Here is a 72,089-nt window from a genome sequence, read left to right as displayed (position 1 = left end):
TAATGTGTTGTCCAATATGAAGTAATGCTATAACTAGTACTGAAACAGTATTTTACATTTTGTGTTTCTGTGTGGGTGCAAACTGATGAAATCTTTACTTAATATATACTGAATTGATCTTCTGTATATAAAGAGAATTGAAAATGAATCTTGATGTGAATGGAAGGGGAGAGGGAGCGGGAGATGGGAGGGGTGCGAGTGGGAGGAAAGTTATTGGGGGGGGAAATCCATTGTAATCCATAAACTGTACTTTGGAAATTTATATTTACTAAATAAAAGTTAAAAACAAAAGAAATTATGCTTTTGCGAAAGTTTTTTTTAGAAAAGAAAGGAAGGTAGGAATGGATTTGAGGGAAGGAGAGAAGAAACAAGGGAAGTATGGTTATATTCATAGAACTGGACACATTAAATAGGTCAAATCTGTCTTATTTATATTAATAATTTTTTTGAAGAGAACTATTTAAATTCTGCTCAAACTATTCAAAACAATTGAAATGGAGGTAATCTTCTAAAACCACTTTATGAGGCAGCATCATCTTAATTACAAAATCAGAAAATAATACAACAAAGAATGAGAACTATAGACCAATATCCTCAATAAACATTGATGAAAAAATCCTAAAAAAAATACTAATCAAATCTACATGCAAATCAATAAATATGATACATCCAATTAACAAACTGAGGAATAAAAATCATATGATTATCTCAATAATTGCAGAGACAGCATTTGATAAAATACAACATCCTTTCATGATGAAAACCTTAAGCAAATTTGGTATACAAGAAACATTCTCAACACAATCAAGACAATTTGTGACAAACCCACAGCCAATATCATATTGAATGGGGAAAAGCTGGAAGCATTTCCACCAAGATCCAGAATCAGACAAGGATGCCTACTCTCACTATTGTTATTCAATATAGCTATGAAAGTTTTAGCCAGAGCCATTATGCAATGAAAAGAAATCAAAAGAATACAAATTGGAAAGGAGGAAGTCAAACTATCCCTATTTACAGATGACATGACTCTACAGGGGATCCAAAATACTCCACTATAAGATTATTGGAACTGTAAGACAGTTTGGTAAAGTTTCAGGATATAAAATCAACATACAAAAATCAATAGCCGTTGTATACACAAACAATGTCATGGCTGAGAAAGAACTTGTAAGTTCAGTGTCATTCATAATAGCTACAAAAATTTTAAATAACTTGGAATAAATTTAACAAAGGATGTGAAATATTTCTTCAGTGAAAATTACAAAACATATTTTTAAAAAGGAATAGAAGGGGATGGCGCCATGGCGCAATAGGTTAATTCTCTGCCTGCAGTGCCGGCATCCCGTATGGGCACCGGTTCTAGTCCCAGCTGCTCCTCTTCCAATCCAACTCTCCTTTGTGACCTGAGAAAGCAGTGGAGGATGGCCCAGGTCCTTGGCCCCCTGCACCCACGTGGGAGACTGGGAAGAAGCTCCTGGCTTGGCTTTGGATTGGCACAGCTCCAGCCATTGTGGCCATTTGGGAAGTGGACCAGTGGAAGGAAGACTTTTCTTGCTGTCTCTTCCTCTCACTGTCTGTAACTGTACCTCTCAAATAAATAAATAAAAATCTTTTAAAAAAAGAAGACAACACCAAAAAATGGAAAAATCTGTGTTCAAAGATTGAAAAAAATGATATTATTAAAATGTCCCCAAGCAATTTACAGACCCAATGTGATCCCAATCAAAATACAGACATTCTTCTCAGATCTAGAAAAAACAACACTAAAATTCATGAGGAAATGCAAGTGACCCAAATATCTAAAGCAATCTTAAATAACAAAAATGAAACTGGAATCATCACAATATCAGATTTCAAGACTTACTACAGGGCAATTATAAATGAAACAGCCTGATATTGGCACCAAAGTAGACATTCAGACCAATGGAACAGAATAGAAACCCTGGAAATTAATCCATACACCTACAATCAATTAATCTTTGACAAATGAGCTATAATCAATCCCTGGAGAAACAACAATCTCTTCAACAAATGGTACTGGGAAATTGGATCTACACATCAGAAGTATGAAACGAATATAAACCTTTCATTTTATACAAAAATCAACTCACAATAGATCAAGGATATAAATCGTTGACCTGATACCATTAAATTACTAGGGTAAAACATCAGGGAACCTCTGCAAGACATTGGCATAAGCTAAGATTTCATGAAGAAGTCCCCAGAAGTACAGGCAGTAAAAGCAAAAACTGATACATGGGATTACATCAAACTAAGATGCTTCTGCACCACAAAGGAAACACTCAAAAAGTGAAGAGGCAATCAATGGAATGTGAGAAAATACCTGCAAACTATGAAATCAATGAAGGATTAACATCCAGGATCTATAAAGAACTCAAGAAACTCAACCACAACAAAACAAACAATCTAGTTAAGAAATGGGCAAAGGACATAAAAGGACCTGGCTATCATCCAAAAATCAAAAAATAATAAATGTTGGTGAGGATATGGGGAAGAAAGTGCCCTAATACAATTTTCGTGGGAATGTATACTAGCACAACCATTGTGGAAGACATCATGGAGAGTCCTCAGAATTCTGAAAATAGACCTACAATATGACCCAGTCATCTCACTCCTGGGAATTTACCCAAAGGAAATGAGATCAACATATGAAAGAATTATCTATAACCCGAGGTTTGTTACAGCTCAGTTCACAATAGCTATGATATGCAATCAACCCAGATGTCCACCAACTGATGACTGGATTAAAAAAAAATGTGCTATCTCTGGCCTCAGAATCAGCCCTTAAGGCATGTGGATCCGGCTGAAAAGCCCATGAGAGTATTTCAGCCATGGAAAGCCAAGACACTCTGGGGAAAAAAAAAAAATGACCTAAATGAAAGATCTCTGCAAGTGACATCCCAGTGGAAAGAACAGGTCATCAAAGAAGGAGGTACCTTTCTCTGAAGGAGGGAGAGAACTTCCACTCTGACTACGACCTTGTCTAAATATGATCAGAGTCAGTGAACTCAAAAGGCTTCCATAGCCTTGGCGACTCATAAGAGCTTAGGGTGATTACTGATGCCATAAACAAGAGTGTCAATTTGTTAAGTCAACAACAGGAGTCACTGTGCACTTACTCCTCGTGTAGGATCTCTGTCCTTAATGTGCTGTACATTGTGATTTAATGCTATAACTAGTACTCAAACAGTATTTTTCACTTTGTGTTTCTATATGGGTACAAACTGTTGAAATCTTTACTTAATATATGCTAAACTGATCTTCTGTATATAAAGAGAATTGAAAATGAATCTTGATGTGAATGGAAGGGGAGAGGGAGAGGGAAAGGGGAGGGTTGCCGAATATTACTCAGCCATAAAAAGGAATGAAATTATGTCTTTGCAACAAAACGTATACAACTGAAAACCATTAGACTTAGTGATATAAGCCAGGCTCAAAATGATAAATATCATGCACTTTCTTTGATATGAGATAATTAATAGAATACAAGAAAATGCATGGAAATGAAACAGACATCATTTGATTTGTTTTTAGCCCTTGTTTATACTCCTTTAGAACTGAAGTCCTTCTGTTATTCTGTTATTCCCTTGAATGATGCTTTAGAATCCCACTTTAACAAGTTTCTCAGGTATTTCTTGGAATTCCCCTCCTGACACTGAGGCAGGAGGTTTATGACTTCAAAAGAGTTTGTTGTTGGGGCTAGCCCTGTTGTGCAGCAGGTTAATGCCCTGGCCTGAGCGCCGGCACAACACAAGGGAGTTGGTTTGAGATCCAGCAGCTCCTCTTCCAATCCAGCTCTCTGGTATGGCCTGGGAAAGCAGTAGATAATGGCCCAAGTCCTTGGGCCCCTGCACCCACCTGGGAAACCTGGAGGAAGCTCCTGCCTCCAGGCTTCAGATCAGCGCAGCTCCAGCTGTTGCAGTCAATTTGGGAGTGAACCAGCAGATGGAAGACCTCTCTCTCTCTCTCTCTCTCTCTCTCTCTCTCTGCCTCTTCTCTCTCTGTGTAACTCTGACTTTCAAATAAATTAATTAATAAATCTTTAAAAATAAGTTTGCTTTGTTCAAAAAAATGTTCTTTTCAAAAATGAAAAAAGAAAGGAAGGAAAGAGACAGATTGAAGGAGGAAGAGAAAGGGAAGGAAGGAAGTATGGTTGTGTTCTTAAATTAGTTCCCTTTATATTAATAAAAGAATTTTATTTAACAGCGATCACTTTTCAGTTAAGTTTCAGTACTTAAGAATAATTGTGTATTGATTACAGTATTCAACCAAAAGTATTAAGTAGAACAAACAAAAAAAAAATACTAAGAGGGATAACATATTAGGTTGCTCATCAACAGTCAGGGTGAGGGCTGATCAAGTCACCGTTTCTCATAGTGTTCATTTCACTTTAACAGGTTTCCTTTTGGGTGCTCAGTTAGTTTTATAAGAGTGGGAATAAGAGAGGGAAGAGATGTGCAATTCGGGACATGCTCAAGCTGACTTACCTCAAACGGTAGAGTTAGAAACATACCAGGGGATTCCAATTCAATCCCATCAAGGTGGCATGTACCAATGCCATCTCACTAGTCCCAGTGATCAATTTCTGTTCACAATTGATCATAATGATAGGACTAAGAACCAAAGGGATCACATAAACAAGAATAGTGTCTGCAAATACTAGCTGATACAATAAAAAAAAGGGAGAGAACGATCCAACATGGGAAGTGAGATACACAGCAGACCCATAGAATGGCAGATGTCCTAAACAGCACTCTGGCCTCAGAATCAGCCCTTAAGGCATGCGGATCCGGCTGAAAAGCCCATGAGAGTATTTCAGGCATGGAAAGCCAAGACACTCTGGGGAAAAAAAAAAAAAAAAACCCCAACACCTAAATGAAAGATCTCCACAAGTGAGATCCCAATGGAAAGAACGGGTCATCAAAGAAGGAGGTACCTTTCTCTGAAGGGAGGAGAGAACTTCCACTTTGACCATGGCCTTGTCTAAATATGATCAGAGTCGGTGAACTCAGGGGGCTTCCATAGCCTTGGCAGCTCATGACAAGAGCCTAGGGTGATTACTGAGGCCATAAACAAGAGTGTCAATTTGTTAAGTCAACAACAGGAGTCACTGTGCACTTACTCCTCATGTAGGATCTTTGTCCTTAGTGTGCTGTACATTGAGATTTAATGCTATAACTAGTACTCAAACAGTATTTCTCACTTTATGTTTCTGTGTGGGAGCAAACTGTTGAAATCTTTACTTAATGTATGCTAAACTGATCTTCTGTATATAAAGAGAATCAAAAATGAATCTTGATGTGAATGGAATGGGAGAGGGAGTGGGAAAGGGGAGGGTTGTGGGTGGGAGGGACATTATGGGGGGGAAGCCATTGTAATCCATAAGCTGTACTTTGGAAATTTATATTCATCAAATAAAAGTTAAAAAAAAAGAATTTTAATGTAAAAACACAATAAAAGTAGGTGAAGCAAAATTTTTAAAAACTAGGTTCTCTGCCTATAATGCAATAAAATTAGAAAAAAATAGCAAATAGAATCATTTTATATGTTTGGAAATAAATATATAATGTGAATCAATTTAGTTATAATTAAAAATAAGAGAAATGATAAATACTTAAAAGATGATAATATAAATGTTATTGTCAATATTTTATGGGCACAGTATTTAAATGATGATATTTAGATATAGTCATTGAACGGAGTAAAGATTGGAAATAACCAGTTCAACATTCAAAAAATTGCCTAAAAAAGCAATTAACAAAGCCAAAGCATTAAGGAGGCATGTAATCAAGGATAGATACAATGTAAAGGGCATGGGAGGAGAATAACAAGACCAAAATGTGTTTTTTCTAAAACTGAATGAAAAAAATATATATTTCAAGAGAAAAAGAAGAAGCAGCAAAATATAGAGTGCAACAAATGAGTACAGACACAGTATGCTGAAACAATATTATTAACAACCACTGGCTAAAATATTTCAGTATCTTAAAAAGTATTGGGAAGTAGAAACCTGGCCACTGTAAAATCTAGTGCCAGCCACGTCCCCACAAGCCCTGCCCCCAGTCCAATGCCTTCAGATAGAGCCTTGGATTCTCAGCTAAGGGTACAAGGGATTGCCTCTACTGCCGCCTCCATCAGCCTCTGGCACACAGCAGAACAAGACTCCAGCTGCTGGAGAGTAGGGTGACAGTCAGTACAGGAGTTTTCTTTGACCTGCGTCAGCGACACCAGGAGCCCAAAGGCCTCTGTCCCCAGGACATGTCTCACTGATAGGCTATAGCAACTCATTCTCAATGCACCAACCGCAGATTTAGGACGAACCTGGGGTAGGGGCACCCCCTAGTGCTGAGTCTGCGACAATACACCAACAGTCTTAAGATAGACCTAGGCTTCATGCGCCCTCTAGTGCTGAACAACAGGAGTGACCACAGGCGCAGAGAAAATGAGACTTGGAATTTCTGGAAAGCATATACAACAAAACCAGTTTATGAAGACTGGAAAAAATTCATAATCATTCCTTGCACAAACAAAATCGCACTTCAAGAATTAAGAATTTTCAGGGGACTATGACCTCACCTAATGAACCAAATAGATGTCAGAAAGCAGACAGTAGCTGACATATGCTAATCTTTGGATGCAAAATTTAAAATATCTGCCTTAAGGAAACTCATAAAGATTCAAAAAAACATGGAGAAATGATTTGCTATTCTCATAGAGATATTTAACAAAGAGAAGTTTTAAAAAATCAAACAAAATTCTTTCAATGGAAAAGTACACTAGATGAAATTTTAAAAGTGATAGAAGGCATTAATAGAATAATAGATTAAACCAAAGAAAGAATCAGTAATATAGAAGGCAGGGTATTTGAAAATATACAGTTAAAAGAGAAAAATAAAGACTGCTGCTGTGGCGTAGCAACTTAAAGCTATGGCCTGCAGCATTGGCATCCCATATGGGTGCCAGTTCAAGTCCCAGCTTCTCCACTTCCAATCCATATCCCTGATAATGTGCCTGGGAAATCAGGGGAAGATGGCCCAAGTCTTTGGGTCTGGCATCCATGCTGGAGACCCAGAAGAGGCACCTGGCACCTGGCTTTGGCTTGGCCCAGCCCCAGTCCTTGCGGTGAGTGAACCAAAGCCTCTCCTCCTTGCCTCTCCTTCTCTCTCTGTAACTCTGCCTTTCAAATAAATAAATAAACCTTTAAAGGGAGAGAGAGAAAAAAATAATTTTTCTCCCATCAGTCACCTCTAAGACTTCCAATTTCTCCATTTTCTTGAAACATTAGATTTTATCACAGAAAATGCCAATTTGATATCACTGAAATGCTACTTGACTGTGGGGTTTTTTTTTGTGGGGTTTCTTTTTTCTTTTTATTTATTTATTTATTTGACTTCAAATGAGTTGGTCACCATTCAGCACGATTCTTCTTAAGATTTCCCTTCCCATGGATTACTTCTTTGTATCCCTTCATAAAAAGCAGCAGGAAAAAGGAGTTAAAGAGAAATTATTGCTAGTGCAAGATACACATAACTGTTTTGGTCCTTCCTCTGTCTCTGATCACCAGGCTAAAGTTGAACAACCACAACTTCCTTCTTCTGCCACCCATCCCCTCTGTTATTACTTTCACTCTCCAGGATCTCAGCCCTTAGGAGCCCTGTGTTTACTGGGTTACCACCATTTTCCATTGAAGGTGATCAGTGGACACTGTAATACCAAGAGATGTTCTAGAGAATGCCCCAAGTCTCGGTGATATTATTCCTTTTTTAACCCCTAAGAGCAACCCAAATTCCTTTAGTAATAATGATCAAACACCTTGGTAAGAAGAGTAAGCCCAATAAATAAATAAATTTAATTAAAAAAAGAAAAATAAGAGTAAGCCCTGCCTTATTTGTTTGAGGATTTGGTGCCATTAGGAACAAAAAACGTCTGGGTGGTAATCTCAGCTTCCAAAACCCTAGAGTCATAACTGCACTTACATTCTTAACAACTATAGTCCAGGAAAATAACTCATAAGATTTTCATATTTATAGATAGGATGTTATACATTTTATTCTCTCAAAATTTTAAAACTCCATTTCTGAGTTTGTGTCTCATTTCTCATTTCAGATTCTATTTGTCTTTTCTCCTTTTATTTCTTGACATAACTTACCAGATGTTTTAAAGTATTTTGGCATTTCAGAGAAAAATTTTAATTTTATTATTTACTAGCTCTGTTTTGCTTGGTTTTAACTTTATGGAAATATATATAACTTTTTTCTGCTTTCTAATTTACCTAATTTTTCTTTTTTCAGCTTCCTGTTTGTTTTGTCTATTTATTTCAAACTTTTATCTACTAATTGATGTGTTTATGTCTAAAATTTCCCAGTGACAGTTTGACTGCATCCCACCAGTTTGATATACAATGCACTTTGTTTCTGTTTGTAAATGGTTTATAACTGCAGTTTTGGTTCCCTCTTTAGGGATTTTAGAAATTTATTTTTCAAAGCTATCTTTATTTTTTTATTTCTAGTATGATTTGCAATGTGGAAAAATATTGTGACTAGTAAATAGCATTTTATCTTTAGAGAATTTTTTGTGTTGTTGTCTAATACATGGTCAGCTTTTAATATTTTACATATTTTGAAAAGTATATGCATTATATAAATGATTTGAATATACAATAGATTTTTCTTATTTTTGATGTCTTAATCTATTTATTTTTAAAGATTTATTTATGTATTTATTTATTTATGTATCTGAACAGCAAAGTGATAGAAAGAGGAAGAGACAGAGAAAGAGATCTTCCATGTTGACTCCCTAATAGTTGCAATGGCCGCGACCAGACCAGGCCAAAGCCAGGAGCCTAGAACTCCATCCATGTCTCCCATATGGTTGGCAGGGTCCCAAGTACTTGGGCCATCTTCCTCTGCCTTCCCAGGTCCATTAACAAGGAACTAGATCAGAAACAGAGCAGCTGGGACTCCAATCAGTGCTCCAATATGGAAAGCTGGCATTGCAGGCAACAACTCATTGCGCAACACAACTCTGTCCCCAATCTATTGATTTTTAGAGATATATTTTTGGTCTGTATTTTTCACTTTCTCTCATGAAATACAGGGCACAGATAAAATAGCCCCTACACCACTGAATCCCTAGCACCTAGAAAGTACCTTTAGTATGCAAACCATGTGACTAATATTCAGGGCTTTGGCATCTCAGGAGAAATTCACTTTTCAATGCTTGTAAGGCCATTAACTCTTCTATGTTCCACCTCGTGTAGGTTATGCCTACACAGGCAAATGTACCAAGTAAGGTCCAGACATGCCAATCAGTTTTAAGAGGCTTCTTAAAGTCAGAGACTTTGTCTTACTCATCAATGTATGCTCCAGAACCTAGAGTATTTCCTGGTACATGCACACTCCAAATGAGTGTGGAATGAATGGGTGAATGAGTATTTATCTCACCAGTACAGAGATGGGTCATTTTCAAATGGCACTGTGTAAAACTTGGCTTCATGTATCCTTTGTATATACAAGACCTATTACATAATTTTCAATACCCAGAGCAACAAAATTAACCTGGTCAAGGTAGAAATAAATGTTCTTTTTGTGATCATTTCATCATGTCTACACAGTTACAGAAAAGTCACCCAAGCTTCCTCCTTCTCTGGAATATTAGAGTCTGAAATACTCCCGACCCAATGAAAGCTGACTTGATATTTTGTTCTCTAGGTCAGGTAGTAAGGCCTGCAAGAAAGAGCAAGAATCATCTATTACTTTAGACAGTAGTAACAACTGCTCCAGATCACCAGTAAATTGACCCAGCTGTGGCTGTCAGGATATATTAAATGTGAAGATGGAAAATGCACACTAGTCTAGTCCTCTTGACTTCCTTTCCTATTCATCTTATCTCCTCATTACACACAGCATCCTCCAGAACCCAAAGCCTGCTTTCTTTCATGCACATCCATGAACTAGTCCTATGGGACACAGAGATGGCCCACCACAGCCCTCACGGATAGGTTTTCCAGGAGCATTCCAAAATTACACAGCTTCCAGGCCACATGAACCACTTTCCAGGCCCATGGATTTGTGGGGCTCATCCATAAGGGGTTTAGGACCCTGTATCGTCTAGCACCTCATGAGCACTGCTTACTCCAAGATTGTAAAGAGAACTGACTCATAACCTATTACCAAGCTGCCATGTTGTTGAGGATTGAGTTCCCTGAGAAACAGACTCCGGGTAGAATTTGTTGTACAGGATGTTTACTAAGGAGAACTCTTGGGATTGGCACATGAAGAAGGATGTGGAAGAAGAGTGGGTGAAGGCACAAGTCAAGCATCATCCCAGGCCAACTGCCATTTTGGCTATCTCACCACCCCCAAGAGTTCTGGAGCCACCATGGTCCATCAGAGTTTCCCTGGCTTAGACACAGACGCCTACACCTTTGTACCCCTGTACCCATTAGTCCCTAGTGTAATCCACTCTTGGAGGGATGTTATGTGGTATGAGATAGCTCTTTGCAGCTGAGATGATCCCTGAAGGGAGTGAGAAAAGAAGGCAACAGTGGGCAACACATTCAACGATTGTGGCAATATATCCCTTCTCGAAAGGGGAATCTGGCCAGCACACCCCAGTGTCCTCACATATGCCTAAGCTATGCTTGTGATTAATATCTCTCCATCTAAAAGATAAAGGAGCATTCCTCAAATTATTGGTCTCATGATCCCACTCCACTTTTAGAAACTACTGAGAACTCCATGAATGTTCACATGGATTATATATAGTTACCTTAAGAGAAACTAAAACAGAAAATTTTAAAATATTCACCTACTAACCTATTTTAAAATAACAATATAAATATATTACCTGGTAGAAAACAAGCCTATATTTCTGGAAATAAAAATTAGTGATAAGAGTGGCAGGTTTTAATTTTGTTCACATATGTATGCCTGGCTTAATGGAAGATAGCTGGATATATTATTTCTGCATTTAATCTATTTTAGTGGTATTTTTAGTTGAAGCAGATATAAAAGGAATCTACTTGGAAAAGAGAAATGTATTTTAATAGCCTTTTAGGTAATTGAGAACATTTTTTGATGCACACCAAAATTCAGCAAGAACTGATTTTGAAACAGAAACCATATTAATAAACTTTATAACTTTGAAAACTACTGTGTTGTATCAAAACGTATTAACCTATCTTACATCTCAAAGCCTTCTTTCATGCCTACATGTTTGTGTAATTCATGCATTCCATTAAACATGTAATGTACCAAAAATTACATTTACTAATGTCCTCACCAATCTTACCAGGAAAGTTTTTAAGTATTAAGAGGCTGTCAAGTATGTTATAGCATATACAATTTCTCCAAAATTCTAAGTTTTGCTTGAAAGTCTGAATTTTATCATTGAAAACAAAAGTTGTCTGTTGTTTTCCTTAAAGGGACACATTCATCATGTTTACTTTCAATAACTATCTCTAACCATGGTGCATCTGTTCAGTCATCCTCTCAAGGCAAAAATGTTTCAGAGAAACAGAGCTAGTTCAGCTTGCAAGACCAAAATCACTACACCAGTTCTTTCTCAAGATACCCTTGCACTTTGATATGCAGCAGCAGCGTTTTTATGGATGCTTCCCACATTATCAACAGAATATTAAGGAGGTATGCTTAGAACTGAGATTTAATAATACCAGTAATTTTTCTCCTTCATCCAAGACCTCCTGCAAGTAAATGACAGTGAAGAACACAATGACTACTGCCACACTTGGAGCCACTGCCTTTGTCTGTGCTGAGACCCCAATACACTGTCCGCCTTGGCTTTTGCACCATCAGTGCAAATATGAACACGGTGAAAATAGGCAAATAATGTCTTGGTTTTGTTGTGTCAATGATTTTTATCACATTGACTCCTGAGAGCATCCCTGTGACACCCCACTCTCACCCAGCAGTTCACACACCATGCTTTGACAACTGAGAGCAAATGCCCAAAATCCAATGCAAGAAGGCTGGAGAAAGTCACTATGATGAACCGGACACCTAATTAAGATGTTTTTAGGTATTCCCCTAGAATATTGTGACGTGCTGGAAACCTTCTAGAAAGCACAGGATGCTTTCAGTACATTGTACTCATTTGTGCTAAATTACCAGATCTACAAAAGTTCCTACAACTTAAGACCCAACATAATGAAAATTTGAGAAGAGAGGGGGAGGACATAGGATATTAAATAAGATATTTAGTCTTTAGAAAAATAGTGTTAGTCCTTTGCTCTCTGAATCTAGATGTGGTGGTTTGGGGTCTAACTTCAGGAAAAAAAAAATCTCCCCATTAATATGTATAAAAAGAAATTTATAGCTGCTATAATGAAATAGAAAGCAACCAGAAATAAATTTGTTTAATAAAGGAAATTGAATGTGCTGCACATATCCCTAGATGTTCCAGTTAAAATATTTCACCAACTTAATCTAGTTACCTGGTAGTAAGGCAATTACACACTACAGATTTAGAGTTGGTGTAAATCTAGGGTTCACTTGTGATCTTGGATGCTTGTAACAAAATAGTTCTTATGGGAAAGCAAGCCCCTTGGCAATCTTTGCATTGTTGCATTCAATTAAGTGACAATTTATTCTGTTTTTGTTTTTAATGGGACTCGTCATTTACTGTCATTACTGGTCCACCAGAGAGAAGGCTCTAGTGTGCTCTTTATTTTTCTCTTCAGAACAAATCTAACGATCGAAGTTTGCTTTTCTAGCAATGAAAAAGCTGTAGCTTATGGAAAGCCAGCTCCATCTAGCTGTCCATCCTATGCCATTTCTCTGTCCACAGCTGTCCTCAGAATACAGTTTCTCCTACACCAATCCCTTCCCAGCGGACAGATCCTTGACCTAATACATAAATACTTTTAAAGATATAGATACATATGCATTTGTTTCTGTCACATATTTTCTCCTATTGTCAAATTCCTTGAAAATAGACGGATTTGGTTATTCTGAGGAAACAGTCTAAGATCTGCAAGATATTAAAACGTCCACATTGATAAACACGTCACTTCTTTGATTAAGTTTGAAATCTGGTTCTAACATTCCATGAAGGTTAAAAGGTAACTCGATTAAATGTTCAAATGATATTACATTTGAGGTTGTTTATTGTGTACATATGAGTCTTTATCAAAAAATTGCTAAAACTGTTCTCTTGAGACTTCTGGAAGCATGTTCTCCAGCCTCGTTTGTTGAAATCAATCTAAAAATATTTAGCATTGTGTAAATCTTGTGGTAGCCACATGCATCTTTATTAGGTCATGCCAATATTAAAGAGATTTATTTTAAAAATTCAATCCTTGAAACAAATATTTCCTACATTGTTATTAAATTATTCTGAAATTTGGAAAATTAATAAATCCTATAGTTCATCAATTCTCTTGGGTGAGGTTAAGAATTTCCACTGTCACCATAATTTTATCACTAAAGAGATGTGCTAACATCTTTATTAATCACTTAAAACCATTATTTCACTTCAAAGAGCTCTACATACATTTCAAAATATGTTGCTTTAACACATTTTCAGTGCACTTTCATCAATATTTTATTTTGCGATCACCCAGCCTTACCTCTCGTCACAAGCAATAAAGCAGGGCAGTCAGGCAGTTTAACACAGCTTGAGTTCAGCAACCACCTTATACTACCGTCTTCATTCCAATATCAAAATGCACTCACAGAGACAAAAGAATTTATCTGCAATCAAAAAACATGACTATATAAATTTCTCAGAGTTTGAAAAGATTTGAATACACCTATCACTACAATTTCTTAGATTCCACCACAATCTATTTGGATTAAAACATTTCGATTTACAGTTAGTATTGCTATCCATGAAGAATAAAAAGAAAGATGTCACAAGCGAAACTCCACTTAAATTGACTTTCTGTTGAAGTTGAATACTGCCCATAAGTGAATGCACTTATTCATCCACTCCATACAGTTTTCCAAGTCTGCTATGTACAGAGTTCTGCAGTATGTATCTGTAGACTCTTAAAATATATCCTAAGTTTTTCTACCTGCAGGCATAGTATAGGCAATGCAAAGAATGATGATAAGCTTTATATTTCTGCCATTAGTTCTATTTAGTGTTAAGATATATGCCTTTGTTAAAAAGACATTGAAAGTGGGGCCAATATTGTGGCATAAAGGGTAAAGCTCATGTGGGCACCCATTCTTGTTCTGGCTGCTCCACTTCCAACCCAGCTGCCTGTGAATGGCCGGGGGAAAAAATAGCAGAAGATGGCCCAAGTATTTGGGCCCCTGCCACCCATGTGGGAGACCTGGAAGAAGCTCCTGGCTCCAGGCTCCAAGCTTTGGCCTGACCCAGGGCTGGCCACTGTGGTCATCTAGGGAGTGAAACAGCAAATGAAAGATATCTCTCCCTCTCTCTCTTTCTTTCTGTAACTCTGACTTTCAAAATAAATCTTTTTAAAAAAGACATTGATACTTATTAATGACAGCATGATTTTGATTATCAGAAAAAAAAAAAAGAAGAAGAAGAAAGAGATGCACTGAAGAGCAGGTCTCTCAACTTACATAAAAATCAGAAGCATGACTGAGCACCAGGCAAAATCTAGAGCAATGGGACTGGCCTGGAGAGTGGCCTGAAACAAAGGCACACATAGGAGTCTGGAGTCAGACACATGTGCTGGTTCCTAGCATCACTGTCACTGGCTGCATGGCAATGAACAATATATTTCATGTCACTGCTTTTCTATTTCTTCAAAGGCAAACTATAAATAACAAAATACTCCTAAAAGAGCTGATGTGAGAAATAATGGGATAGCATATGTGGAAGTATAAAGCACAGACATGACACTTGAAATGTTATAGCTGCTTTTCCTTTCTTTCTTTGTGATGGACACAAGTGTGAAGCATTGGACTACCAGCACATGCTTGGTGTCAGGGAGACATAGAGAAATACATCCGGGAGGTCTAGATTCTAATTGTAAATGAATAAATAAATTGTGCAAGCCTAAAGATTCTGAAAACCAACTTGAAACTTACCTAGGACAAGGACATGTCCTATCTTAGGTCAAAAAATCTAAAGCATCTGGGTACAGCACACAAGAAGAGGACTCTATGGGCCATTCTGACTATGGTGTGCAAATATCTGCAACATGAACCCCAACTATCCTCCAAATCAATATGAGCCTCTGAAATGTGTCCTTACCACACCAGATTTGCCCTTGGTAGGCAGGACATTTCCAAAAGCACCTTTTGGTATGCTTCTTCCTTCTCTCTCCTCACATCTTTAAGTTTATCCTCTTACGAAAACATCTATAAATGATTCCTGTTGTCATCAAATCAGCCCTTTTTATTTCTAGAAGACAAAACACTCCTTTTGCCTTGTTTCAGGATCCTCTGAGATTTAACTTCATAACTTCATATATTAAAAAGGAAATTCAGTGCATTGTCCAAATCAACTACACTCAAATTCCCATAAAACATAATAGATTAGAAACCATCTCTTCTCTCCTCACATTGTTCTGAGTTTACATGGTTACTGATATGGAATCCTACATAGACTGGCAACTACCAGCAGCCCAACCTCAGGGTTCCAGGGCCTTTGGTCCGTCTGTTTTACGTAATCCAAGTAACAAAAGTGGTGGTGACGATCTCAAGTGGAAGGAGCTAATAAATGGTTTCAATGTCCACTCTTGAGTTTGGCAAATATCTTAAGCATTATTATGGTTTACCCTTCTTCAAATGACAGTGTCATCTTTTCCTATAAATCAAGTCACTTTGCTATCACCTAAATTCTCATTAATTTTCTCTATAATTTCCTCACATTTACAATGATGTCTAAATGTGGATAATGCTAAGGAGGCTCTTTGTGGATGACACTTAATTGATATTGCAGAAGAACCTTTAATTCAGCAATACCGGAAGAGACGTGGCCACTAAAAGATGTGGAACACAGGGAAGAGGAAACCAAACAATAAGTGATCAATAATGTCCATTTATTTGTGAATTTTGGTGAATTCATTCTCATTCACTCTAACAGTTCATTTAACAAACCCCATTGCAGCATTTACTGACAGACACTGTTCTATGCATACTTTACAAATATATACCATCCATTCAGAAATTATTTTTTGAGTGTGATGTTGAAACTATCATATCATTTCATTTGGAAGATAAGAGACCACAACAACAGCAAAAATGTCTTCAGCTGTTTTGTTGAGTCATGAACAAAACAGAAAGCAAATTAGCATTGATGGCACTGGCTTTCCTTTATGTTAGAATCACCTCCCCTGGTACTTTTACATATTCATAGTATTGTAACAATTGATAATTTTTAAATTTCTCCAGAAATCAATCGATATTATGAAACCTGACTATCAGAATACCTAGTTGTCACCAATCTGAATTTGCCTGTGGGAGCAAAGTGTCACTTTCATTACATTTGTATCTCACATTGATTTTATTTCATGGGGAGAATCAAACTCCAAGCATTCACAAACTCCAAGTGGCTCACACCTCCTAGGGAGCTTTCCTTAGAGAATCATTGCTCTATTTTTAGCTCCTGCAGCTCTCATAAAGCTCACAGAGGCCATGCTATTCAGAGGAAAGGCAAAGGAGGTGACTTCTTAAACCAATGTAAAGTATAATTTAAATGTCTTACAAAAATTGACCACACTGAAGGGTAGGAACCAGATAAGCAGGCTACCACTTTCACATGTATTGTACTAAGCATCACACCTGACAGAATCTACCTATTCTAGATACTGAAGAGAGCTAGAAGATGCCAGAGCTAAAGGCAGCAAAGCATCCAAGACTCTAACACATCTAGTTCCTACACTCTATTATGCTTCAAGACATGGTGTCCTTTCATAAGCAAAAAGAAAAACTTGAGAGAACAAAGATGAGACTTTTCTAATAAAAGAAGGACAGATCTAGGCTAGACATCCACAGACTCCCTACTGAGAAAGCAGAGAACATTTCAGTGCGGAAGACCAGAGGCAAAACAAGGATAAAAACACTGAAAGGCGATGCCATCCATACTGATATTGAGTTTCATCTTTCAAAAAAGAATGAAGAAACTAAGGGAAGTAACTTATTTCTCATTTTTTTATGTTTTCCTCCTATGAAACAAATATACTAGCACCACTCCAGCCTTTCCTTACTCTACTTCCTCACTCCAGTCTAGGAAAGGAGAGTCATATGAGCTTAGTAAATCTAGCAAAGTTTGAGAAATTATCCTTGTGCAATGTCCTGCCCCATTCTAGCACTGCCAAGATCAAGTTTGGAACAAGTCTTTCCGTTTCTTCATTGAAAATCAGCTAGTTCACCGGAGTAACAAATGTAAAACTCCTTCACTCAACCTGAACTCTACCAGGGTAAAGGGGACATTTTTATTTGATATTCTCACTTTGCTTTACTTCTGAACTTGCTTTGAACCCAGCTGGGAAAGTAGCTGCTTACCAGAGACCTCCATGGAGTGGAGAATGGGGAAATGAGATGTTATTTAATAAAGTTGCAAGATGAAAAACCTGTGATGATTTTTCAGATAGCAATGTAAATAAACTTACCACTATTGAACTACATACTTAGAAACGGTTAAGATAATGTTATGCATTTTTACTACAACAAAAAATTAGAATAAGGAACTATTAAATTTTAAAAACTTTTTATAAATCAGGATCACAAATGATCTACACTCAAATGGCTCTAAGACACAAAGAAATGAAAAGAAACATCTCAATATAAACCAAGTTAGATGAGAATATTAAAATCAATTAATCATCTTACATTTTCATGGAAGTAGCAAACATTTCTCTGCAAGAAAAATAAAAATAAAACATCCAAACCAACAACATATATGCTTCTGGTTTATTTCATAGCTACATCTTGAGTTTGTTCAAAAAACACAAGATAAGGACCCTCTGACATTGGAAGTATTCAGTTATTTGTCTACTCAGTCCAAAACCAGATAGATTTTGTTCTCATATACATTTCTCTCATATTTTGTGCTTAGATTACTTTTTCTTTAGCCTTTCAAAAGTGCTTGAAACATATTTTTTTATACCTCTGCTGTAATGAGAAAGAAAAAGGAAAAGATTTGTTTGATAGGAAACATTTAGGAGTGAGCAGAAAAATTTGCATTTCCGCTGACAATTTCTATACTAACTTTGGTCTAGAGGGATTAGAAGTCTCAGATTTTAAACTTTGGGAAGAAGAATTTGTAATAGAAAGGCTGAAAAGAACTTAATTATAGCCAGTAGCACCACTTCAATACTTTAAGCATACACAATGTGCTGTGTTATCATAAGAGTTAAAAAATGATGGGGGTTATGAATCAGATGTTATAGGCATTGCTGAAGAAGCAGTTTCACTTCTGGGTATTTTGGAGCCAGTCTAACCACAGAAGAACATCTGCAGTGTCATTTGGAAAGCTGGAGCGATGCCACACTCACTGTGATCCTAGGGGCTACTACATCTGGAAATGGCTTTTGTTGACTTATGAGTTTCTCACTACATGTGTTGGGAACCTAGATCAGAGAAAATCACTGAGCTTCTTTTTGACATAGATATACCGTGGAATTCTTCTGCATTTATTTGCAAGAAATACCATCTTCCTATAATATATTCCAGAATTGACCCTGGAATTGATGATTCTATGATGTCATCTTCGTCATTTCCTAATTTTCTTCTCTTTCAGTGGCATAGCCTTTTCCAGTCCTCACTCTGAGCTGGGAATCATTAAACTAGCTACAGAAAAACATGTACAAGAGCAATCCTGGACTTCTCACTCTCATATTTATGGCCCAACACACAAGCATCTGAAGACAAATCTCCACCCTGTGTATACCTATAGTGTTGGGGCACCAGTTCCTACCAGTTTCAAGATGAAATAGTTCTAAATCCAATAACCCATATATCAGGATAATTACATCCTATTTTCTGAAAGGTGCTGTCATTCTCTTCCCCTATTTCCTGAATCCAAACCCTTATGTATCTTTTTTTAAAAGATTTATTTATTTAATTGAAAGTCAGAGTTACACAGAGAGAGGAGAGGCAGAGAGAGAGAAGTCTTCCATCCGATGGTTCACTCCCCAGATAACCGCAATGGTCGGAGCGGCGCGGATCCGAAGCCAGGACCAGAAGCTTCTTCCAGGTCTCCCACACAGGTGCAGGGGCCCAAGGACTTGGGCCATCCTCCACTGCTATCCCAGGCAATAGCAGAGAGCCAAATCAGAAGAGGAGCAGCCAGGACTAGAACCGGCACCTATATGGGATACCAGCGCTTCAGGCCAGGGCGTTAACCCACTGCGCCACAGTGCTTGCCCCAATCCCTTATCTATCTTAGCCACATTTTATAGAAGTTCTTTTTTACCTTAGTTGATCGCATTACTATTGCAGTTTAGTTTCCTTTTATATCCTAGACACAGACTTCCAGAAGTCAGCTTGACTCCAAACATTTGGTGTGGTTCTACTCATTGATTGTCATCAATTCTTTGGCTTTTGCTGTTCCTTAACTATTTTCCAAACACTATTCCAAACTCCCAATGGTTATTAAAACTTAATTTTCTGAGGTTTGAACTGTTCCCCCTCCCAGATCTCTTCCTTTCTTGATTCCCTGCTGACCCAGTCTTTTCCCTCTCCCATTCCTTCCATGAAACAGACATCTTTTCTTGAATTTTCTGTAATTAAGGAGAATAGAATTACAGATAAATATTCCTTACTCTTATTATCAACTCTGAACAACACAGTTGCAAAAGTAACATGATGAATTCCAAATTAAATAATTTTCTGCATCATTCAGATGAATTGTCAAAGTCAGCTGGTATGAATGATTAAAGTTGTAACCAGGAGCAGACTCCAGGCCATTTCTTGCTTTGCCTGAGAACTCTCTTTAATGTAACAACTCAGATCACTTTATCCCTAGAGGGATCTCTCCTGTACCTATTAGCCCATAAAGAATACCACCAATGGAAATATCTACCCAGAAGGCAACAGAAATATACAGGAAATTTTTTAAAAGAAAGCCTCTGTTATGGGTTTCCAATAATCAAAACAATCTAGTTTTAAAAAGTCAAGCCATATTTATAATAAATGTAAATATTTATATTTGGAGAAAAATGAGAACCCATCATGCACTCCCAGATTCTAGGAATTGTGGAAACACCATGTAAAACTAAACAGAGGCCTGCTCTCAGCCAACGCTCTCATGGATGTTTGGCTGATTCTAATTTTTATCTTTTTTATTGGCCATATCAGGAGCAACTGTGAAAACAAGTTGTTTTCATGACTACTCCACACTAAATTTCTTCTTTTATATGTGGTCTTTCCCCCAACAGCACTTCTGGGTTAAACATTTATTTTACTCTTAGTAAACTTTTCTAAAATGAATTTCTCATTTTGAGGCACTTTTAGCACCATGAAAGATATTTTCCTGGCCCTCCTTAAGGCTGTTAATGTGTGCCCAGACAGCCAAAAGTACCCTGCTGATACATAACTGTATCAGCACTCAATAGAAAACAATGTAACAGGATTTTGAGCGGGTTTGTAAAAACATCCTTCATATTTGTCTTTAAACCAAACCACCACCATTAACAAAAATATTTTACTAATAGAAAATACAGGGGTTCTTTCTTATCCACTTTGAGATTATCCAAATCAAATCGCCCGCACCAGCTTTCCCTTTGCCATTCAGGTTTCCCCACTCCTACATTCCCCGCCAAGCTCAGTCAGAACCAGCCTGGGGAGTCCAGTACAGGCAGCTATGCAGGAAAATTTTATTTTACTGTACTTACCCTTTGTAAGAGGATGTAAGTTGATGCAATGCCTACTGCATGAGGTGAAGTGAATGACACAGACCTTTAACATGGCTACTATGTAAGGGCCACTTTTTCTGAGCAGTGACAGCTGTCAGTCTGATAACCGCTACTAAATAACTGGGCAAAGGGAAGATCCACATCCTGGGCAGGACAGAGCAGGGCAGCACAAGATCACGACACTACTCAGAGCCACGTGCAGCTTAGAACATGGAAACTGCTTTGCTGGGGGAAATTTTAATATTTTTGGACCATAGTTGACCACAGGTAGCTAAAACAGTGGAGAGTAAAACCGCAAATAAGAGGAGAGGGGCTATTGTAATAATTTCAGGAAAATAAACTTAGCCTCCCTGATAGAGAGTATGTTTCAATTAGATGACATAATTTTTTTAAGAATTTTATTTATTTAAAAGGCAGAGTTAGAGAGAGAGAGAGAGAGAGAGAGAGAGAGAAGGAGAGACAAAAAGAGTGAGATCTTCTGTCCACTAGTTCACTCTGCAAATAGCCAGAATGACCAGGGCCAGGGCTGAGCCAGGCCAAAGCCAGGAGCCAGGAGCCAGGAGCCTCCTCCAGGTCCCTGATGTGGGTGCAGGGGCCCAAGCACCTGAGTCATCCTCTGCCACCTTCCCAAGTGCAACAGCAGGAAGCTAGATGGGAAGTGGAGCAGTCGGGATTCAAACTGGCATCCATATGGGATATTGTTGCAGACAGCAGCTTAACCCACTGAGCCACAGTGCCAGCCCCCACATAAAATTCTTATACTGAGTTTTCCTCATTGTTTCATATGTTTATTAAAATAAACAGTTTAATTTTTAAATTATTCATATGTAAGAATATATGAATATGTCCTCTTTTGTCTTTCTGTTGCAAAGTTGTATGGAGCCAGTCAGTGGAAGGCACAGTTGTCTGAGTGAGACAGGCTCAAAAAGCAGAACAGAATAAAATAAATTTTAATATAATTAATACAATAAGACTTTATGGGGCAGTCATTGCTGCACAGCAGGTTAAGCCTCTGCCTGTGATGCCAGAGACCCATATGGGCACTGGTTTGAGTCCCAGGTGCTCCACTTCCAATCCAGCTCCCTGCTAATGTGCCTGGGAAAACCACGGAGAATGGCCGAAGTGCTTGGCCCACTACACCCAGTGGGAGACCTAGAGGAAGTTCCAGGCTCCTAGCTTCAGCTTGGCCAAGCCCCAGCCATTGCAGCCATTTTGGGAGTGAACCAACTGATGGAAGATCTCTCTCTTTCTCTCTCTCTCTCTCTTTCTCTTTTTCTGTTTGTGTGTGTGTATCCTCCTGTCTCTGTAACTCTTTTTTTTTTAAAGAATTTTTATTTTAAAGTCAGAGTTATATAGATCTGCCTTTAAAAGACTTTGCTTAGTAACATTTTCCTCACCTCTTCTCATTCCCTTATCCTGTATATGCCATTATACACACACACACACACACACACACACACATAGCTTTGCTCAAAGAGCTTATGTTATCCCCATGGCTACTAAAACATCAAATTAACATAAAAGGAAATCACTCGTGCAAATTAAGTCAAAACTAGCTGAGCCAGGACAAACTAACAGAGTTTAGAAATCAGTGTATTATGAACTAACTTGAAAATCTTTACACTGCAAACCAAATTTCTAGCTGATTTTCAGAGATGAACTTCACAGCTGCACTTCTTGGGTGGATTACAGACAATAAAATGCCAATACACCGTTCTCTTCTGGTCCATATGGATCAAAGCAGAGCCATTTATAAAGGCTTTCGTTGCTTCATAATTCCTATGAAGTTGGAATTCACCTCTTTCAGACTTAATACATTTTTTTTTCCTACAGTGAAGACCTGCTGCTGCCCGTGAGATGACCCAGGCAGAAGTTCAAGGCTTTGGTATTTTCTGCCTCAGGCCTTTCACTAAGAAAATTGAGTGTGAGAACTTTATCTCCAACAGCGTCTGCCTATTGTGACATCTCTCCTGGGTCTCTTCACCCCTAAATTCTTCATTTCTTTTCAGAATTTAGCTGAAAAGCACTTTCCACTGCCTGTTTATCTCAATGTCTGTCTCTCACTGCTAATATTTATGGCTTATCACTGTAAGTCTTTATTGAATGTAATCTGTTTGGGGATATAGTTGGCATGAAAGATGCTCCACCAAATGAAGTTGTAAAGTATTATACATAAATACTTAATTCCTGGATTTATTTATTATCATCATTACTTATTTACCACTATAGGCACACAGGACACCTTTGAAAGAAATAAATCTAATCAGTTGCTCTCCAAAATTTTATCATAATATCTTATGAGATATAAATTAATGCCATTATGTAATAATTATTAATATTCTTCATATGCCTAGGAGACATTATAGTTTACAAAATCTTGTACACATTAAATCTTCCCAGCCATCCAATGCTGAATTTTAGCTTCCACGTTATAAGTCAGGAAAGTGAGACTAAGAAAGTTTGGGGGACATAGCAAAGGTCACTTGAAAAGTGCACTGCAGAGCTGAAGACCCAGGTCTCCTACTGCAGATCCCCAGTGCTCCTCTTTCCCACCGGCGCCTAAGGATCAGCAGGATGAGAGGAAATGTTTTCCTACTTGGTGAAGTTTCTGGAGAGTGTATGGTTTGATGAAATTTTATATTCAGCTAAGTCAACTCAACTCTGTATTTAATTCAGGATCATTGGAGCTTCAGTTTAAGTTTGGGGTCCCCGTGAACTTCCACTGGCAATAGTAGGCAAGCTCTAAAAGGTTACTACGATTATCTCTAAATTACTACATGAATTAGTTACTTTCTCTATGTGCCCAAGAAATGCTGGGGCTATCTGGACTACAGTTAAATCAGTCAATGGGAAGAATCTCTGGTGCAGAGGATTGGGACTCTCAGCAGAGGAGCAAAGCAGCAAAACGGACACAGATCCACAAGGAACAAAGAAATGGAGACTGTAGTTTATCTGAATGGAATCAGTGATTTTTAATACTGTGAAATTATTTGCATTCATTTATTTTTATTTTTTAATTTTTTAGAAGAGTTTTATTTATTTGAAAGGGGGAGTTACAGAGAGAGAGAGAAAGGGAGAGAGAGTGCACTTCTATCCACTGGTTCACTCCCCAAATAGCCACAATCGCAAGGGCTCAGCCAGAGGAAGCCAGGAGCCAGGATCTTCATTCTGGTCTCCGATGTGGGTACAGAAGCCCAAGCTGTTAAGCCCTCTTCTGCTGCTTTTGCAGGCACATTAGCAGGGAGCTAGACTGAAAGTGGAGCAGCCAGGATTCAAACCAGTGCCCATATGGCATCCCAGCATCACAGGTGGTGGCTTTACCTGCTACGCCATAACATCGGCCCTTACTTTTTAATTTTAACTGATATATAAAATTATACATAAAATTATCAATATATGTATAATTTTATGTATCAGTTAAAATTAAGTATCATGTGATACTTAAATTGAAGTATCATGTGATGCTTCAATTTGGGTATATCTTGTGTAATGTCCAATCAGGACAAACACCTATCTCCTCAAATATTTATCATTCTTTTTATAGTGAAAACATTCAAATTTTTTCTTCTAGCTTTTCCTTTTGTAGAAATATCTACAATACATTATCATTCTCTGTAGTTACCCTACTGTGCAATAGAAACACTAGAACTTCTTATTCCTGTCAAACTGTAATGTAGAACCTGATGATAACCTTTCTCTATCCCACCATTCCCTTTCCCAATAATGGCTATGCATGTTTGGAAGTCTAATTGACCTTGGAAATATGATCAACTACATTTATTTTATCCCATACATCCTCACTCAGCCAATGGTAGATACAGAGAAATACACACAAAAAATCGATGCAGTAAGAATTTCCATGGGTCAGCAGACATATAAAGCTTAGAAGATGCTTTGACACATCCTGTTTGAATGGTCAACTCATAGCCTCTTGCAACTTCACCTGTTTTGTGTAAACCTCTCCTTGTTCAAAAGACTCTAACTGGGCAAGTTTGTTTATCATCATTTATTTTTTAAGTATTCCAAATTTTACCATCCCTCTCAGGAAAATTTCTACCTCTCAATGTGGGCTTCCTGCACTAAATCCAGTCCTAACCACTTGCTCACTCCCTGAAGGGAACAGAAACAAAGGCCCTACATCCCCATGGGAAGTCTGCTGAACAACCAAGAGAGAGTTTCAGAATAATGCTTGTTCTTGTCGCTGGGAGCTATGCAAATAACCTTTGCTTATATAATATTTTTCCATCTAATTGATGTCACAATGAAACTCCAGCTCTGCAAATCTATCTCATCTTAAAAAGTCATTCCATATCATCCCTTCCTGAAGGATTTCAGCAAAAAACCCAAAGGCTGTGGACATGTAATTCCTCAAAAGGAATAAATTAACTATCAAATCTTACACTGGCAGTTGATGGAGCACATTAAGTCTCCAAATAAATACACTATGTGGGAATTTTGATTCAGTTCATAAAACAGTAAATTGTCATCTTTCACTGAGAAAAAATAATTACTCTTGAATTAAATATAACAGACCAGATGCATCCATTTGGACAAGAAAATAAAAGAAAGGGGAGTAAATACAATGTGTGATTTCTCAGTTTACCTAGAAATCACCAGAAAGAAAAAAAGAAATGTAATAATTCATGTTTATAAGTGAATAATGTAAATGTTTTCCATTCATATCACTGATTTCAGTTCCATAATCAAAGAGAAGTTAGAAAACACATGAATTCATATTGGATATCAGAATAATTACCTCATTTTTGATATCAAGTGGGTAAAAATTAAGGTATTATAGTGAGAGTTTATGATTTATTAACCCATAAATTATTAACGGGGTTAGTAGTAATTTAATTTATAAAATTTATTTATATCCCAAGAAGAATGGATTATAATAGTAATAATAATAAGGATTTCTGGTGGTTTACAACAAACATTATCAAGACACTCTTAATAAAGTGGAAAAAACAAGAATTCAAAATAGCAGGTAGCAGAAAAGGAACACTATAAAGAAGGTGACATTATTACAAATAATCAATAAATTTGGATCTGAGCATATATTAAACAAAGACAAAAAGGAAACATAGACTTTCATTTTAATTATCTCAAATAATAAATATCAATTTTCTTTAAGGTCACTACAATGTTTGTCTAGGTATTAAGTATTTAAATATTATTCTCAAACAAAAACTTATCCTCTTATATGACATATACTGAATAAAGCCTAAGTCTTCAATGACAGCTTTTTGGTTACTGTTGTTGCTCAGATTGCCTTTATTAGTAATAAATCTCAAAACCCATGACTATCACATAAAAGTTAAATTTATTACACATGAATAAGACAACACAGTCAATGCATTAGCTTTCTGGTGGCTTAGCTGTTCTAAAGGTAGGCAAAATATGGTCCTGAGATTGCCCTTTAAATAGTATGTGCCTTCAGCCAAGTTATGGATGGGATCTGAAAAGGATCTGGAGTGCTAAGACTGCATGTTGTTTACTGAAAGCAAAGATAAGTACCCTTCATTGGCAGCTGAGAGAGAGGAAATCAGTGTTGGACTACCAGGGTAACTGCAATTTGTCCAAAGGAACCTACAGAGAAGGGGCTCTAGAAATGTAACAGGGTCTTTTCAAGACTTTAATTTATTACTTAGTACACAGGGGCAGGATAAGACTATGTGAAGCCTAGCAAAAACCAGCTATGGGGGAGATATGGATTAAGTAGAGATTACCAAGATTTCATAGTACTGAGAGACTCGGGTCTTCCAAATAGGAACAAGTACAAAGACTGTAGTCAATACCTTAGGCATTCTGCGATCCCAGGAAAACCACATGCTGAGAATGGGGTTACTCCACCCCAGAATAAATACTATTACAGGTAGGCTGTAATGAAGATTGAAATCAAGCATCAAGAGGATCAAAAGATTCACCAGAAAAGTAACTGCTTTGAAAAATAAATGAAGAAAATTAAATCTGAGTCTCTGTAATAGAGTATCTACAATGGCCAGCATACAATCAAAAAAAGACTAGATGGAAGAATGGCTGACCTCATTGGTCCTATCTAAATATAAGCAGTAGGCCAGCGCTGCGGCTCACTAGGCTAATCCTCCGCCTTGCGGCGCCGGCACACTGGGTTCTAGTCCCGGTCAGGGCGCCGGATTCTGTCCCGGTTGCCCCTCTTCCAGGCCAGCTCTCTGCTGTGGCCAGGGAGTGCAGTGGAGGATGGCCCAAGTGCTTGGGCCCTGCACCCCATGGGAGACCAGGATCAGTGCGGTGCGCCGGCCGCAGCATGCCGGCCCCGGCAGCCATTGGAAGGTGAACCAACGGCAAAGGAAGACCTTTCTCTCTGTCTCTCTCTCTCACTGTCCACTCTGCCTGTCAAAAAAAAAAAATATATATATATATAAGCAGTAAATAGAAATAGAACCAGAAATGGTATAAATATTGGAATTAATAGAAAATTATAAATATATATATATATATATATGGCTGGTGCTGTGGTGCAGCGATTTAAAGCCCCAGCCTGCAGCACCAGCACCCCATATGGTCACTGGTTCTAGTCCAGCTGCTCCACTTCTGACCCAGCTACCTGCTTATGTGCCTGAGAAAGCAGCAGAGGATGGCCCAGGTCCTTGGGCCCCTGCACCCATGTGGGAGACCTAGAAGAAGCTCCTTGCTCCTGGCTTCAGATTGGTTCAGTTCAGCCATTATGGCCATCTGGGGAGTAAACCAGCAAATAAAGGATTCTCTCTCTCTCTCTCTCTCTCTCTCTCTCTCTCTCTCCCGCTGTCTGTAACTCTTTCAAATAAGTAAAATAAACCTTTTTTTAAAAAAAAATATATGTATATATTTAAAGGGAAGATTGACATAATGAGCATCCTTAGAATATCACTGGAGAGAGAGGAACTATAAAAGAGAACTAAATATGAATTATGTAATAAAAGTTACAATGGCTGAAATGAAAAATTCATTACATCAGCTTAACAGTTTGGACACTTCAGCAGAAAAAAAAAAACCACAGTGAACTTGAAGGCAGTCAACACAGATTATCCAAACTGAAGTGCAAAGATGGAAAACCATAATAAAAAGAAAGAGCTTCATTGACCTATAGAATATTACCAAAGAGTCTAATAGATACATAATTAGAGTCACAGAAGAAAAAGAGAAATATTGAAATAGAAAACATAATTTTGAAGAAACATGGCTGTAAGTGTTCCAAATTTGATGAAAAGCATCCAGCAACAAATTGAAGAAACTCATTAAAACCCAAACAGGATAAACACAAAGAAAAGCAAATCAAGAACATAATTGTCAAATTTTTGAAAACCAAAGGTAGAGAAAAAAACTGAGGAACAAAATGTCTTCTAAAACTATATAGGGATGAGCATTTAGCACAGAGTTTGAGATGCCACTTGGGATGGAGTTCCTGGATTTGTATCCCAGTCCCACTTTTGATTCCAGCTTCCTGGTAATGTACACCCATCTCCCAGCTCTGTGAGCATTGGCTGTCAAGAACACACAGATGTCCACCCCCTTCTCTGAAGATTGCCCTCTGCAATCCAGGACGGGTCTGAATCAGTCTCCCTCACCCTTGCCACATACTTCTCACAACCTATGACTGCCACCTTTGCCTCAAAGGTAAACAGCTCCACAGCCCACCCCTTGCATGTCAGACTAGGCTACATGTTTGCTTGAGACCACAGCATCACCCTGCTCTTTCCTCTTCTCCATCCTGCTTCACTCTCCACTCACAGGTTTTCCTGAAAAGCACTTCATCAATCATGTGCCATGATTACAGCTACGCCATTGGAGACTCTGCTTCTAAGGAACATTAATGAAGATAATCTCAAAATTTAAATTCTATAAAAAGCACTCAGGGGATTAGTTGAAAACAACTCTACCTCCAGAAAAGTAAATTCAGTTGGTGTGTGGTGAGCCCAGGGCTGGCCATGTTTAATAAGCACTGAATATGGATTCAATCCAGTAGTTCCCTGACCACCCTTGAGATACATGAGATTAAACCATCAGGACACTCTGTAGACATTGAAGGCCACAAGTATCACTAACAGCAATTCTCCCAATCGACGCCTCTGAGAGCAACTTACTCCCAGGACTTTAATACCAACACATCACAAATGCCCTGTCTCAACTCTGTGATAAGACTTTCATTCTACTCATGTTTACAACCTCAAACTGTTAATAAAACATCATAAATGCAAAAGTCAAAGTAAAGTAGAAGAGGTGGCATGTAAGTAATGGACTGCATATTCTTAATTTAAATCATATATATTTATTCACTCACTTGGTAACTGAATCCTAACCAAATGAATTTGTAATATATTCCAGTCTAGTTTTATTAGGATTTGTGCCATATGTGTAATGTGAAAACAAAGAAAATATATTGCTACATCGACTTATATTATTCATGCATATAAAGTTCTGTGTATCTGCCCACACTATTGAGAAGATGCATTAGGAAGTCAATTACAATAACAGGAAAAGATTATTTGAGTCAAATCAAAACAATAAATGGGCTCCAGAAAAATTGAAAAATATTTGTTTCACACTTTCCTCCAGTGACGCATAAAACATTATCTTCTTCTCTAAGCGATTATGAACATTTCTACTCTGTCATATGGCATAAAGTGGAGATTTGTTTAAAATCATTTATGTCTATAAAGTTACACAAGCCTTCCTGTACTTCAGAGAAAGTATGTTTTTGATCACCTCAATTGTTAAACACCCACAGCTCTTATTGGTCATTGTACTCAGATGGATGAAAATGCAGACTGTTTTAAGCAACCTCTAATTAACTAATTTATCAGAATCATCACACATTCCATTCTCTCTGTAAAATACACGAACTTAATCAAAATATTCTTGCCTGTTCAGCTCCTCTCTACGGTACCCATCCTTGCCCCTCTCCCAGGTGGGTGGTACAGTGCATCAACAGTGTTTATTCACAAACTGGTCCATGATCTCAGCTTTTACCATGTTACTTAATTTTGTTAAATAAACCTATGAAATACAAGTTCTGAAACAGCCATTTCTTTAAACTCAAAATTGCGTAATTTGAAGAGACTCCCAGGGTAAAGCTGCTTTATAACTCGCTTTTCAGTAAAGAAATACAAAACAAAGAGGAAAAGAAAACACAGTTTAAAAAACACTAACAGGATTTTAAGCACTGTCAAATTGATTTTCAGGGGTTTTAACTTGCTGCTCTGCTTTAAAGAATCTCAAATTGGGAGCAGGCATTTGGCCATGTAGTCAGATGCCCAAATCTCACATTGGAGAACCTGAGTTTGATTCCCAGCTCCAGCTTCTGACTCCAGCTTTTCACCAAAGCAGGGCCTAAGAATGAGCATTAGTGGGTCAAGTAACGTCCTGCCTCCTATATAGGAGACCCGGATTGCATTCCCAGCTCGTGGCTCCACACCCAAACCAGCTTTGTTCATTGTAAGCATTTGGGAAATAAATCAGCACATGGGATTTCTGTCTCCCTTCCTCTTAAAGCAAACAAAGAAGAAAAGAAATCAAAGATCTAATATTGGTGTGGCACATCCTGGGTCCTCCAATGAGACTTATACTAAAAACACACTTTGGGCTCAGTCATACTGGCTAACGAATTCACATGTATGCATATACATGATTGCAGTTTTAAAAGACTTTTAAACCTTTAATCGATTTTTATAATTTTTGTAAAAATGATTATTTTATCAATTAACTAACATATGCCCAGTCTCAATCACATTCCTATTAAATCTCTACCATGCCAGTGGCCCTGGTAATATGAACAGATAAGGTAAGAAATACAAGGTTATAGGATATATGAAAGTTTTCTATAATAAAGTTTTCTATAATAATAAAGACTTTCTAATACAATCATGTCAGTTCTCTTAAGATGAGCTACTCAGGGGGCCAGCACTGTGGCGCAGCAGGTTAACGCCCCAGCCTGAAACGCAAGCATCCCATATGGGTGTGAGTTTGAGACGCGGCTGCTCTTCCAATTCAACTCTCTGCTATGGCCTTGGAGGGCAGTAGAAGATGGTCCAAGTCCTTGGGCCCCTGTACCCACGTGGAAGACCCAGAGGAAGCTCCTGGCTCCTGGCTTTGGATCAGCACAGCTCCAGCCATTGCAGCCAATTGGGGAGTGAACCATCGGATGGAGGACTCCGCCACTGCTCTGCCTCTCTCTCTCTCTGTGTAACTCTGACTTTCAAATAAATAAATAAATCTTAAAAAAAAAAAAAAGATAAGCTACTCAAGTACATGGAGGATAAAACAAGTACTAGAGCGCAGGAAAGATGGATGCAACCCAAGTGCATCTTTCTAAAGATCTACTTTTTTACTTATTTGAAACACAGAGAGACAGAGACAAAAGGAAAGACTGAGAAGGAAATCTTCCATCTGCTGGTTCACTTCCCAAATAGCCACAACAGATAGGCTGAGCCAGGCCGAAACTGGGAGCCAGAACTCCATTCAGGTCTTCCCTGTGGGTGGCAGGGGCAGCAGCACTTGGACGATCTCTCTCTGCCTTCCATCCATTAGCAGGGAGCTGGAACAGAAATGGAGCAGCCAGACTCAAACCTGCACTCCAATATGGGATGCTGGCATCACAATTAAAGGCTTATCTCACCGTCCCACAACACCAGCCCCAAAAATCAATCTTTTGTAAGAAGGTGGTTAAAAGGTTGCTTCCTTTTACAATACATCCTGTTCAGGAGCCAAAATTTGTGAGGGAAAACAAACTTATCCTTAAGAATACAAATGTGCCATTCAGACTTGTGTTTCTACAGCTCAAAGAGCATGGTCAAATTACCTGTTCTCCTAGAAGAGTTTGAAGTTACTTCAAAGAGCAGTGCAGTTTGCATGTTCACATTGCCTTCTCCAGGCCCATGGTTGTTGATTTGGTTTAAGGAGAAAGGAAGGAGGCTCCGAGAAGACACCCAGTCCCAAAGCACTGAGAGAGGCTCCACCTACAGGAAGGTCTTCAGTCCCATTCTTCACAGTGAGAAGAGTGAGGCCAGGTGCTTCACTATCCCCAGGGGCACAACTTGAAAAAAAACCTGCTGCAGAATTAGAGCTCAGAAACTCAAATCCCACATCCTGTGTTTTTCTCAGTATATTTCCACACTCGGCTGATGACTCTATCTCATCATTGTCTATCGCTTCAGAAACGATGAATATTTGTGATGGCTATGCTGAGTACCCTGAGTTGATCATTACCCAGTATATACATTAATCGAAATATCGCATTGTACCTCAAAAATAAATATAACACATAATATAGATGTTATGTGTTCATCAAAAACTGATTTTAAAAAGGGGGAGACACTTTGATAGAAAATGTGGATTCCTTTGTATACACAGACAATGCCATGGCTGAGGAAGAACTTCTAAGATCAATCCCATTCACAATAGCTACAAAAACAATCAAATACCTTGGAATAAACTTAACCAAGGACGTTAAAGATCTCTACGATGAAAATTACAAAACCTTAAAGAAAGAAATAGAAGAGGATACCAAGAAATGGAAGAATCTTCCATGCTCATGAATTGGAAGAATCAATATCATCAAAATGTCCATTCTCCCAAAAGCAATTTACAATTTCAATGCAATACCAATCAAAATACCAAAGTCATTCTTCAGAGACCTAGAAAAAATGATGCTGAAATTCATATGGAGAAACAGAAGACCGAGTAGCTAAAGCAATCTTGTACAACAAAAACAAAGCCGGAGGCATCACAATACCAGATTTCAGGACATACTACAGGGCAGTTGTAATCAAAACAGCATGGTACTGGTACAGAAACAGATGGATAGACCAATGGAACAGAATTGAAACACCAGAAATCAACCCAAACATCTACAGCCAACTTATATTTGATCAAGGATCTAAAACCAATTCCTGGAGCAAGGACAGTCTATTCAATAAATGGTGCTGGGAAAACTGGATTTCCACGTGCAGAAGCATGAAGCAAGACCCCTACCTTACACCTTACACAAAAATCCACTCAACATGGATTAAAGACCTAAATCTACGACCTGACACCATCAAGTTATTAGAGAACATTGGAGAAACCCTGCAAGATATTGGCACAGGCAAAGAATTTCTGGAAAAGACCCGGGAGGCACAGGCAGTCAAAGCCAAAATCAACTATTGGGATTGCATCAAATTGAGAAGTTTCTGTACTGCAAAAGAAACAGTCAGGAGAGTGAAGAGACAACCGACAGAATGGAAAAAAATATTTGCAAACTATGCAACAGATAAAGGGTTAATAACCAGAATCTACAAAGAGATCAAGAAACTCCACAAAAACAAACAACCCACTTAAGAGATGGGCCAAGGACCTCAGTAGACATTTTTCAAAAGAGGAAATCCAAATGGCCAACAGGCACATGAAAAAATGTTCAAGGTCGCTAGCAATCAGGGAAATGCAAATCAAAAGCACAATGAGGTTTCACCTCACCCCGGTTAGAATGGCTCACATACAGAAATCTACCAACAACAGATGCTGGAGAGGATGTGGGGAAAAAGGGACACTAACCCACTGTTGGTGGGAATGCAAACTGGTCAAGCCACTATGGAAGTCAGTCTGGAGATTCCTCAGAAACCTGAATATAACCCTACTGTTCGACCCAGCCATCCCACTCCTTGGAATTTACCCAAAGGAGTTTAAATTGATAAAGAAAAAAGCGGTCTGCAGCCTAATGTTTATTGCAGCACAATTCACAATAGCCAAGACCTGGAACCAACCTAAATGCCCATCAATGGTAGACTGGATAAAGAAATTATGGGATATGTATTCTTTAGAATACTATACCGCAGTAAGAAACAACGAAATCCAGTCATTTGCAACAAAATGGAGGAATCTGGAACACATCGTGCTGAGTGAAATAAGCCAGTCCCAAAGGGACAAATACCATATGTTCTCCCTGATCGGTGACAACTAACTGAACACCAAAAAGGAAACCTGTTGAAGTGAAATGGACACTATGAGAATCGGTGACTTGATCAGCATAGCCCTGACTGTTAATGAACAACTTAATACATTATCCCTCTTAGTAGTTTTTTTGTCTGTTCTACTTAATATGACTGGTTTAATTCTGTAATTAATACACAGTTATTCTTAAGTGTTGAAATTTAACTGAAATGTGATCCCTGTTAAACATAAGAGTGGGAATAAGAGAGGGAAGAGATGTACAATTTGGGACATGCTCAAGCTGACTTGCCCCAAATGGTAGAGTTAGAAACATACCAGGGGACTCCAATTTAATCCCATCAAGGTGGCATGTACCAATGCCATCTCACTAGTCCAAGTGATCTGTCGCTCCCCCTCTTCATGGAGGAACGACACTAAACCCTGCCTAGGCTTCATATCCGAGTCACGGCACCATTATGTCACTCCCCCTCTTCGTGGAGGAACGACACAGGACCCTGCGCTGTTCTTTTGTCTGCTCGGCCCTCCCCGGGTTTACTGCTGGTTCTTCCTGGGTTGGCTACCGTCCCTTCCACCTCCGTGGAAGGGCGGTTCCCCCTGCCACTTTCCCCACTTCCACGGGGGAGCGGCACACCGCCGGCCGGCTCTCTCGGGGGCTGCACAGGTGTTCCTTCAGATGTTCCCCCTAGATGTTCCTCGTGCATGCTGTCTCTCTCCTCCTTTATAGTCCTCTTCCACCAATCCCAACTCTGCTACCCACACGCTGAGTATGCTGCTCTCCTCCAATCAGGAGCAGGTCCTACAGTTTATTGGTTGAACTGGAGGCAGCTGTGTAGAAGCTGTTTCCTCCTCTCCCAGCACCATATTGTGGGAGAGCAGATGCATAGAATAAGTCTTAATTCCAGTAATTTAGTCTAGTCCGAGTTGCTCCCAGTTGCTCCCCACATGATCAATTTCAGTTCACAATTGATCATAATGAAAGGACTAAGAGTCAAAGGGAGCACATAAACAAGCCTAGTACCTGCTAACACTAACCGATAGAATAAATAAAGGGGAGAGTGATCCAACATGGGAAGTGAGATACTCAGCAGACTCATAGAATGGCGGATGTCCTAAATAGCACTCTGGCCTCAGAATCAGCCCTAAAGGCATTCGGATCTGGCTGAAAAGCCCATGAGAGTATTTCAGGCATGGAAAGCCAAGACACTCTGGCAAAAAGATCTCTGTGAGTGAGATCCCAGTGGAAAGAACAGGTCTTCAAAGAAGGAGGTGCCTTTCTCTGAAGGGAGGAGAGAACCTCCACTTTGACTATGACCGTGTCTAAACAAGATAAGAGTCGGAGAACTCGAGGGGCTTCCATAGCCTTGGAAACTCATGACTGGTGCATAGGGAGATTACTGATGCCATAAACAGGAGTGTCAATTTGTAAAGTCAACAACAGGAGTCACTGTGCACTTACTCCTCATGTAGGATCTCTGTCCTTAATGTGCTGTACATTGAGGCTTAATGCTATAACGAGTACTCAAACAGTATATTGCACTTTGTGTTTCTATGGGGGTGCAAACTGTTGAAATCTTTACTTAATGTATACTAAACTGATCTTCTGTTAAAAAAAAAAGAAGAAATTAGCAATTCCCAACTTGACTCTCACTGGGATTAAACATGACAATAAGTCTGATCTGATTTCATCATCATTTAAAAAAAATCATCTATTATTTTTCACTTTATGTTTCTGTGTGGGAGGAAACTGTTGAAATCTTTACTTAAAGTATGCTAAACTGATCTTCTGTATATAAAGAGAATTGAAAATGAATCCTCATGTGAATGGAAGGGGAGAAGGAATGGGAAAGGGGAGGGTTGCAGGTGGGAGGGACGTTATGGGGGGGAAGCCATTGTAATCCATAAGCCGTACTTTGGAAATTTATATTCATTAAATAAAAGTTAAAAAAAAAAGAAAATGTGGATTCAAACTGTCCTTCCGTCATAAAAGGACATTGAACAAATCACTCAAATTTCCTAAGCTGGTTTGGTTTTTGCTTTAGGAAACATAATAACTAAAGTATCAAAGGGGGCAAAGAAGAATCAATAAGAGCATACATCCAAAGCATAATTTTATATTTAACCCTGATCTATTTTTTAAAGGCAGAGAGATGATAGAGAGAGAAAGAGAGAGAGAGAGAGACAGAGAGAGAGAGAGGAGAGAGAGATCTTCCAACCACTGATTTGCTCCCCAAATGCCAACAGCCACAGCTGGGCAAGCCAAAGCCAGGCACCTGGAAATCAATTCAGGTCTCCCATGTGAGTGGCAGACACTCAACTATTCAAATCATCACCTACTGCCTCCTAAGGTGTGTATTAGCAGGAAATTGAGGATTACAAAATTTAACAAAATGAAAATTAGAAGCCCTTTGACCACTGATCCCATTCCTGAGTATTTCTCTCGAGAATCAATCACTGAATATACTTTCAGCTCTTTTTCATATATCTATTTCTGTATTTCTAGGTAATACGATTATATCTGTTGTTATTTTTATCGATTTCCTATGTGGGAGATAAGGGTTGGCATTCTTATACTACTACCTCTTCCTCTCAGTGAAATTAGAATTCACGTTCTTCTTAAAATATACAGTCACTTGGAATGTTAATATTGATCACTACTTACATTAGTACTATTTACTTCTTCTCCTTTTTCAAGTATTTACTTATCTTAAAGAGAGTGGTAGAGAAATATTCTATCTACTGGTTCACTCCTCAAATGCCTACAATAGCCAGGACTGGCCAGGCCAAAGCCAAAAGCCAGGAACTCCATCTGAGTACCCTAAGTACTCCAAGTGGGCAGAAGGAACCCACGTACTTGAGCCATCATCTACTAATTCCCAGGCACTTTAGTAGGGAGTTAGATCAGAAGCAGAGGCAGAACTCAGACCCAGGCATTCCAATATAGAACACTGGTTTCCCAAGGAGTAAAATTCCACTGCACCACAACACCCGCCCAGTTATTTCTTTTCTTTAACATAACTTGTTTCTCCTGGAGGTGATCACTGCCTCCTTTCTACATGTGCTTTCCTTTCACTAGTTCTCCCTACATGTTCCAACCCCTCCCAGAACTCCTATGTCAAACTGTCTTCCTTTTCCTTTGGAAACCCTTTGCCCTTTTGCTCTACTTTGGACTGATTATCCTCTTAACTGGCTTCATTGCTGTCTGTCTGGAAACCCCTGCATTCACAATGATATTTTCTTTTCTTCATATTTTGAAAGTTTTTCTTCCTTTTTGCCTGATTTCCAATATTGTTGAGTTCAATATAACTCCCATTCACTCACCTGTTTTAATTTTTTCCTCTCTAGAAACATTTATAGTCTTTTCTTTATCTCCAGTATTCTGAAACTGTAAGGTAGTGCTTGTGCCTTTTTTGATCTTTTGCTTGTTCATGATGCTGGTGACACAGGATGGTGGGAATGAGCCCCTCTGAGCTTGGATAGTCAAATCCCTTAAAATTACTTGGTGCTATTGTTTATAATTTCTTTTCTCTGTTTCCTAAGCACATCTAGTGTTCTTGTGCATTCTCTGTCCCTGCTTCCTTCTCTATCTCTATGTCTCTCTTTCTCTCTTTCCTGCTCTCTCTCTCTCTCTCTTGCTCTTATCCTTACTCTATCCCATGCCCTAGAAATTCTGTTCATCTTCTGTTGGAATTCTTAGAATGACCTCCTAATTTTCCTATTCATTTTATTCTATTTTCTGTCTGTTTTACTTTCACTTTCAGAAAGAGAGGGAGAGAGAAAAACATGGCTTCCAAGATTCTGGACACCAAAGAGGTCAAGGTGTCCTTCCTTTCTTCTTTCCTTCCTTCATTCCTTCCTTTTCCTTTCTTTCTGTTTTTCCTTTTTAAGAAATACAAGTTTCATAAGTACAACTTTAGGAATATAGTAATTCTTCCCATCATACCCACCCTTCCATCCATTCTCCTCCTCTTGCTCCCCTTCCCAGTACCATTCTCAATTAAGATTTATTTTCAATTAACTTTGTACACAGAAGACCAACTCTATACTAGGTAAAGATTACAACAATTTGCACACATATGCACACCAAAAAAAAAAAAAAAACCTGTTTGAGAACTGGTTTTACATTTAACTCTCATAATACAACTCATTGAGGACAGTGGTCCTGCATGGGGAGTTAGTGCACAGTGACTCCTGTTGTTAATTTAACAATTAACACTCTTTTGTATGATATCAGTCACCACCTGGGACTCTTGACATGCGATGCCCAAGCTATGGTAGCAAGGTGTCTTTCAATTCAAACACAACAGCCTCAACATGACTCTCTGATGTGCCAAAGATTGAATTCAGTCTAGAAACATTTCTCTGCAGAATAAACCTAATGTGTCCCACCAGGGTCTAAGCCTTGGTCATCAGGTAATGTGGGATGAAGCTGGGAGTCAGCAGTACAAGGATCCTCATAGAGACATGGAACTAAGTCTCCTGTTCTCTGCTCTAGTCTTACAGCCTTCCCAACCCCAGATGCCTTCCCCACCCTGAGCGTTTTTGGGGTTCAGTGAAAGGAAGGAGTTTGTTTCTTCAAAGATCCTCCTTTTCTGGCAATTGGGTTTCAGTTATTTCTAGTCTCCTAAATCAGCTGCCGCTCATCCACTGATTTTCCATCTTCTAAAAACCTGACCATTTCCTAGCTTTGTAGCTCTGGTAAGACAGAGAACAAAAGAATGTTAGATTACATCTGTCACCACATTTAAGTGACTGTCCACTGCAAATGTCTTCTCCCAGACTATAATTTGCTTTGGAATTTGATCTCCTCTTATTAAGTGAACATAATAACAATAATAATACTCAGTTACCTTCTTAAGGGTGTTCTTGTAACGCTCCAAAAGACATACTATATAAAATGGCATGTTATAAACTGTATGTACCATATGAATTCTAGTTGCTGTTGCTATTGCAAAGTTTAATATTAATCTCTTGGGGCAGATTAAACCTACAAAAAGTGTATTGTATTATGAAATGGTAAGAAAAATGGTGGAGATGTTATGCATCATAGGAATTATGGAGCAAAGAAATGTGGATGAGTTCTTGGCTATGGCACCATTGAAGGCTGTGTAAACCAAGCCTGGGTGTTCATAAATAACTCTTGGGAGTAACAATACTGAGTTAATATTTATGTGCCTCAGAGGGTATTGTTTATCTTATCCTTTTCCAAAAGACTGAAAAGCTCTAATCTTAAGTGGAAAGCGCCAAAGAATAACATTAAGCTGTTCTCTTTCCTGAATGAAATTCTTTTGTAAATTTTTCACTTATTTGAGAAGCAGAGAGATAAAGAAAGTTACCATCCTCTGGTTTACTGCCCAAATGCCAGCACTGGGGGAATTTGCCAGCACTGAACCTCACCAAAACTGGGAGCCAAGAACTCAGTACAAGTCTCCCCAAAGGATGGCAGGCACCCAACTACTTGAGCTCTCACCACTGCTCTCAGTGTGCACATTCACAGGAAGCTAGAATGGGAAGTGGAGCCAGTATTCTAACCCAGGCACTCTGGTAGGAGATGCACACATCCCAACTGGCACCTTAACTGCTAGGCCAAACTCACACTCTGTTAAGTGAAATTCTGGCCAGCTCACAAAGGTGCATTGTCTCAAGGAATTTATTTTGGATAATATGTTTCTATAATACAAAAAAGGTAATTAATAGAAAAAGATTGCACAAATAAACAGTAAATTGCTAATATGGAGTTTGATCTTCCCTCAGAGGGACTGTGATAATCTCCCTTCCTTCAGAAAATCTCTGCTACGGTCCAGGCATTTTCAAAAAGAGCATCTTACTTAATCTTCACCAGAATCCTTTAAAATACCCAGATTCCATGCTATCGTGTGCAGACATGGAACAGAGGAGTCTAAAAGCTGACTTGTTTGTCACAGTTAGAAGCAGAACTTGTGCCCAGATTCTCCAAATGCCAAGGAAAACGTGTGATCAACCAGCCCCCTGCAGGAACCAGCCACCAACCATCTCTCACTACTATCTCTTACAGTGAAAATGCACCAAGGCACACATGCAGGTGAAAGATCCAAGTGGGGACCACTCCCAACCCAGGGGACTGTCAGCAGATGTCCCATGGCATGTGCCAGCACATTCTGTCAGCCCCTTGGGGCACCAGAGTATCAGGCGGCGGCCAAAATGACAGGTTGTACAAAGATCCACACTCATTACAAATGGCCCTTCTTTTCCTTTTGTTTCATTCGTTCTGAGCAGCTGGCATCTTTCAGCGAACTGTCGGTATTATATTTAAGACATAGTACATCATTAAAATAAAGCCCGGGGCTAATAATTATGTCTTGTTCAGGTGCTTTATGACTAAAGATTCTGACTTTCCCCCAAGGCTTCCAACTCACTCTTTTCCAAATTGCTTCTCTTGGGGCATTTGTTACATTGTGGACGTGTCCCCAACAATTAAATAGCAGTTTAATCCTCCCTCTCTAGCTCTTTCTTTTTGAGGTAGTGTCCTGGAGCCTAAGTCCTTCTGCTTTCAAGATGGGTTTCATGGAGCCCTGGATTGCCTGTGCCAGTGACTGCATGCCGAGGTTCAGCGAAGTGCACAGCCAGCTCCCAGCCTTCGTGTCGTCCACACTCCTTGCTTTCATCTGTTTATCAGCAACATTGGTAATCCCTCCCCATTCTGCCTTCATCACAACCGTTATTCAGCACTTATTAAGACAGCTGAAACATCAAATCTCAGTCTTGGGTAGGGAAAAGAACACAGCACCTGGATTAGACAAGCATTTGATCTCTTAATCTCAATTATTTTATCTTTTGGGGTTGAGGATAGTCCCCACCATTCAGAATTATTGTGAAGATCAAATGAGATCAAGGATATAAAGTCACTTTGTAGCTTGTGAAGAGGTAGTACTTCAGAGTTTTCATATAGAATGCCTCATTTAATGATCTTCAATAGCTGCTGAGCCCTGGTGCCTTGTGGTAGAGAAGTTTCTGTGCTAGTTTACATTTATTTCTAATTTATTTGAGAAGAAGAAAGAGAGAAAAGGAGAGAGAGTCCAGGTCTCCCCCACTGGTGGTACAAACTCAATCTCTTGGCACTGCCTCCCCGGGTCTGCATTAGCAAAAAGCTGGAGCCCCAAGCTAGAGAAAGTCCTCAAACCCAGCTACCCTGATATGGGACACAGGTGGACATAGGCAGTTTAACCACCAGGCTAAATGTCTATCCCTAGTAAACAGGTAAAGTGTGTGGGGAGCAACTCGGACTAGACTAAGTTACTGGAATTAAGACTTATTCTATGCATCTGCTCTCCCACAATATGGCGCTGAGAAGGGAGTAAACAACTTCTACGCAGCTGCCTCTCGCCAACTTGAGTGATGACCTGCAGGAGCTGATCCTGCTCCTGATTGGAGGAGAGCAGCGTACTTGGCGTGTGGGTAGCAGAGTTGGGATTGGTGGAAGAGGACTATAAAGGAGGAGAGAGACAACATGCACCAGGAACATCTAAGGGGAACACCTGAGGAACATCTGAGCAGCCCCCGAGAGAGCCGGCCGGCGGTGTGCCGCTCCCCTGCAGAAGTGGGGAAAGTGGCAGGGGGAGCCGCCCTTCCACGGATGTGGAAGGATCGGCAGCCAACCCGGGAAGGACCAGCAGCAAACCAGGGAAGGGCCGAGCAGGCAAAAGAACAGCGCAGGGTCTAGTGTCGTTCCTCCGCGAAGAGGGGGAGCGACAAAAGTGGAAAATTCGCCTTAACCATTTTCTCCCGTGAGTTGCCCCTCACACCGCCAAACAGTACAGCAGAGCAGAGAACATCTGGGACAGGTTCTCCAGGCAAAGACAGCAAGTGGATTTGTCGTAAGGGCCCCAGAGAAAGAAAAATCTGCCAATCACCTTCGCAAACAGATTTATTGAAAGCAGGCTCCGTGTAAGTAATCGGTCACAACATGTTCATTTATGTGTTCAGCTGCTTAGCTTTTCTGAGCCTTTCACATGAAGTATTTTGGCCCAAACTTTCAAATCACTGCTCCTTACAGAAATTGTCTTAAATTGCTTCCTCCCAGCCCACTCTAGTTAGCTATTTAGTAAGAACTGCTAAATCAGCAGATGAGCTGCTTTGATTTTATGGTTTGCAATTGGAAATGAACACCTTGATATGCATATCCAAATTTCAGAGCCACGTTCACATAACGTTTTCTTTCTCATGTGATATAAGAGGGTACTTTGAGAAGTTTCTGGACAAATAGAATTTTAAAAATAATTTTCTTTTGGTGCAAAAATTTGCGATCCATGTACAGTTGTTTCATAATATGCATTTTCCACAGTCTTTTAAAAATCCCTTATTCTTGATATAGTTTGGTGTCATTTAGAACTATTAAGAAATTTTGATCTTGGACTAGATATTAATTCTTTTTTAAATTGTATTAATATAAACTTTCATGTATTTCATAGGTATAATTCTAAGAAAATTAATAATTATTTTCTCCCTCCCTCAATGCCCTCCTTCCTTCCTTTTTTCCTTTAATTTTTGCAAAAATGCAATTTCAATCCACTCTATAATCACAGGTTTAATGCACAATTAACCATAATGTTCAACAAGTAAAAAGCAGAAAGACCATAGTTCCATAGAAGCATAAACAAGCATTAAAAACAACAAATCACAGGAAGTCCATTTTGTTCCTATACATTTTTTTAATATTCTATATTAACTACCACAAACATATCAGAGAAAATATATGATATTTGTCTTTGGGGGACTGCTTTATTTCACTAAACATAATGGTTTCTGGTTTCATTCATTTTGTTTAAAAAAAGACAGCATTTCATCCTTTTAATGGCTGAGTAGTACATAATTATTTTATTGTCTTTTCAGGCTCTTTTCAAAGCAGGTGCTTTCTAATAGGCTGAGCAGACAGAGGTGGGTAAAACTGAGTCCTTTCTATCCCATAGGTCTTGGTTCTACTGAAAGTGTCAGTGTCATCTGTTAAGAACATTCCCCCTCTGCCCTCCAGATAGGCTTCATCTTCAGGTTACATACAGGTCTACAAAATTAATTAAGTCCAACTAGATATAAGCAAAATTATGAAATAATACAGAGTAGGCTGAAAACTCTATTAATTGTCTTATTTCCTTTGCTCATTTAATATTTAATAACCAAAGTTCTAAACCTTCACAGACAATCTCAGTCTTTCTCAGACTCGGTTAGCTTCGCAAAATAGCATCAATTATTAGTAATTACATAAATCATATTAACCAATATTTGTCAAGCATTCCCCATGTGGCATATTGTTAACAAGCATTCTTTTTCTTACAGCTCATGAAGATGCTACTAACATGATGAGAGATTAAAATTATTTCCATTTTACAGATGACAAATACAGAGGGTGCTAAACCAAGAATTTCTCACCAGGTGTAGATTTGATACATGAGTGAAATGTTTCCATACTCTAACATACTTATTTTAATTTAAAATTTATTGAGCACCTTCTACAGCTAAATTACAGGGCTAGCTTCTGGAAAAAAAGAGGAAGAATGAAGATACATTTCCAACCCGCAGAGGAATTTAAATCCTGGGGAAGCCTACAGATCTATACAGCAGGAACAGAAAGCATGAGACTAGTTGGGCAGAGGCACTGGCAGCGGCTCCTGGGTGTGGTCATGAAGGGCTTGGACAAGGGACAGAGCAGGTGTGAAGGATGCATCCTGCATCTCTCTCAGTTGCATGGCTGATGGGAGAGTACCCTTCTTCCACAGATCTCCTGCGTCAGCCCTCGGTCACCTCCCCATCCCTCTGCCCTCAGTCTTCCACAGTGGCACTCACTTCCCACCGACAGCCCACGGGAGCAGGGTGCTCCGTTGAGACCCAGTGAAAACTTCCACTTGCCTACCCTGTGACAGCAGCTCTATGTGGTCTCCCTGCTCCTGTAGAACATCTAGGCAACCTGGCTGATCTTTGATTTGACAAACTTTGATTGCCTTCTGGAAACAATAAGTTCCCCTTCTCTTGTGGCAACTGTTATGGGCTCCATGGTATACCCCAAAAGAGATATGTTATAGTCCTAACCCCAGTATCTCAGAATATGAGCTTATTTGGAAATAGGCTTGATGCAGATGTAATCAGTCAAGTGCAGAGGAGGTGAGACATGTCCAACATGACTGATGTTTTTATGTGAAGAGCAGAAGAGAGGCTGACACAAAGATGCAAAGAGAAGATGACGATATTCAGGCTGAGGCTAAGATTGGACTTTGACAGCCACAACTCGGGGAGTCCTTGGACTCTCAGGAACAAGAAGGGACAAGCAAGGAAGCATCTTTCTCTAGAGCCTTCAGAGGGAGCACGGCCTGGCTGACACCTTCGTGTCCGACTTTTGGCCCTCAGAACTGTGCTTTTAATCTCCTGAGTCTATGGTGCTTGGTCAAGGCTCCAGGATACTGATAACATAACTAAGGGGTATGATGGGATTTCAGAAAATCATAAAGGGAAAGAGGTACAATTGAATTCAGAAATGGAGATACTGTGCTGCCTTAAATATTAAAAGTGATCAATGTTACCATTTTGCTAGCATCCCCTTCAGGAAGTTTTATTCCTCAATAAATAAATACCCTGAAATTCAAACAGGAAGATCCCAATTCTGGAATTTTGGGATGGAAGATGGAACATTTTACTCATCAGAGTCGCTCACAGGCTCCCCAAATGCCTGTCGCTTCATCTATAGAGTCCCTAGCAAGCAGGCACAGCCCATGAGCCAGCAACGCCCTGCTCAGAGGGAACAAGAGTGCGGGCTTTGCTTCTGAAAATACCTGCCCTAGCAATCAGCCACACAATGTTTCTGGATGAAAGGAAAAGAGAAAAAAAGAGAGGGGGAGAGAGAGAGAAAAAAAAAGGAAGAGAGTAGATTTGGATTGGCACAAATGGGAATAAAGTGTTATTTGAAGAGGAGAGTAGGGGCCAGCGCTGTGATGTTACAGGTAAAGCCTCCACCTGCAGTGCTGGCATCCCCTATGGGCACTGGTTCAAGTCCCCGCTGCTCCACTTCCAATCCAGCTCTCTGCTGTGGCCTAGGAAAGCAGTGAAAAATGGCCCAAGTCCTTGGGGCCCTTCATCCACTTGGGAGACCTGGAGGGAGCTCCTGGCCCTGGCTTTGGATTAGTGCAGCTCCAGCCATTGCAGCCAGAGAGTGAACCAGCGGATGGAAGACTTCTCTTTCTCTCTCTCTCTCTTTCTCTCTCTCTGCCTCTCGTTCTCTCTGTGTGTAACTCTGACTTTCAAATAAATAAATAAATCTTTTAAAAAGCGAGAGAGAGAGAGTGCAGGGAGAAAAAGAGAAGAGGCAGGAAGTAGAGGATAATAAAATGATCGATTTGACATAGTCAGTTTGAGAACTATGAAGTGATAAATATAAAGATGTCAGATGGAGTCAGATTCTTAGGGGAAAAGGAAGTTTTAGTCTGTACACTTTCCCTCCTGGGTCTATTGATGAGCTATAGCAGGGATCCCAGTCTGAGCCCTAGCTCTCCAGCCTGTCTTGTTAGATCTGGAGTAAGTCAAGCCTCAAAGGACACTGGTAAGCTTTTTAGGAAAAGAAACCAGGACACCTCCCTAAGGGCCGAGAGTTGGAAAAGGAAGATGGGAAGGCAGATGTAGGGAGCTGCACACAGGCCCCAGAAACAACCCTGGGAGACCCAGAGCCCTGCACTCTGTGGGGAGCAGGGATTGTCAGGAGGCCCTCAGTACCCAGTGTGAAGCTGGGAGCAAGGGGACAAGTTGTAAAACGTCCATCTCTAAGAGCGACATCCCACTCAGAGCAAGAAATTACAGTATGGACACCAACAGGGCGACAGAAGCTGTGCAATTTGTTGAAACCTCCACCTTAGCAGGCACCTGAACTGTGGAGAAACAGAACGTGTCTGATGACCAGACTTCAACCAGGGAACTGGATCTCAGGTGAGCAACAGGGACAGCGGAGCCACACACAGTTCCCCAGGAAACAGGAGCATTATCACAGCAAGTAAGACCAGGAGGGCAGAAAAGAGTACAAAAAAGTCCAGACAGAACACAACACACTCCCTGAGGACTCCTAGAATTGCTGAAAAGAAATTTGCCTTGGTTAGTCCCTCCGAATGCACTGGGACAGACTTCGAAAAAAACAAAACAAAAAGAAAACACTGCTTTGTAGCTATTACACTGACCCCTGGGATTCTGATCTGGGAATTGCCGGATACACAAGCAATACACATAAAGTACTCCTGACAGGGCAGATACAACCTGGAATCGGAGCTCTCCAAGACCCTGACATCAGCAGGCCACAGAGATCTCCCGGCTGCTTGCTGCAGCTGGCGCCAGGCAGCACAAAGAGACAGCCAGCCCCACAGAGTCAAAAACAAGAGCAGCAACCACACAATCTGGGGAATACAGACATTTTCCTTGAGGCAAGTCACAAGATACTCCATAACAGAGTACAGCTGCTTAAATAAACCCATCCTCTTTGCAAAACTCCACTGACAGAGTTCTATCATGTGGACTGATCAAGTTAAAAAAAAATCTGTTCTACTGAAAAAGAATTTCATTTGCATGCCTTGTTTCTTTAAATAACATCAACAAAGGGTAGGAATGCAAATTGTACCAAACACTAGGTGATGAGCAAGAGTGACACCAGCTCTATTAGATTGTGGTTTACTAGGGAAAATGCATGCACTTAAGAGAAAATGGAAAAGATCAGCAGTCCTTGGGATGTGGAATCCTAAAACCAGGCATTCCCCTTACACAGCCTTAAATGACCATCAGGATACAAAAATAATTTCCTGAACCACGTTCGTAGTGTTTACATTTTTGTAAACCAACTGCCATCCTTTTTCAAAAGCAAATGCATTATGTATCATTGCTTTTGGTAGATTTTTTTTTTAGTTCTATAGAACAATGGTTTGCTTCCTTTTTTGAAAATAATTTAGTTCATGGTATCTATCTTAATGATTACATGAGAGATACAAGTAATATTGCATTTAAATTTTTTAAAAATCTGACTTCAGTGTGAAAGAATAACAGAATGAACCAAAAGTTCAATGTGCTATGGGGTCTACCTGAGCAGGGAAAAAAATCCCTGTAGCCAGAGAAATTCTGCATGAGAAAAGAATCATTCCATGTGTTGGTGTCCTAAAGAGCATCAGCCTCCCCTTGGAACCTTGCAGAGCCTCTTTGGTCACACTGATGCCCTTGGGTTACAATGAAATGCTGTTTTCTAGACACTGTTACTCCTTTTCTGGCCATCACCCCAGAAGTATTGATCTGCTTTGTGTCATTGTGCTATTCCCCCTCAGAATGGCGCCAACATGATGTCCTCATTGCAAACGATCCAAATGTTCACCAGATTTGATCAGCCTCTACTGCTTAAATCCCAGCAGTGTCCCCTTCCATCCCCAGATGAAAAGGCTCAATGTCCTGTGGGTACTGCCCAGCTTCCCTGTCCCCCATGAGGAAGCTGGAAGCCCCACTGGTGAAAGAGCTGGTGCAGGATCACCACTAACTGGTAGCAGATTTTGTTCCCAAAAGACCCCATCACAAGCACCTGGACTGGGGTTTGGAACTGAATTTCCTCCTCCTGAGCTCCTTTCAGGGGAAACTGAAAGTTACTATTTTGGAGTTCACTTAAAGGAAACCGTGACTAGCACGTGATTGTTAGCGTATTGTCTGAAAACTTCAGTTGATGTTGAAGGCAGCTAGCTAATGACAATGTTCAGAAAGCCATTCCAACTCATTTGAAAATAATTTATACTGCTTTCTTTCTTTAATTTCCTTCATCGGCTAAGCGTCAATATTGCCCTTGTTTTGCTTAATCCCAACATATCCAGTCTCTTTTCACTGTATTCTATAAGGCATATGGTCACTATCATGCTGACGCTGGTGTTTTGCTACCTCTAAACGGTCCTGTTCCCTGAAAAGCTCGGGCGGTGCTTCATACCTTCCTGTAGTCATCAGACCTTCAGCAGAAAATGAGTTCTGTAGAAGGCTTTCTTCTGCATCTTTTTTCCTGTGATTCTAGGTATATTCTTGTCAAACTGTGGTTTCTGGCTCTGATAAAAGAAAGTTCCAAAAGTTTCAAATCCCAAGCATCTACAGACTTTTCTCAGTGAATTCTGGGGTCCAGAGTCAGCTGTGGGATACCAGTGGATTCACTGACCTCTTTGATCCACAGAAGGCTGCTGCTCTGTGGGCAACTGTGTGTGACCTGGTGTCTCTTGATGTAGTCAAGACCTAAAGACTCTCTGCAGATGAGCCAGCCTGGGCCTGCAAGTCCCTGGGGGAATTGACCTTGGCAGCCTTTAGCACTTGCACTGGAGCCTCTCTCAGAAACATGAATCTCATTCCTCCAGGCCCTCTCATGGAGGGGCTATCTATTTGTTCCCATTTTCACCTGTACACATTTCAGAATGTGAATGCAGAATGAAATTAGGATATCAGATTATGTTGGTGCAAAAAAAGTTTAAATCCATGCAGAGTTTTCTCATAATACACATTTTCCACAAACTTTTTGAAGATCCTCACATGGCTAGATTTCCATCTTTTTTTGTTTTGCACCAAACTGATATTATATTTTAATTCCAATTTCCATGAATCTTTAAGTACCCTCTATATATCATTTTTATTTTTTAATTAAAGGCATTTTATTTTGAAATAATTTTTAATAGAACTACTTGAGGACACCATCAAAATTATAAAATAAACATGTCAGTCAACAAAAATGTATTTCAAAATATTGTACAACTGGAATTATTTTAGCACTCTTTTTCTTTTTTAAGATTTATTTATTTATTTGAAAGTCAAAGTTACAGAGAAAAAGAGAAGGAACAAGAGGTCTTCCATCTGCTGGTTCATTCCCCAAATGGCCACAACAGCTGGGGCTGGGCCAAACAGAAGCCAGGAGCCAAGAGCTTCCTCTAGGTCTCCCAGTTGGGTTCATGAGCCCAAGGACTTGGGTCATCCTCTACTGCCTTCCCAGGCACATCATCAGGGAGCTGGGTCAGAAGCGGAACAGAATGGGACCCACAGTGCTGGCCCCATTAGCAACCCCTTTCAATCTCAAAAGTATCCCAGTAAGAACATTAAATTATATGGTTGCCCTTCTTAACGATGTATGATGAGAAGAGCAGAAGCCCAAATCCATAGAAAAAGTGTTCACCTCTTCTCCTATGTCACAAGGTCACTGCAGAGTCTACAGTCCTTAAAGGCAACTTATGCCAACCAAACTCTTAGCCACAGCAAGGAAACCACCTGGTGTACAAGCAGACGGTCACAGAATGGTCCTTTCTTGGTCACTTGCAGGTTCTAAAAGACATGAAGATGGGACCTACATGCTCCACAACCCTCCCCCTCCTCTGTGGGAAGGTTCCAAAGGTACAAGGAGCTATGAATCTGACTGGGAGCTGCCTAAGACCCTAGTAGAGACTGAGTAGTACCTGAAGAATTTCCAAATACTTGCCGAGCAAGAGGGACCAGCTTACCCAGCCAACAGCAAGACAAGTAGGCAGGGTATAGCCTGATGGATGAGCTTGCAGGAAATTTCAGGGTTGCTCCTCCATGTGAAACAAACACCCTCATGAGATAAGGAATGAGGAGATAGAGTGGGCACTTGATTTTTGTACGGGTTGAGATGCAGAATGAATGCCAGCTACTCTGCTTCTGATCCAGCTTCCTACTAACGTGCATCCTGGGAGACAGCCAGTGATGGCTGCCACCCACGTGGGACACCCAGATGGAGTTCTAGGAGCCTGGAGTTTGGGCCAGTCCCAGCCCTGGCTGTTGGAGACAAGTGGGGAGTGAACCAGTGAATGGCAGACCTGTGTGTGTGTCTGTGTGTATGTCTGTGTCTGTATCTGCATCTGCCTTTCAAATAAAATGAAAATAAATAGATACATAATTTCTTACAAGAGGAGAGCAAGCATACCCTAAAGGGCTATTAGCTTGTATCTAACTGTGGTTTAAATTATATTAGATCTTGAGTTATTTTTCCCCTTCTACCATCTAGATCACTATTTTTCTGGGAAAATCTGAGTATAAAACATGTAAATTTGTGTACATATGTATTATGCATGTATATATTATATATATATATATATAAATTCTGAAGTATCCTCTTCTCTATGAACTCTGCTGAATAGCACAAGATTTAGTTCTGAGAATTGCTCCTAGTGGTTGTTCAGGGAAGTTAGAGGGTGTAAGAGTTCTGGGTATCTGTGGGCAGGAAGACAGAGGGTGGAGGAGAGAAGGAAGCGACCCCCATGAGATTAACTATGGGAGAAAAGTGTTAAAAGAAGAGATGAGAGACTGCATCTCCATTTCCTACTGTCAGTCCTATTGAATATTAACAAAGGCTTACTTTTTAATTACCATATATTATCAATGTGAGACTGGGCATTGAATAAATCCTACGAAAATGTTTCCAGCACTGAACAATAAGAGCTTTCAGGTGCAGTCTAGGGGCCCAGACACCTTTAGGGATTACCTCATGTGCTGTGTTGGTTTTTGCTGGAACGCAAAAGGTACCTTGCACCCAAGAGTCTTCCAGGAGTTTAGAAACTTCAGATCCTACACATCACTGTCTCCAGTGTAAAATTACCATGCCCTGCGCCCAATCTCTCCCTCGCGCTCTCTCGCTCTGATGACAATGTGGGAAATACGAGAGACATGTGCTAATCTGTTTGGGGAATAAGGGAAAGGTGTTGGAAAAACAGAGAACGTATTCCCTGGGAAACTATTTGAGTTCTGCCAAGCAGAAAAATGTACAAACTCACTCCTAATTCACTCTGAAGTGGTGCATTTAAATTCCCTTGTAAAATACAGAAACACAAAATTGGAATGTGTGTCCCAGCAAGAGCTCTCTTTTGAGTGCTTAGGCCAAGGAGAGTAAAACTTAGCCAATATACATACTATAAATCATGGTTCACAAAACACATAGTTCCTCTTTGCAGATTTTTTATTTCAAAAGAGAAAGTATTATTGTTCTTTATCCATAAAACTAAAACACTATGAGAATTTAAAAAACGAAAAATAGAAACAAAACAAGTGTCTTTTCCACAACTTAGTCCTTCATTCCTCATCTCAGTTAATCTCATCTGCATCTTCAACATCATCTAAGCTGAAGACAAGGTAGAGGAAAAGGAAGAGGGAGGGGGAGGAAGAGGAAGAAGGGAAGGAAGGAAGGAAGGAAGGAAGGAAGGAAGGAAGGAAGGAAGGAAGGAAGGAAGGAAACAACAATGAAAAACTCCTCAACGTTGTGTTTCACTTCCATCTCTCCTTGACCTCACAACCTGACTATTCACCCTGCACAGTTTTTTCTTCTGTCCTATTGCCGCTTCCTAAGCATGAATCTCCTTAGGCTCTCACCAAGCTGCCTCCCTGCCTTTGGCCACCTTCCTCTGCTATCCTTGGCCTCTCCCCCAGATACATCCCCTCAGCATCCTTTCTGCAAACCACCCCTGGAGCATTCTTGCTCACCCACCATTCAGTGCTCTCCCTTCTGAGCTCAGCCTCTTGGCATCTTCCCAGGACTGCACAGCAAACACCATGGAAGCATTTAATGGTCTCCATGATCTATTTGACTTGCTTCTTGCCCTGTGCCTTGCAAGCATCTTCTGCTATAGTGACATCAGATTATCAACACTTACTCAAACACCATCCCACTTTCTGTTCTTTGCACTGCATTTTACTTTCTAGAATGTTCTTTGCCTCAGCTCTCCAGCCCCAAGCATAGGGAGACTTCTTAAAATCTTACCTCTTGGCAAACTCAACTGCAAAAAAACTTCATGATTCTTTACTGATTTCCCTAATCATAATTAATACCTTCCTTCTCCATGCTTTCATGCTTTCTGTACCTCCCAGTTCAACATAACTTTCTGCTGTGTACTGCAGACTTGGGTTCTGCAGCTCTTAACTCAGTTAGAAATGCTACAGATCTGGGGGCTGGTGCTGTGCTATAGCGCGTAAAGCTGCTGCCTGCAGTGCCAGCATCCCATATGGGCACCAGTTTGAGTCCCAGCTGCTCTCTTCTGATACAGCTCCCTGCTGTGGTCTGGGAAAGTAGTAGAAGATGGTCCAAGTCCTTGGGCCCCTGTACCCACATTGGAGACCCAGAAGAAGCTCCTGGCCCCTGGCTTTGGGTCTGTGCAGCTCCGACCATTGCAGCCAACTAGGGAGTGAACCGGCAGATGGAAGACCTCTCTGTCTATCTGCCTCTCCTCTCTCTGTGTAACTCTTTCAAATAAATAACTAAATCTTTAAAAAAAAAAAAAAAGAAAGAAATGCTACAGAACTTACAGTAATCATATCACCGTATTGTTGGAAAGAGATTACGAGTAGGCAATACTAGTAAATACCATTCTGATTAATGCAACAAAGACAAACCTCAGCCATTCTAGCTCCTTGTCCAAAAGTAGATACAATCAGAATTTACTCCTTATCCCTGCATCCTTTGAAACCCGGAATTTGCCCCATAACCCTACATCTTATCAGGAGACCAATTCAGTTCACATGCTGTGTTATTCCCTACCCCTTGCATTCTTTTTCAAGTTTGGAAACCGGTGCTGAGTTCCTACAGATTGCTATGCATTTCTACTCAACATTTTTTCTCCTCCCTTGTTAATATCCTTTTACCCTATGTAATTTGGGTTATCTACGGGCATTATCATTTTCCTTTCCACTTTTAAAAACATTTTTACTTATTTTCATTTTATTTGAAAGGCAGAGACAGAGGCATCCAGGCAGACAAAGCTCCAATCTACTGGCTCACCAGTCCAAATGCCTACAACAGTTGGAACTAGGACAGGCCAAAACCAGAAGTCTGGAACACAGACTTGGGTGGCAAGTACCCCAGGCTTCATCTGCTGCCTCCCATTGTACAGATCAGTAGGAAACTGGATCCTGAAGCAGAGCAAGGACTTGAACCCAGGCACTCCAATACAGGATGAGAGCATCATTGAATGCTGCACCAAATGCCTGCCCCTTCCTGTTGGTGCTACCTACTCACACCCGACTTATGTCAATGACCTACTAACATTCCAATCTGCATCCAGCCACTGTGTTCTAATCAGAGCTACATCTCACTACGAGGCGACTCCTCTGAAACCATTGGTTTCACTTCCTTGTCCTATGCAAAAAGCCTTTAATTTCTCTTTGCTTACACTCAAGAATTTTAAGATCTTGCAATCTGGCCATATCTTGCCTTTCGCATTTTATTCCCATTTCTTCACGCATAACAGGTAGCAGGTTACTGTGGTAACCGGCTGCAAAGATCCAATAACCACACTGGCATTCATACCCTCAGTGCCTTCATTGGCATCTGGGCTGGCTCTGTGACTTGCTTTTTATTCATGGGTTACAGTGGAAGTGAGTACTTTGGAGGCTAGACATAAGAAGTTTTGCACTAACTGAGGCCTTCATCTTCAGGAAATCTGCATCTCTACCTAGAACCATTCTGATCCCTTCCTTGCCCAAACCACAGTCTTATCTCCCAGGTCCCATGAGCCCAGGAAAAGAAGTCTTTTTTTTATATTGTCTTTCCAAAAGTCATTCCAGAGCTCAGGTGAAATACAACTCGAGCCATCAAGTCATTTCCCTCACACTAATGATTATTTGATACACTGATCATACCTACAAAGTGACGTCCTTTCTCTCAGCCTCAGTTTCCTACTCAGATTGTATTAAACTTTGCAGTCTCTCAGCTTGTAGAGCCGCAAAACCTGCTCTCCCAGACTGCCTTCTCCAGTTTCAGTTCTTAAATACTTCAATTGTCATTCTCCTTCTCAGACTTGTGTTTCCAGTCTACATGAAGTAACAAAGACCAGATATACCATCCTATCTGATGCAACCCAAAATGGACAAAAATACTTGAAACAAATGTTTTCAAGAAATTCAAAAGATGGTTATCACTGAGAGATGGAAAACGAAGTGAACCCCATTATCATCACAGCTTACTGCCTTGAGAGTATTCCTGAGTCACAGCACAGGAAAGAGGAACACAGGCTTAACCCAGTGGACACCAAGAGTTGAGAAGGCGCTGAGACTCAGAGACTCTAAGAGGCTAGAGTTAAAAGGATAAAGTGAGGGGCCGACACTGTGTCACAGTAGGTTAATCTTCCCCTGTGGCACCAGCATCCTATATGGGCACTGGTTCGAGTCCTGGCTGCTCCTCTTCTGATCCAGCTCCACGGCCTGGGAAAGCAATAGAAGATGGCCCAAGTACTTGAGCCCCTGTATCTGCATAGGAGACCCAGAAGAAGCTTTTGGCTCCCGGCTTCGGATCAGCTCAGCTTCAGCCATTGCGGCCATTTGGAAAGTGAACCAGCAGACAGAAGACCTCTCTGTCTCTCCCTCTCATTGTCTGTAACTCTATCTGTCAAATAAATAAATAAAAGAAAAGGACAAAGTGAAAGAGGAGAAAATAGCAGAGAAAGTACCCCCTGTTGTTTGCAGAGGACCCCCCCCCCTTGAGTATTCAGTTGACACTGATCAGCACATTTATGTGAGGAAACTACAATAAAATCAGATGTCTACCTTATACCATGCATGGAAGTCATCTCCAGGTAAATTCAATAAAATACATTCAAGAAGTAAAATTTCAGGGTCTGGCACTGTGGTAGTGGGTGAAGGTGCCACCTGCAGTGCTGTCATCCCATATGGGTACCAGTTTGAGTCCTGGCTGCTCCACTTCCGATCCAGCTCTCTACTATGGCCTGGGAAAGCAGCAGATGATGGTCTGAGTCCCTGAGCCCCTGCGTCCGTGTGGGAGACCTGGAAGAAGCTCCTGGCTCCTGGCTTCTGGCTCCTGGATCCACTTAGCTATGGCCATTGCAGCTATCTGGAGAGTGAACCAGAGGTTGGAGGATCTCTCCCTCTCTCTCTCTCTCTCTCTTTCTCTCTGTCACTCTGCATCTCTGTAACTCTGCCTTTCAAATAAATAATCTTTAAAAAAAAAAGTACTGAAAGTTTAAAATTTTTAGAAGATTTCTAGCACAATGAGGTTAAGGAATTTGTCTTAAATAAGACACAAAAATACTGTCCATAAAGGAAAAGATTAATAAATTTATATACAGTAAAATTAAATTTCTAGACCACCAAAAAAGCATATAAAATTGACATTAATCCAAGTCAAACTCAGAGAGATTTGTCTCCAAAACCAACAAGGGATTTTTACTCAAACACAATAAAATCTTACATATCCACTTTTTAAAATACAGCAACTTAATAATGAAAAATGATAAAATATATATTCAGTTTTGGAAAAGGAACAACAAATGTGTACATGCCTGTGTAACACTATGTGTTCAGATTTCTCAGGAATATAAAGCCACAATGAACTATTATTTCATACCAACTTTATGAATGTACAGTCATTCATTTATTCACCCCAGATTAATTAGTTCACTTGTAAGTATAATGCCCTGTATGCACATACAAACAACAAAAGTGTAAATAAAGAGCAATTATTTCATTTACCTTCCCTACTAGTATGAGAACTCAAAGAGGTCAGACATTGCTTCTTATTTTTCATTGTGTCATCAACACACACTTCAGTCCCTTGAGCCATCTTCTACTGCTTCTACTGCTTTCCCAGGCCCTAGCAGAGAGCTAGATTGGAAATGGAGCAGCCAGGACTCGAACCGGCGCCCATATGGGATGCCGGCACTGCAGCCAGCAGCTTTATCCCACAGCTAAATTTTGAAGGGTATATGGAAGTACATCAGCATTTTGATCACACTCTTGAGAATCACATTTTAAATGGGCCTTGAAGACCATTTTCCTTAGCACAGTTTTCAAATTAGCATAGAATATTTATCTTATTATAAAACACACACTCCCACAAACATAATTTATCTCAAATAACTAATTCCTTAGTAGTAAGTGGCCTCCCCCCAAAAAATGTCAAAAAAATAAATAAATAAATAAGGAGAGGGAAGAGGAGGAGGGAGAGGAGGAAGAAGCACAGACATCTGCATCTCACAGCTTACCACACATGTTAAGGTTGTTTCACTATCTGCTATCATCACTCTTTACGGACATCATTTTACTATTTCACTGTCTTCATTGACATTTTTACAATAGAAAACTTTTGCCTGAGAACATCAAAGTTGTGAATAACTTTATTGTTAGTGTAAGAAACTTCCTAAAAATCCCACTTAAGTGAACTCAAACTGTTCACCTCTAGAATCAAAGAACAGTTTATTTTCCTCTGCCAAGATCCTTCAAAAGTGTTTACTCTGGCTATCTTAATCATGAGGTTTACCCAGTTACAATGAACAACCCCTTCCCTTACTCTCCATATCCCTACCTCCCTAGTCCCTCCATCTCCAAGGCCCCTAAGCTTTGAAAGACCTGTCATAAACCAGACCTCCTGACTTTACACATCCACCAAACACTAGGACTCTGTAGAGGAGCTGTTGTGCCTTACTGCAATAAGAATAAACAGCTTTTGTCACCAGGTTGCTTCAATGATAATTTTAGAGTGCCAACATTCCATCACCATTATCATTGTCACCACATCATCATCATTATCATCATCATCATCATCATCAACATGGGTTGTGCCCTAATTACACACCAGTCACTTGCTAAATGCTGTAGATACCTGTTACACATCTTACACAACAGAATGTTTTAGGCAACTAAATTATAGCAGGTATACAACATTCGAATGAGATTTCAAATACCTTCAAAAGAAGAAGTTCAGGATCAGTGTTGTGGTACAGCAGGTAAAGCTGCCACTTGTGGTATCAGCATCCTATATAGGCACTGGTTCATGTCACAATCACTCCACTTCTGATCCACCTCCCTGCTAATGTCCTGGGAAAGGCAGTGGAAGATGGCCCAGTGCTTGGGGACCTGTCTTCCACCCATGTGGAAGACCCAAATGAATCTCTAGGTTCCTGGCTTCAGCCTGGCCCAGCACTGGCTGTTGTGGTCATCTGGGGAGTGAACCAGCAGAAGGAAAATTGATGGATCTCTCTCTCTCTCTCTCTCTCTCTCTCTCTCTCTCTCTCTCTTTCTCCTGTCTCTCTCTCTCCCCCCATCCTCTCTGTAACTCTGACTTTCAAATAAATAAATAAATCTTTTTTAAAAGGGAGAAGTTCATATTTTCTACTCTTTCATAGATTTAAACGGTTCCACATCTAGAAAATATTTTTGAGATTTCCTTGTGAGAACCACTGTACGCCATCTATGAATGCAGTAGCAGTGGCCTCCGTGGTTCAGCTCCATTGAATTCTATTAAAATAATTCCAACAATGGAAACAAATGTGCTGCTTCTTTCAATATTAAAGGGAGATGACCTTCTCACAGAAAATATTAGCTGATGCAATAAAGACAGTGTTAGGAACATGAAAGAAATAAAGGTAGGCAGTCTTTAAGGAGAAGAAATGTCTGCATTTTACCTTTCACCTCCAAATAAAGAATAATAGATATTCCCTTGGCAAACTGAGAGAGGAAAATGGGGTGACTGAGCTTCCCAGCTAAAATAACATCAACTATATATTGTAATCTCACTTTTGCAACACCACACTGTTGACTTTGTGGCACTGCCAGTAAAAATTCATTTTCAAGCAGCATACCTGAACAACCTGCACCTTTGCCTTAATTCACTTTTCCTGCTAAGAGCCAAGAGGAGAGGTAGCCCTGTCTAAGAAGGATGGACGGCAGAGCACTTCATCGGAGGAGGCCACATGCTAAATTAATCATGTTCCAGCTAGAATTTGCAATTCTTTGAGAGATGTTCAAGATGGTATGAAAAATTTAGAGCTAACAGGGAAAGAAGGAGAGAGGTTGTGAAGCAGAAAGCTTCAGAGGGCACTTTACACGTGAAAGATGCATTATATTTTCTCACACGTGGACCAAACAGCTTATCTTACCCAGAATGCAATAAATAAGGACTGCATTCTCCTCGACATGCCTGTGAAGGGAGTTCTCACTCTGGAACATAGGAATTTCAGATTCGATGGTTGTTTTCAGTGATTAGTATAAATAGGAAAATCATCCATCTTAAACTAGCATTCATTCATCAAAGCTGTGTGCAAGAAGTGTCAGGACAGGATAAACTCTGCTGAAAGGAACCCCAACAGTATGCATAGATGACTTTGGGGAAGATTTTCTTATTATTTTAATATACAGCTTACCCTGTTTCTGCTATTATCGTACTAGTTTTTTATTTCTCAGTTCCTAGGATCTCCAGATTTCTCCACACTGTGAATTTCACTGTTGGTCTTCTGCGTGAATGTAGCCAAACATGGCCTCTTCTATACTTTCTTTATCTCAACAATCAAGTAAGAATCCTGACCTATCTATAAGTTAAGTCATGAGGGATACTTTTGGGGCAACCTGTTTCTCTACTGTTACTCTTAACTTTTAAAGTTAAAAAAAAAAAAGAATAGAAAAATCAATGCTCTAAAATAATGAAACTCATCATGAATGAAACACAATTTAGTGCAATAGTCCATAATAGTTGTAGATAAAAAATAATTTGTCTTGCTTTCCCGAAGATATTTAGGTAATATTCTTCCAGAACTATTTTGTCACACCTTATGCTCTATCACAACCACATCTCTTCCTGCCGATACTGCAATTTCCTTTATTACAGTAAGAAATGGCTGTCCTGATGACCAAAGAAGGGAAAACAACATCAAACTTCATAGTTAGCCAATTATGACTCATCCATCCTCAGATGCAGATAGGGCTATCAATTTCGGCCCTGAATGGTTGCAGATGGTGACAAGAATGACCATTATAATGAAAGCCTTGGTCCACAATAAATGAGAAGACTCACAGAGTCTCTAGCTGCCTAGGGCTTTCAACACTTTCTCCTTCCCTTACTCAACAATTTAGTTCCATTTCTCCATTCTCCAAAGATAGTGTTCTTGCCCCAAATCCCGTGTTCTTAATCCCCTGCCCTAAACCAGCAGATCAGATCAAATCTCATCCTAGTCAGCCGTTAGTAATGACTGAGAAGGAGCCTGCAGTACAATTCATGTCCACTCTCAGGAGTACAGTGATTCCTTACTTGTGGAGAGACATTTTCCTCTTATCATCAGTTAATATTTTATGGTTGCTGGGTTGTTATATTCCCTGCATCCCCAGCACTTCATGTTTGAACTCTCTTTCTTCTCCCCCATGCTATGCTGGGGAGTTGAGAACTGCTGGGTGGCAAGCTGCTCCTAATGCAGTTGGCCTTTTCCAGTCATTGAAGACAGCCAGGAACCGCCACCTACAAGCAGCCCTCGAAATGCCTGTTCTGAAAGAGTAAAGGAACTGATTCTTACCCAGCATTGGGCTTTTTTCCACTTCCTCCAATGCACCACTCACCTCAGTCAACTCAGCCTTCAAGCAGGCTCTGAGTCCATCTTCCTGGGATATTCTCCATTCTCTACCATGCCAGGTCTAACTTGGTCTCATGCTCCTGGTCTCAATATGAGCTTTATTGCTTTGGGAATACCTGCACATACACACACAGTGCTCTCATGGCGCCAGTCCTTCTCCACTTATGATGACTTCTCTTTGCCCTGTGATGCCCACCGTCAATGATTCAGATTGTCTTCCACACTGACTGAAAAGACCACTGGGGCTGTTGGTCCAGTGTGATTTTGCCAGTGGATAGAAAATGTTTATCACATGAATGAATAAAGGCAAAAAACACCATTTGGTTCTTTCTTATACCTACCACAGTATCTAGCACAGTAACTGAAAAATAATTAACACTCAATAAAATGCTTGTGGATTAAATGCAGGATTCAGAACCCTAAGGGGAAAAAAAGGAACCCTAAGGATGTCAGCTGCATTCCGCACTTCCCCAAATCAAGAGGGAAAATCATCCCTTCAGTGGTTCTTGCATGATCTCTCAGTGGGCTTCTTGATTGCTTCTTGGCTCATAGAAAAGTCAGAAAGAACAGCACTACAGGAAAAAAAAAAAGTAATATTCAATGGAGACTGAACTGCCGCACTCCAAAGGAACACTCATATTCTCCTGTTCTTCCAGCTCCTACTGTTGAACACCACCCCTCCATAGAGGAAAAGATCCCTGGAAGCACACTCATTAAAAAAAAAAAAAGTTACCACTCAGTGTTTTCTACAAGAAGAATGTTATTTAAATCATCACCCATGAATATGTAGCTAATATTGACTAATGGGAAATGTAAAAGGAAGAAAGCTGAGCCTTTTAAAAGGCATATTCATTGAAATTAAAGTCATATGTAAGAAATGTTTTTAAAAAAATTTCTGAGCCACATCCAAAACTCCGGCGGGTGTATTAAATAATGAAGTGTAAGCCATGGGGATTTGGTGCTGGGTAGTATGTTGGCACAGTACACACCTCCTGTGTGGCTTAAAAATTAAGGAATTTTCCTTTCTTCCTTTACCTAGCAGCCTCCAAAATTAAAACAGTTTTCTTTTCTTTGTGGAGTAATACACTAATATTTTCATTGAACAGACCTGGAAAGTCATGAAAATGCTTGTTTGGGGAGTTGCCTATACAAAAACAGAAAGGACCACATCAAGGGGATGGAGGGAGGGAGGGAGGGAGGGAGGGAGGAGAGAGAGAGAGACAGAGAGAGAGAGAGAGAGAGAGAGAGAGAGAACAAAGAATTCCAAGGATTGTCACAATCTGATCTGCATAAATAAAAGATAATGGCTTCAGTAAGCTGGCCAACCTTTCGGTGGAGTGATGGGTCTGTGGAGAGTCATGTCTGAGAGGCTGCAGGTCATTATGGCAGGATAAAGCCTATTTCTCATTTATATTAAAGAATCTTGCCTGTTAAGGGCTTGATTTGGATCTCAGGCATAAATGCACACAGGGATGCACACCTTGTTAAGTCAATTGCTACATATGCATTCTCTCCCTAATACACATACAGATTTTATCATTCATACCTCAACCATTACCCTAATGTTCTTTTCTTGATTTAGAAAGGATAACATTTAGGTAGGGCCAAAGCAATCAAATTGAAGGAATTGGATCATAAAATTTACTCTTGACATAAAAATCTTTTTCTAATTTTGTACAGCGGACACTAATTCCCCTTCCCTAAATAGGCCTTGCTACCTCAAGAGAAGACAGTAAACCTGTTTCTGGCTTTGTTTTATATGTTTGATTCATTTTGTTATATGGTTCCAGGCAAGTCAACATCTAGATATCCAGGAAATGGAAAGTTTCACATTAAAAACATTGTTTTCAGACAATACAGTAAACAAAGCCTGACTACAACAAATGGTTAAATAGGGAATAGGAAACCAGTTAAGACCAAGAGAAGCAATAGTGACAGCTGAAAGGCTGTCTTGCCTGGGTCTCACGAGGTGGCTGTAGCTGCAGTGGGGTCCTCTCACCTTGTAGGTCTGCAGGCTGAGAACTGTAATCTGCCATTTCACCTACGCACAATCAGGCTCTATTAACTTGATTTCATCAATAGTAACCAAAAAAAATTTAGACAGTGGTTTCCAAATTAAAAGGCAAATAATTAATTTATAAAGCAATAACAATAAGACATAATCAGAAAGTTCTCCACAGAAGACTGGGGTTCAGATCCTGAACTACCCAGTTCCCATCTGTGGGATTCTGTGTGAGTCACTCAGTCTCTCTGCTCCTTGATTTTTCTTGCATTTCCTAATTAGAAGATTTGAAGAATTAACTCAAATCAATGAGAAAATAGTTCAATAGACAAATGGGAAAAACAGAAATGGAAGGCAGCAGAGTAGGGTACTGGGGCTTTCAAACAAAAGTCTGGGCAACTCAGGAATCCCCAGATGTGTCAATAATGAGAGGCCTTATACCAAGAGGTCTCAAGGCACAGATGTTGGAACAGTCTGAAAACGCATGAATAAAAGGCTCATTTTGCAGAGTGTTGCCAAATCTGCGACCTGCAGACCTAAAAGAGATCATAAACCTATTTTATGGGAAGCTACTGTCTAGAACAATGGTTCTCAATGGGAATGCTACCGCCCCTACAGGGAGCTTTTGGAAATTGGGTTAGGGTTTTGTTGTCACAGTGACTGGGGACACTAGTGGCATTTAGTTGGCAGGGGCAGAAGTGCTATGCATCTTGCAATGTACAAAATAATCCTGCACACAGAAGGATTGTTCCACTTTCCATAAAACTTGTGTATGTTATATTAATGAAGGTGTTTATAATTACCCAATTTTGCTTCACATATGAACTCATAGTATTATCTACCCAGTTTCAATAGACACTGAACTTTTTTTCAGGGTGCAAGCTCTAGTGTCAATTAAGGAAGTATCATACTTTGTGTTTAGATTTTTAGAGAGTGTTTACAGTTTTGGAAAATCATGCTACTGATGATCATATTTGAGTAAACCATGGGATACTTAGATCAGTCTGCAACCCTGTCCATGGGATTCAGGACAATTCTACATATAAGACAACTCTCTTTTTGAACAAATTCCTTTCCTTTTATTATTCCATGATAATAAAGTTGTTTGAATAGTTACCGTCAAGTTGCTTGTTATATGAAAGAGGAGCTGTGAATGTGACAATGTTGAGAACACTGATGTAGGAAAAAGAAATCTGTAGGGTAAAAACAAACAAAAAGAAACAAAAATACAAAATGGAAAGGAAGCTCTTGAGACATGGTAGAGAGAATTGCTCATTCTTGGGGATGAAGAGGGGATGAAAAGTTTGAAGGAGAGTGTTGAAAGAGAGGCCTGGGCCAGCGCTGTGGCACAGCGGGTTAAGACGCCGCCTGCAGTACTGGCATCCCCTATGGGCACCGGTTCATGCACTGGCTGCTCCACTTCTGATCCAGCTCTCTGCTATAGCCTAGGAAAGAAGTAGAAGATAGCCCAAGTCCTTGGGCCCTTGCACCCATGTGGGAGACCTGGGAGAAGCTCCAGGCTCCTGGCTTCAGATCAGCACAGCTCCAGCCATTGTGGCCAAGTGGGGAGTAAACCAGCATATGGAAGACCTCTCTTTCTCTCACACTATCTCTCTCTCTCTCTGCCTCTCCTTCTCTCTGTGTGTAACTCTGACTTTCAAATAAATAAATAAGTCTTCAAAAAAAAAAAAAAAAGACAAGAAAGAGAGCCTGCCTGGCTCCTGGAGACCTGGTGACTATGTGGCCGCTCCAGAGAGCTGGAAGGTTACACTGAAGGCAGGGGGCTCTGAGCCTGTTCCCATTTGGGACCCTGGGAAGATGCTACCTCTACCCAGTAATCACAGTAGAATAACAGCAGTGGGGCACATCCGGTCAGCAAGCCAAAAATGGTGACCCTGAGATTCCTTGTGCCCTGTGTGGAAGGAATCTAGACATTCACAGGCACTCTCGGCAAAGGAGTCCTACAGCAACCAAGAGGAGCAAGCCAGAGGTAAGCCGCAGCCGCCTTATTCAGAGTAAGGTCACCCTTGTGTTTGTGCGGTGGATGATCAAACCGGGGCAAAGTGGAAGCTGTGACTCAGACTCCGATACTGCATCACCTGCAGAGCCGGGGAGAAACCCTGACATGCTAAGAGAGTGATCACAGAAGCGGACACATCAGGACTGCAGTGGCCGGGTGGTCAGGCAGCAGCTCCCTCCCAAACTCACCTGTTGCCGCAAGGTCTGTTCCCCTACATCCAGAAACCAGCCTGCATGAGCAACAGGGAAACAGCCTGGAAGCCTGAGCATCGCCCAGAAGTGGCAGAATTGAGCTACTAGAAATCATGCATCACTGGAGAGAGAAAGACATGCTGACCAAGTTCCAGTCTGCTCATGCCAAAGCCTCCCATCCTCACTCAATCTGCCACGGCCTAGCAAAGTCGAAAATAAAAAACCAACATTTTGGACACAGTTCATCTCAGCTTGCCAGGTCTTACATTCTTGTCCTTCTTTTGAGTGTGTTCTTTCCTTGGCAGATCCACCCAATGTTGGTCATCTGGACGTGGACACTAGAAACTAAAACTGAATTAAGTTCAGTACACAGCATTTATCATGAACCTCAAACTATTAAAATAAAAACAAGAATAAGAATGCCATCTACTGGTGTGGAAAGCAACAAGGCTCTAACAAATGCAGTTGTTTTACATGAGAAAAGATACAGAACAGAAACAGCTTTTTATCATTTTATTATGAAGCAGTGAAAACAGCTGGAGAATAAAGAGTTAAATGTAAGTAATATTAACAGAACTGATCATAAATGAATACAGTTCCTTCTCAATTAGTAAATCTTTCACCTTCATAACTTAATTTTGTATTTGCTCTTACAGATGTAATAAAGGTAAAAATAGTGATACCAAAGGTTTGGTTTTATTTATCAAGCTGTTTCAAAGCATTCTAGTGTTCCTTAGTATTTGTTTTTTCAAGATTTATTTATTTATTTGAAAGGCAGAGTTACAGAGACGTGGGGCGGGGGAGTCTTCTACCCATTGGTCCACTCCCCAAATGGCAGCAACAGCTGGAGCTGGGCTGATCCAAAGCCAGGAGACTGGAGCTTCTTCCAGGTCTCCCATGTGGGGGCAGGGGACCAAGGACTTGGGCCATTTTCTACTGCTTTCCCAGGACATTAGCAGAGAGCTGGATCAGAAGTAGAGCAGTTGGGACTCGAACTGGTGCCCGTATGGGATACTGGCACTGCAGGCAACAGCTTTACCCACTTCACCACAGAACTGGCCCCCTTAATAGTTTAAATATATATATGTATGTGTATATATATATATATATATTTATACATTGGTTTGCCTGTGTATGCAGAATGATAACAAATGTGATTCTACTTGGCTGTTTCCATTTTCTGTATATTGAATTCTTTTTTTTAATATTTTATACAAGGTATACATCAAAGAGGCTGGTGCCATGGCAAGGTGGGTAAAGCCACTTCCTGTAGTGCCGGCATCCCATATGGGTGCCAGTTCAAGTCCCAGCTGCTCCACTTCCAATCCAGCTCCCTGCTAATGTGCCTGGGAAAGCAGCAGAAGATGGCCTAAGTGCTTGGGTCCCTGCACCCACCTGGGGGACCCAGAAGAAGCTCCTGGCACCAGGCTTTGGATCAGCCCAGTTCTAGCCTTGCAGCCATTTGGAGAGTAAACTAATGGATGGGAGATATCTCTATTTCTCTCTCTCAGACTCTGCCTTCCAAATAAATAAATAATTTTTTTAAAATGAAGGTATATATCAGGGCATGCAGAATCATATTTGCCAATATTGATTACTATATTCATTTGTATGACTTTTCCTTAGTTGTCTGGTGATAATTCAAATGTTTTAACTTTTTCAACTAAGGTATTGCTAATCATTTGTTGTTTGAAAATCTTGGCCGGCGCCGCGGCTCACTAGGCTAATCCTCCGCCTAGCGGCACCGGCACACCGGGTTCTAGTCCCGGTTGGGGCGCCGGATTCTGTCCTGGTTGCCCCTCTTCCAGGCCAGCTCTCTGCTGTGGCCAGGGAGTGCAGTGGAGGATGGCCCAGGTGCTTGGGCCCTGCACCCCAGGGGAGAACAGGGTAAGTACCTGGCTCCTGCCTTCAGATCAGCATGGTGCACCGGCCACAGCGCGCCGGCCGCGGGGGCCATTGGAGGGTGAACCAACGGCAAAGGAAGACCTTTCTCTCTGTCTCTCTCTCTCACTGTCCACTCTGCCTGTCAAAAAGAAAAAAGAAAAAAAAAAAAGAAAAAAGAAAATCTTATTTAAATCATCACATTGTTAGTTTCTTAAAAATGACTGATTAAAATAGTATCAAAGCTTATTTTATTGCATATACATATCTAATTGTTGAAAACATTAGCATTTCCCTATTAAATGTTTTGGCACATTGCAGACCTGGGAGGCAGTGGGGATGGCTCCAGTAACTGGGTTCCTGCCACCCCCATGGGAGATGGAATGCATTTCTAGCCCCAGCTTTGTCCCAAGCCTCAGTCCCAGACCCAAGCACTGCAGGCATTTAGGGATTAAACTAGCAGGTGGAAGCTCTCTGTAGCGTTCTCTCTCTCTATCTCTCTCTCTCTCTCTCTGTCTCTCTCTCTCTCTCTTTCACTGTCTTTCCTTCAGTTAAATAAATAAATGAATTTTAAAATATATATATTGAAAAAAATGTGCCTATACTGAACATGTACCGACTTAAAAAGAAACAAGGCCGGCACCACGGCTCAATAGGCTAATCCTCCACCTAGTGGCACCGGCACCCCGGGTTCTGTCCTGGTTGCCCCTCTTCCAGGCCAGCTCTCTGCTATGACCTGGGAGTGCAGTGGAGGATGGCCCAGGTCCTTGGGCCCTGCACCTGCCTGGGAGACCAGGAGAAGCACCTGGCTCCTGGCTTCGGATCAGCGCAATGCGCCGGCCGCAGCGCACCGGCCGAGGCGGCCATTGGAGGGTGAACCAACGGCAAAAGGAAGACCTTTCTCTCTGTCTCTCTCTCTCACTGTCCACTCTGCCTGTCAAAAAATAAAAAAATAAATAAAAAATAAAAAGAAACAAAAAATGTATGTGGATTTATTTCTGGATTTTGTTTACTGTTCCATTAATCTATTTGTTTATATACAATTCTGCATTCTTTTAATAACTATGGCTTTTTACTGTCTTGATATTATGTACTATACATCATTCAAATTGTACTTCTTTTTCAAATTGTTTTGGCTGTTTTAGACTTTTTCCATTACCATAGAAATTTTTAAATCAGCTTGTCAATTTCTACAAAAAGAGGTGCTGTTGACATTGTGTTGAATTTATGAGTCAATTTGGGAAGAATTGACTCCTGAACAATACTGAGGCTTCTAATCTATGAACACGGTATTTCTTTTCATTTATTTAGATCTTCTTAAAATTTTGCAGAGCAATAGTTTGTAGTATAAAATTTAAATAAAAATGTATAATAAATATAAATGTAATGGTTAAAACTGTAAAAATTCTAGGAAAAAATCATAGGAAAAATCCTAAACCTTGAGATTAGCAACTATTTCTGCATTATGACATCAAAAACCATAAACTATAAGATTAATAAATTGGATCTCATTAAAATTAAAACGTTTCTTCTCCAAAAGTCACTATTGTGAAACGGAAGGGTAAATCTCAGAATATATATGGGAAAAAATTGTATATAGAATATATGAAAAATCTTGAATTAGAAGACAACCCACTTTTTTAAGCAGTTAAAAGATTTAGATGGATATTTGATCAAAGAAAATGTGCAGGGGCCGGCACTGTGGTGCAGCAGGTAAAGCCGCTGCCTGCCATGTGGGTGCTGGTTCAAGTCCCAGCTGCTCCACTTCTGATCCAGCTTCCTGCTGATGGCCTGGGAAAGCAGTAGAAGATGGCCCAAATCCTTGGACCCCTGCACCCATGTGGGAGACCAGAAGAAGCTCCTGGTTCCTGGGCTCAAATCAGTACAACTCCGGCCAGTGTGGCCAACTGGGGAGTGAACCAGCAGATGGAAGACCTCTCTGTCTCTCTCTCTGCTTCTCCTTCTCTTTCTGTGTAACTCTTTCAAATAAATATTAAAAAAAAAAAAAGAAGAAGAAAAAGAAAATGTGCAGATGACAGAAAATACAAGGAGCTGCGCAGTTTAAGGGGCAATGGGTATTTGTCCTAGCAGTTAGGACGCTGATTAGGCCACCTACATTCCACATCAAAGTACCTGGGTTCAATATCTAGCTCCGGCTCTAATTCCAGCTTCTTGCTACTTGGACATTGAGAGGCAGCACAGATGGCTCAAGTAACTGAGTACCTGAGACTTGGTTTGAGTTCCTGGCTCTCAGCTTGGCCCAGTCCCAGGCTCGCTCTCACTTGCTCTCACTCTCTCTTTCTGTGTCTCTCCCTGCCTCTTCTTTCCTCTATCTCCTTCTCTCTCTCAAAATAAATTAATTAATGGCTGTTTGAAGTTGTCCAATGTCAGTAATCATTGGGTAAATGCAAATTAAATGCACAGTGAGAACTCACTACATTTCTATTAGAATGACTAAAATTAAAATGTCTCTCCACCCAAGTGTAGCTGAGGATGTGGAACTTCCATATGTTGATGGAGAAAATACAAAACTGTGCAATTTGGAAAACAGTTTGGCAGTTTTCAAAGTAAACATACAAATATCATACAGCTCAGCCATTCCATTCTTAGACTTACACCTAAGAAAAATGAAAACATACATCTACAAAAAGACTTTCACAGAAATATTCATAGCAGATTTACTTGTAATAGCCAGAATGAGAAATAACCCATATGCCCTTCAACAGATGAATGGATAAATTGTGCTATATTCATACAATGGAGTACTTCTCAGCAATAAAAAGAAAGTAATTTACTCAGAAGTAAAAAAGAATGATATTGCTACATGCAGTAACATAGATTAAGCCAAAATAATTTTATTGAATAAAAGAAGCCAAAACGTAAAGAATACATGTGGTATTATTTCATTTATATGCAATCCTATAAAATGCAAGCCTACATAGTGTGACACAAACCAGATCAGTAGTTGTTTGGGAGTAGGGAGGGCAGGTAAAGAGGACAGTAAGGGAGAGATTACAAACAGGCACAGAAAACTGTTAGGGATTTCTATGAGTTCATTTTTCCTGATTATGATGATGTTTTCACGGATGCATACATATGTCAAAACGCATCAAGATGTACATTTTAAATATATGCAGTTCAAACTGTGGAAATCTTTACTTCGTGTAGAGTTGGTCTTCTGTGTATAAAGTTAATTGAGAATGAATCTTAATGGAGAATGGGACTGGGAATGGGAGAGAGAGGAGGAGGTGGGGTGGGAGTAGGGGTGGGAGGGCAGATATGGTGGGAAGAATCATTATATTCCTAAAATTGTACTTACGAAATTTGTACTCATTAAATAAAAGTTTTCTTTGGAAAAGAAATATATACATAGTTCATTATGTCAACTGTACTTCATAAAGCTGTAAAAATTATGTCACAGAGTAGTGGAAGAAGATGTGTTAGCTAAAATGTTAATTTTTTTCTTTTTATTCTTTATTTTAAGGAATTTACTTTTGCTTTAATATTTCTGATGTTTTAATGTTGATATTATTAACACAGTATTAATAGAACAGATTTTCTACTCATGCATTGCACACAGATAGAACTACAAAGCAATGTGACTGCATAGGCTCAACCCACCCTTGCCCCAAAATAAAAATTGCCATTGCTTTATACCTATACTTCTGATAGGCAAATCAAGAGCTCATTGATTGGGGCAGGTATTGTACAGTGTGGGTTAAGCCACCTGCTGCAACACTGGCATCCTAAATGAGCAGCACTTTAAATCCCAGCTCTTCTGCTTCCTATGCAGCTCTCTGCTAATGTGTCAGGGAAAGAAATGAAAAATAACCCAAGTGCTTGGGTCCGTGCCACCCACATGGGAGACCCAGATGGGGTTCCAGGCTCCTGGCTTCTGTTTGATCCAGCCATTTGTTGAGTGACCCATCAAATAGAAGATCTCTCTTCCTCCCTCTTTCTCTGTAACCCTGCCTGTGAAATAAAATAAGTAAATCTTAAAAAAAAAAAAAAGAGTTCATAGCTTAACTCTACAACTGATTTAACCATTAAATTCATCTATGCTGATAGAATTCCTGGGGTTTTAATGATTAAACTGGGTGTGCATATTAAAACACAGCCAGGCAGTGCTGGAGCCACTGCCACAAAGCCCAGATCCCATTGCCATGTGTCCCCCATGCCCATCCAACGTGCACTCCTGATTCCTTTTTGGTTCCACTTCCAAAATGGCAGCTCTCAAGGATCAACTGATTCACAATCTTCCAAAGGAAGAATAGGTCTCCCAAAATAAAATCACAGTTATGGGGGCTGGTGCTATTGGTATGGCTTGTGCCATCAGTATCTTAATAAAGGACCTGGTAGATGAACTTGCCCTCATTGAAGTCAGGGAAGACAAACTGAAGGGAAACATGTTAGAACTCCAACATAGAAGCCTTTTCCTTAGAACCCCAAAGACTGTCTCTCTTGCAAAGACTACATTGTGTCTGTACACTCCAAGCTGGTGATCATCAGCAAGAGGCAGAAAGATGATTTCTATTTTTTTATTTTCAGAAAGAAATTTATTGTTAGAGACTGAAGAGATTGACTCATTTGATGATGGTAATAGAAGTCCCTCACCAATGCACCCAGAGATACCGCTTTCACAGTTATCTGAGCAGCCCATCAAGCCATTGCAGAGAACTAACCATCACACCAAATGAGTTCCCTTTTCCCCTAACTTGAAGTCCTCTGTGACATGCAAAACTATAAACATAGAAAGCAAATTTATTTAAAGAAACAAAAACAGAGGGTACTTAAAGAAATAGAAATAAAGGATAACTATATCTCTCTCCACATGCAAATAAAAGAAATATAACTTTAGGAATTTTAAGCATTTCAAATGTTTGTTTTTTAAAAAATAGATAATAGATGCCATGGTACAACATTTAAAATACACAAAGGGCATACGTTCCTTCCACTTTCCTAGTCATCCCACTACTTCCTGTTTCCTGTAGGTTCACTACTACACCCAGTTTTCTTAATTGCCTTAGATTTTACATATGAGGATGTATATGTACATATATATGTGTGGGTAAACACACATACACTTGGATTTGTTACAGGGATTTGATATTATGCAATTGTGGAAGTTGGCTGCACTTTACTGTCAGGCTGTTGTCTGATACTGGAACTTGCAGTCTACAAGTCAGGCAGTTGAGAAAGAAATGTGGAGATCAACTAGGAGGGGCAAGTTGGAACCCTGAACATGTCCTGAAATCTATGAGGACAGACCGGACCCGTTGTTAATTCTCACTGTTTGACATCAGGGTGTGGATTCCTGCAGAGGAAACTGATACCCTTCACAGAGTTGAACAGACCACACATCTGAGTCTAGCATTGAAAAGCTGAAGGAGAATCCAGGGGAAGACAGGGTGGTTGTAGGCTCCATGCCATAGAGATGAGCAGACAGATGAACAATGATACGCATGAACTACCAAAGTGCCTGCTTCCACCTTTGAAATATAAAAATAAAAATGGTTTCTGTTTCAATTCTGCCTTTTAAATCTCATGCAAAAATATTTCTTGAGGGGCCAGCACTGTGGCGCAGTGGATTAAAGCCCTGTCCTGGAGCTCTGGCATCCCATGTGGGTGGCCGGTTCTAGTCCCGGCTGCTCCTCTTCCAATCCAGCTCTCTGCGATGGCCTTGGAAAGCAGTGGAAGATGGCCCAAGTCCTTGGGCCCCTGCACCTGCCTGGGAGACCAGGAAGAAGTTCCTGGCTCCTGGCTTCAGATCAGCACAGCTCTGGCCGTTGCAGCCATCTGGGGAGTGAACCAATGAATGGAAGACCTCTCTCTCTGTTTCTACCTCTCTCTGTAACTCTGACTTTCAAATAAATAAAATAAATCTTTAAAAAATATTTCTTGAGTTGGCATCCACCCTAACTGGAAGTGTCTCCAGTTGAGGCCTGCCCTAACTGGAAACATACAAGGAAAGGGATTCTGGGAAATGCAGTTTAGGATAGTCAAAGTTGACATAGTCCATAGACACTACACATACGCACCATTTTTGTATTTTTACACAAGTGCTGCTATACTGTAAATACTCTTTTGTGCTTTGCTTAGAGTTTTTTTTTTTTGGTTTTTGGTTTTTGGTTTTTTTTTTTTTTTTTTTTTTTTTTGGACAGGCGGAGTGGACAGTGAGACAGAGAGAGACAGAGAGAAAGGTCTTCCTTTTGCCGTTGGTTCACCCTCCAATGGCCGCCACGGCTGGCGTGCTGCAGCTGGCGCACCGTGCTGATCCAAAGCCAGGAGCCAGGTGCTTCTCCTGGTCTCCCATGCGGGTGCAGGGCCCAAGGACTTGGGCCATCCTCCACTGCCTTCCCAGGCCACAGCAGAGAGCTGGCCTGGAAGAGGGGCAACCGGGACAGAATCCGGTGCCCCGACTGGGACTAGAACCCAGTGTGCCGGCACCGCTAGGTGGAGGATTAGTCTGTTGAGCCACGGCACCGGCCACTTAGAGGTCTTAATATATCATCATAAATTTGTAATTTTTTAATAAAGATAGAGAAAGGGAGAGACAGAGAGATCTTCCATCTGCTGGTTCACTCCCCAAATGCATGCAACAGCCAAACCTGCGCTAGGCCAAAGCTAGGAGCCAGAAACTCCATCCTGGTCTCCCACATGGGTGGCAGGGACTGAAGCACCCAAGCCATATTCTGCTGCCTTCCCAGGAGCATTAGCAAGGACTTTGATCAGAAGTAGAGCAGCTGGGACATGAACCAGGGCTTTGATATAGGATGCTAGTGTTGCAAGTGGTGGCTTAACCCACTGCACCACAACACTGGCCCCTGTGTCATTCTCTTTAATGATCACACAATATTCCATGGTATTTAACTTGTTCCAGTCCTTT

The sequence above is a fragment of the Oryctolagus cuniculus genome, chromosome 9, assembly GCF_964237555.1.
Source record: "Oryctolagus cuniculus chromosome 9, mOryCun1.1, whole genome shotgun sequence".
NCBI classification, from domain to species: domain Eukaryota; kingdom Metazoa; phylum Chordata; class Mammalia; order Lagomorpha; family Leporidae; genus Oryctolagus; species Oryctolagus cuniculus.
This window is presented reverse-complemented; position numbering follows the sequence as displayed.